At 32.6% G+C, this 72,089-nt stretch overlaps 3 protein-coding genes across 3 annotated transcripts in view; 2 read left to right on the top strand and 1 right to left on the bottom strand.

Annotated features, from left to right (window-relative positions):
* The first annotated feature begins 13,296 nt into the window (after positions 1 to 13,296).
* LOC148607516 (uncharacterized) lies at positions 13,297 to 35,241 on the top strand. Its single transcript, XM_088543538.1, has 20 exons — positions 13,297 to 13,420; positions 16,586 to 16,604; positions 17,966 to 18,007; positions 18,587 to 18,669; positions 19,351 to 19,422; positions 20,387 to 20,504; positions 21,180 to 21,215; positions 22,551 to 22,565; positions 22,932 to 23,048; positions 24,110 to 24,241; positions 24,785 to 24,847; positions 28,567 to 28,649; positions 29,593 to 29,664; positions 30,561 to 30,678; positions 31,177 to 31,221; positions 32,104 to 32,220; positions 32,516 to 32,650; positions 33,546 to 33,629; positions 34,419 to 34,559; positions 35,073 to 35,241. The coding sequence occupies exons 2-20, from the start codon at positions 16,595 to 16,597 to the stop codon at positions 35,138 to 35,140; spliced, it is 1,551 nt and encodes a 516-aa protein (XP_088399664.1). The 5' UTR covers positions 13,297 to 13,420; positions 16,586 to 16,594; the 3' UTR covers positions 35,141 to 35,241.
* A 137-nt stretch (positions 35,242 to 35,378) lies between these two features.
* Positions 35,379 to 45,690, top strand: LOC148607515 (uncharacterized). The gene is made up of 6 exons (XM_088547082.1): positions 35,379 to 37,649; positions 39,846 to 39,940; positions 40,810 to 42,519; positions 43,017 to 43,150; positions 43,548 to 43,992; positions 45,355 to 45,690. The coding sequence occupies exons 2-6, from the start codon at positions 39,919 to 39,921 to the stop codon at positions 45,630 to 45,632; spliced, it is 2,589 nt and encodes an 862-aa protein (XP_088403208.1). The 5' UTR covers positions 35,379 to 37,649; positions 39,846 to 39,918; the 3' UTR covers positions 45,633 to 45,690.
* A 21,565-nt stretch (positions 45,691 to 67,255) lies between these two features.
* The window catches only part of LOC148607514 (uncharacterized), a 10,939-nt gene continuing 6,105 nt past the window's right edge, over positions 67,256 to 72,089 (bottom strand). The window contains exons 7-10 of the mRNA XM_088546737.1: positions 70,900 to 70,988; positions 69,292 to 69,360; positions 68,796 to 68,949; positions 67,256 to 67,374 (exon numbers count right to left, since the gene is read on the bottom strand). Coding sequence (XP_088402863.1) covers positions 67,340 to 67,374; positions 68,796 to 68,949; positions 69,292 to 69,360; positions 70,900 to 70,988 — 347 coding nt within the window. The 3' untranslated portion in view covers positions 67,256 to 67,339. The remainder of the gene's footprint in view (positions 67,375 to 68,795; positions 68,950 to 69,291; positions 69,361 to 70,899; positions 70,989 to 72,089) is intronic.

Here is a 72,089-nt window from a genome sequence, read left to right as displayed (position 1 = left end):
CACTGCTTCGATGCCAAGTGAACTTTTGTGTAATAGTTTAAAGACTAAATTAATGTCATATGTGCCGAGCATCATGGTGAAATTTGGTCAGAGGGTTTTTTTGTCTATAATGTAATATAACAAGTTTGTGTTTTGATACGTTGGTCCCGGTTTTATTCTGTATATCTTATCCCTTTTCATTCTAAGCTAAATTTCCAAACAAGCGACATCAACTGATTCAGTACATGAGTACTCTGATTTAAATAAAACCCTATTTATAATACATTTCCGCATTCGTATTTTAATGAGCTTTTTTTAAGTTCCTTTTTAATAATGAACATATTGAAGAAATACGCCGGACATGCTACTATGTCATTTATCGTAATTATTCCATACTGAGATCCGATATTAGAAACTGATTGATCACCTGCACTTGGCAAAATATGGATGGACATATTTTTGGCACCTTGATGCATAAAGGTAAAAAGTCCTCCGTAATAAGCCCTATAGATTTATTCCTTACTCATGTTTCTATAATCCTCGATATTATGGCAATTCAAAAACTGCTATGAGTACGGATATTAACTTAATATAAAGTTTACAGATCGAATTGAAAGTCGAAAGTTTCCTTTTTTTTCACTGAATTGTATTAAAACAAAATATTAGAACTTGATAATAATCGTAGGCATTGCACTTTTCTTAAACTACATTTAACGCCAAACTTTTAAGGTATTGGTTATATGAATGTGTTGAAATTACCACGCAGGACTTTTCGATTTTATGTGAAGTTCGTCCGTATGTCTTTAAGTGTCTTTTTAAGTATATTTTTTCCGTTGTTTTCCTATATCAGAACTTTTACAGAGACATATATATATCACTTGAAAGAAAAAAAAGGGAGATTTAAAGTGATCCGTAAATCCCATCATATTTTTTCCGGAATTTTTCCGAAAGTACCCTATGAAGTTTCTGAGCAGAGCCAATGATGCAGAGTTCAGCACATGGTCTTTTCAAATAGGGAATGTATCCTTCATTGGTATCATATTGTCAGTATGGTGGGTTTTAGACATGCATGTTTCTGCTTTTTCCCATTTTTTGTCTGATTCCTACACACACTTACACTTAAATGATTTTTTTTATATTAACCCAGAATTTAAGTTCGAGGTAGTCGTAAAGAGTCGCAGTTGGCTGTAAAGGCATGAGGCAACTCCAATTCGGCTGTTCAAGGACTTAATACAGGCTTTATATTAAAAACTAACATTATTATATCAGAATGATTATTAACATATTATTTAATTAATAGACCGGAAACAGATATTCAATTGGGAAAAAATAATACAATTTTATAAGGGTTGTAGTAGTGGTACTTTTGTTAGGTTTTATTTTACTATTGAATATCAGTGCTTATTGTATTTATTTTTCAAATATTTACATATATTCACATTTATTTTCACCATTGCCGACCTCCTTCCGCTGTGGTCCGGCTTGCGGGTCGGGTAAGTAACGTTTAACAGTTTAGCCCGGGGAAGTAGTTTTCCCAGCCAGAGAGACATTGATTGACATGTATTACAGTAGGTAGACCGTCAGTGCTTCACACAAAATTGATAATATATTTATAGGGCACATATAGAGATTGATACACCACCATGTAATTCCGTATATTTCTGACTGTAAATAAATGTTTTTCATTTTCATTCGTTCATATATTAGAGACAATTTGACAGTCAAAAATCTGTACAGGAACTCGGGAATAACTCTCATTCCCATGATAATATAAATTCAGGGCACATGTCCCGTATCAATCTTTATTTGTTCTCTGTACGAGTAATCAAAGGAAGCAAGATTCTAGCGGTGTAAAAGTTGTAATTCAAAATAACAGCAAAAAGGTTAGCAAATAATCTTTTCTTTATCTATTGTATTATTAACTTTTTAGTCTTTTTACGTCTTTTGACTTAAATTATTGAAATATTAAACTTTTATAATGGAGACTGTAAGGATACTTTGGCCTGCGCTTAGTCCATATTTCTATTTATTTAGAAACTGCGTGTACTTATTCCATATTTGTATATTTTACAAATTAAGATGACAATTGCTCGTTCAGATTATTTTGAATACTCTCAAAATATGGGAAAATATTGTCGAGATAATTTTCCTATTGATAACTTTGTTTACTATAAGCTAGCTGTTCTCCATCCGTCGAATACATAATCCGCATTATGCATAGTAAATTAAAGATAGAAGTCTGAATCAAGACTAAATGAAAATTTTGTAGAATTTGTAAAATGTTTTAAAGGTATTATAAAAACTACATTTCGACTAAAATTATCTAATTTTGTTAATGTTTTAGACCATATAAGTACATTGGATTACAAATACGTATATTTATTCATGGTCATTCGAGTATCTAAATCAATAACGTATATACTTTTTCAACCTTCTATAAAAATGACCCATTCACACTACGAGGAATACGGACATATTATGAAAGAAAATGTTAACAGTTATTTTATTTACATTTGCCAGCTTAGACAGCAAATATTTAAAGAAAATTGTCCTATCATTCAAAAGCTATTTTGAATACACAGTTATACACATAAGTTGTTTAATTCTTATTAACAGTCTGGTTTTCTTTATATTATGTGGTATTTATTAGTCAAAAGAATTACGTGTAATGGGAAAATAATAGCAACTTACTTGTTTTATTTAATATCACTTTGATTTACTAGTTTTTGGTTGGTTTGTTAGAAGAATCTGCTGATTGCCGAGGCAATATGCAGAACAATAAGTGTACTGTTAAAATAACTATTTTTTTTTCATATCATTAAATTATTTGATATAGCAAATGTTCTTAGCAATACTTACATCTTTTACGAGTTTATATAGAACTTCTTTCTATTTCAGAGTCAATCATCTTCGTTTGCAAAATACCTGTATATTTAATTACTTTTGACATGCTAGTTTGCTTGTTCAAACAATATTAAACGATTTCAATCATTGATTATGACATTCTTAATTATTAATTACTAAGGCATAATTTTTATATAGTAAATGAAATGCATGCATGCTTATTCTGTTTATTTGATTGTTTGATAAAGCATTAACAAATACAAATTATGCTATTAACATTTGTTCAATAAAACTTCGCATTTTAATGTTGCTAGGCATCACATAAATATCGACGGAGACACAATGTTTTTAAAGCAGTGTGCATATTCTGCAAAAGGCCCTTTGATTGGAATAAATATATGCCAGTCTGTAATAGAAAAAGAAACAAATATGGTGAAATGCAACAAATGCACCATCATATAACGTTTTGAAAAAAAAAAACAGAAATACTTATAGAGAATACCAAACAGTCTTCAATGAATGTAAAAACACCTTCAAGTGAGATCTGGAACGCCCCGGCAATATTAATTAAAAAAACGTATTCAAAGCCACAGTAAATGAACAATGACATTTACTAGAGGTCAAATAAGCGCAGTAATAAAAGTGATAACAAGAACTGGAGCAAAAGTAATATCTTTATTGCATAATAATTTATCATGGACATTCTCATACATTTTTGTGCTGAAAATATTACTTAACTTTACACAGATTCAACGAAAACGCAAAGGTTCGTTATTATAGTACAAAATGAATTGAAATGTCACAGATCGACACGGAGACACATTAATGATCAACATTGACAGACACTCTAGACAAAAAGGAGAAATCATTCATTAAAATTAAATAAAGGCAAAAGAAAAGGCACATCAAAATGCTCCATTTTTCATTCGTGTTTCGAACATTGATAATTTGATCTTGAACTTAATATCAAAAAGCAATTACTCGTAAAATTAATTAAGCATAATATTAGAAAAGTCATGTCTAGTCGTGTAAACTCTTTACCAAAATCTTCTTTTGGTCAAGCTGACATCGGTTTGATATGAAGTAATTGGTCTTCGGACAGTTGGACAGGGTTTGACACTAATTTTATCTAACTAGGTCTATTGGATAGATTAATAAGGTAGTCCTCAAAATAATTTTGCGGTCCTGTCCTTAGGACAAATACAATTTTAAGAATAAATTCAAGTAGCCCTAAGGACTACCAATAAAAATTTCAAGGTAGTCACTCTCAAATTAGGTAGGCACAGGACTACCGGACTACTGTTAGTGTCAAACCCTGTTGGGGCGGTCCTTTCAGGACTCCATGTAGTTTTCAAAAAAATGAAATAAAATGACATTGACAATAATTGACATGAATTATTCACTTTACAATCAACAATTTCAAATAATAGTGCACATATCGTCTTGGTTTTATATTTTTTAATACAATTTGAATTCTGCTACATCAAAGAAGAGATATAATTTAATGATTACAATAATCAATGAGCAAAGTATATTACTATACTTGTAATTACCATTATCCAGACAACTATTGATATAAATTGACAATTATAAGCTGTAATTTTGACATTCAGAAAAGCTACATATCGATTTAACTTTTCTTGAATAAACGACAAAATACAAAATTAGAGGAGCATGAAACTGTCAACAGCCAACAAAACATCATCATGGTTTTGCAGTAGTATGAAATACGAGAACAGTTATGCAAACAAAACCATTATTTTGTTCAATTTTAGGCAGATGAAATTAGGGTCCGTCCGTAAGCCCATTTTTCTGTAATGATAAAGATTGTAAATAATAAAAAGGTTTTGGATATCATATCTAGATGAATTTGTGCACTAACGGGTTAGGAAGTGTCTACTCAAATAGAAATAATATGAAGCACTAAGTAATTTTCATAATTGTTAGTTTGTTTGTTTGATTGATTGATTTTTCTTTATTTGTTTGTTTATTTATTCATTTATTTTTGAAATGGAGGATAGTTGGAGGTTTTTGAAATTACATACGTTGCAGGTATTGTTAAACGTTAGTGAAATAAGTTCAATTAAGTAAATGATCTATAGTAGTTATTCAGTACGTATGACATCAAAAAGGGTAATCAAAGTCCGGTTTTTATTGCAACCAGACGAGGGGTAACATGTCTTCATAACTACGACAACGCAACATTTGGTCTGAGCAATACTTATTATACCTAAACCTTTATCCTAAGTAATTTTTTATCCTTCTAAGGTTATTTTTATTAATCTTACATATATTTCGGTTTTTATCTTTATAAGGAATGAAAACCGCCCCAGTGCTAGGTCGCTTGCTCGCTCCGAGTGCAATAGGGCATTGGTTAGATTTCCGACCTAGTCCAACTAATTTTAAAATTGGAAATTACCTATTCCCTTCTACGCACATTATATTTGAGGGGATGACTAGTTTGCTCTAGGTCGAAACATTGTCTTAGAGTGGTTAGGTGTGCTGTTGCTCTATGTGCTAACAAAATAGGTTTCGGACTCAGCTTGAAGGACTAAATAGGTTCTAGTAACAAAATACATGACATGTCTTCCACAGGACGTCATTCAACCAATCAATCAATCTTGGTAGTGGAAGAGTCTATTTAATTAACTTATCAGACGACGAACATTTTTGGAATGTTGCTTATTATTGACACTAAATCAAGATTAAGTTCAAAAGATATTTCAACTCAGTCTTAATCATAGTTGAAAACCATTATTCTCTTTTACATGAAATGTTTGTTTGTCATTGATTTTGGTTTCTTAAATATTTAAATATTTTTAGAGTTATTTGATGATTGTAAACCTTAAAATTCAAAACAATAGTTCTTCTATTTTTTAACAATTTTCATACTTAATATCGTTAGTTAAATTCAACAATTATCGAAAGAAATGGAGTGCATATTTCAAGTGAGTGGGACTGTCTTGTTTTTCTTACTGTCAGTTTTAATATGCAACTGAATTCCATTCCGTTGTTATCATCCTGAATGTAGACTGTGTATGTCTTCTGTTTCTGTTAGTACATTTGGATTTGGATGTTTCTTAATTATCTTCTTGTTTTTATGTCTTGGTATCATTTCCTAATGTTAAAAAACCAGGGGATTCAAACAAGTGGAATTATGCAAAAATTATGATATTATGATATCATTTCTTTTAATAAACGTCAGCAAACGTATTCATTATACATTACCTCTTTCAATATAATTATGTTTTTATGAGATTGCAATTAATGTCTACATCCTTTAAGAAAATAATTTATTTCAGTAAGCTATGGTAAACTTACGTAAGTATAAGTGAACTTACCTGTATTAAATATTTGTGTATTTTTTTCCTGAGTTAAAAGTTACATAATATTTGATTTCTGATGAATATTAATTTAATTTATAGTTTTGTCTTTAAGATTACAGATACAATTGTTTAGTGTCCCAAAGAAATCAACCGATTTACTAGTGACGATCTACAACTATTGCTAACAACAAGTTCATAACGAACGCAAGAATAGTGTGAACAACTTTATATATTGTCGGTTTGCCTTCTGGTTCCTTTTACGCAATTATGATCAGTTTAAACCTACCTGCTATTATGTCAACAGAGACATTTGTAGAATGGAAAGGAGTTAGAACTGTCCTCGACGAGAGTCGTTTTAACATAGAATCGTCAGCAAAAGTTCTGTGTTGAATTTTCAGAAATGGCGTAGCAATTTCCAATTTTAATGTACATGTATATTGTACACATAAATTCTGACAAGCAAATGGCTTTTAACTTACATTGCAAATAGTTCTTGCAATCAAAAATGTATCCTGCATATAAGTTCCTCGTGATATTTATTCATAATTAAATGTCGAATTTCTACCACTCTCAGTAGAAAACTGTTAAGCTCAGTAATAATGTCACCAAAGTGATAGAAATATCAACCATCAGTAAACACATCGTATCACCGGTAACTATAACTGAAGATGCCGTCGGTACCACAGAAGCTACAGTCATATAGTTGATATAACAGGTAGATCTATCTTTTCATATTTGCCGCTTTCTATTAATTTTAAGCCTACTATACATGTTTCAAACATGTTCGATGTTTATGAATTTTTTATCATATAAAATGTGTGCTAAAATTAACAATACAATTCACATCTGACTGAGGTAACTATGAACACACTATGAAAAAATAAATCTTTTGGCTGATTTTTTTTCTTTTTCTTTTATTACATGTACATTATTAGTAGCTTGCATTTCTCCGTTTCCCCTTTTTAAATTTTACTGTAGTATAGAACAAAGCCGTTGAAACTTGACACGAATATGCATGTATCAGTAGTATATTTATATGATAAGATACGTTTCTATAAGCGAGGAAATGTACATAAATTTGCCTAAAAATTCATCATACTGACATTTGAAACACTTTTGTCGAAGCTAAAACACTACATCGGGATACATCGAAGTGTCAGAAATGGTAAAACTGCAAGCTACACTAAACATTAAAAATACGTCTATGTTAATTTTCAAAAACACTACTTCCGGTTAGAGGAATCTTGATATAAACCTGCAATCTTCGCCGAACCCGGATCAGTTGTTCCGATAATTTCACAAATATTTGAAATTCCCTTTGCCGTCTCCCCTTATTATTGATGAAAAATTTCTAAACAAACTTGACAAAAATGATAAAAGGCATGAAGTCTAATTTATTGAAAAGGGATCCTGATACTTTAGCTCCGGAAGCTTCGCTCGCACTATAGGCTTTTGCCTTCCTCATATCATGTATTGAGTATTCATAGGAATTATTCATAACTCTAGACGAAATAAAGAATTGAAATTAAGATTAATTTGTAAGTTTGAAAAAACGAGAATACCGCTTCAATTACACAGTGAAGTACAAACGAAGTAAAGTACCAGGATATGGTACGAATGTACTAAAATACATGTATCCTTTTGTCAATTCTTTGTTCCTCTGACTCTGGCTTCCTGCTTTTATGAAATCTTCCATTAAACTAAACGATATCGTAGGCAGTGTACTCAAATCTTTACAGGAACAATGTGAGGTGGTTGGGGAAATTGTTATACCGGGAGACATTTTTTTTCAAAATATTACCGACCTAAGCCTCCTTTTGACAGAAATTGGAATATGCATGCACGGCTCATTGAGAAAGATGTATACTTTAGGTAATTTGGAATGTTCCTTTTCGAAATAGGAACTTGGAGTTTCACATTTTCGCCCATGCGGATAACCTGATTCACTCTAATTTTATTTGTGGGATTCCATACTGCAGTTTCTGTAGTTTATTGAAATGTTATTTCATTGTTTGTTATTTTTATTTTTTCATATTCAATTGCATTTAACTTTGGTAGCTACTTGTTTCATATTTTGGCTATGTCTGAATTTTGATGTCTGAATTGTCCTTCTTTGTTGGTAAATTTTGCCGATACCAATAAATCCCTTATATTGAAAAACTATGGTTTTAAATAACTGTACTTTATATGGCAGTTTTTATTTTTTATGTCTTTGAGTTATCAATAAACGCTTCGAGATATTTTTGGCAATACTGATTATAAGCATATGCTTGTAAAAGCGTTGCCACCAAACAGTAAAAACGGACAGAAAAGTATTTTTGAATACTTACTTACGTTCATTGCAAAGTTTTGCATTACACGGTATTGCATCGCTACCAGGGGGATTTTTACAACACTGTGCATAAGCTATAATACCCGTTTTACCATTCAATGATCTGAATAATTCAAATACATATGTGTATAAATCAGAATCAATTCTAGGTATTTTAGATTACAGTTTAATAATGGAACATGCCATGCTACCCACAGAGTAAGACATTACTAACGACGACTGTTGCGTACAAGCAGAATTGAGATAACAACAAAGTGTTTCTAGAAAAGCAGAGGACGCTTACCCTACCGGTGCACCTGGTCCATGCTCCCAGTTTTTAGTGAAGTCCGAGTTGCTCATTAACTTTTGTTACTTTGTATGTGTGATTCTAGTTACATTATGTTCTTTGTTGTATATGTCTGTTTTCCATGTCTGGTCTTTGTCCCCGGATTGCATTCTTCTGATTACCGCTATAACCTTGGTCCCCTAGATTACTCTTCCATTTAAGTATCATGTTGTCACAAAAAACTAAACTGAAGCATGTTTGTATTTTATTGGCTATTTTTTATACCTCGTTTATGCAAAAATCAATATTTTTTTCGTTTTGATTTTTCGAAACTTCTCCTTTTTACAAAAAAAGTAAATTGACATATATGGGTATCAACATTTAGCCCAATGTCTCAGCTTTACAAATGGTAACAATAAAGGATTTGGAGTATTTTTTTTAAATGTACCCCTATCCCACCAAACATTTGCTTAAATTGGCATTAATTGTCAATGACAAAACCCCTGGAGTATTTTTGATTCAGTAAAAAATGACCGATATTTTTCTGCTTACTATGATCACAATTAATATTTCCTGTGCTTTTTTTAATGACTTGTGGCAATATTTATTGTCAGAATTTATCACAAAATGCAAAAAAGGGATTTTTTATTTTTCCTGTAAAAGTCGCATAAATTCGACTCCTCGAGTTACTGCTCAATTAAAACGTCTCAAATGTGGTATCATTCGATAAATAGTGTAATTTTCAAGATGGATAAACCACGAGAAACTATATTTTAAAAAGAAATTTCCAAAAAATTGAAAAATATAACCCTACCGCTAGAAAACTGGTTTCAGTATCAAACACAATTCTTTTTCACAACATAACGACACGATAAAACTCAATTTTAAGGCATTCATGATAAAGATTATGATATATATCAACGTAGAAGCTTAAATTGTTCTTTTTGGGATTACAATTACTACAAATCTAAAAAAGAGGAATTTTCAGAACTTCAAAATGTCGTCTGTTTCACCGTTTTTTTTTTGTTTTGTTTTGTTTTGTTATGTTGTTTTTTTGTTGTTTTTTTTTTTGTTTCGTTTTGGTTTTTTTTGTTTTGTTTTGTTTTGTTTTGTTTTTTTTTGTTGGTTTTTTTGCGAATTACCGTAGTTTAATTAAGCTTTTGTGTGAAACAGTGCATTCATACTTTTAAATGACCCTAAGGTACTAAGTATTTGAATTTTTAAATGTCAAGTTAGGTTAAACATTGTCACTCTTGCCCATGAAAAAAATACCTCAACATAAACCAAATTTAAGTTTATAGCATATAAACGGTGTAAAATAGACATATAGCGAAAGTTAGAACAACACGAAAATTAATAATTTTACAGTACTACAGATATTGTGAAGTCAGTTTCGCATCCTGACCTACACTAAGAGATGGGTGGTAACGGACCGCTGATGACTAAACTATGCAACAAACGCGACGACTTTTCATTCCATTTTGTCAACTTTCCTTTTATCTGTGGCAACATCCCTTCAACACCTGCGTATGACGTTTTCATATCACAACTCATACGTTATGCCAGATATTGCCATAACTACGCAGATCTATTGTACCGCGCTAGACTTCTTATAATTATATACTGGAACAGGGCGTATATTGCAACAAGATTGAAGTTATTACAACAAATCTTTACTGTGTTTTCATATGCACCATGAGGACAAATTTGTTCAACATGTCATAGTTTTTCTTTTCTCCTTTTCTCTTTTGTATATCCTGGACTTGACCTTTTATTAGCAGCTCGGAAAGTATTTCTAGAAAAACAGAGGAAGCTAACCCTATCGGTGCACATGGCTCCCAGTTTTGTTTATGGAATCAGAGTTGCTAATTTACTTTTATTACTTGGTACTTATTATTTTGTATATTTTTGTATATTTGATATACTTTGTTGTGTGTGTCTGTATTTTCTGTGTTGTATTTGTCCTTTGATTACATTCTTTTGATTTCTGCGAGAACCTTGGTTTCTTTCAACTTTATGATATGAGGATTCTTGTACCTTCTGTATTATCATTTCAAAAACTGCACGATATGGTTTTGAAATAACATTTTGTATAGTGTCATGATTTGTTTTTCTGTTTTTCTTTTCATTTTCATAAACTTTAAAATGAATAAAAAACAGGAAAAATCGAAAACAATTTTATAATGTCAAGATATAACCAAAGATGGCCTCAAAATGTCAACATGAATTACAGTTCTATATCAAACAACTTACACTTTTTATTGTTCCGATGATAACATGGAAAACCAAAAGGAATTGAAGGCATTAACAAGCTTTAAATTTGTAACACATTAGAAGGGCTGTTACCTAGCATCAAGCTATTACCTTCTTCGTAGTGAACATACTGCTATATTACTTCGCGATGTAGTTTTGTATTAATTCAACATTATTGAAACATCTTACCTTTGCTTAATTCATTTGTTTTTTCATCAAACATTTTAGTGATTTATTTATTTTTACTCTTATGTTTGTAATTGTGTAAGTCCTAAATGTGGATGTGGAATGGGAATGCTGTAATGAAATCAGTGGATAAGAGCGAAGGGACATGAGGGGATAAAACAGGAAGGCATGACAAAGGCAGAACCATTAAAAAATTCTTATTCAGACATTGCATTTAAGGGGATGGTGCAGGCTTTATAAAACTAGTTTTACCCTACCGCAGATTTCAGACACTTGTTCAGGGTCAGGAGACTTTGGTCATTATTGTGTATTTGTGTCTTTTTTGTTACTTTTTTAGTTGGATTTTGAATAATTGTCGTCGTTGATTTTATTATTGTGTTGTCGAGGCCTTCCACAGCTTGGGCTGACATTTTCATCCCGGTGGCGTTTTTGTCACTTTGACATATGCACCATACCTATTCTTGTTATATTCCTTATAATTTAATTCTATTATCAAACCTCAAGGAATAATTCATTACAGAATGTTGATGACATCAGTCACATTACAAAATTTGGTCTTTGAGATGATTGACGAAAATGTTTATCCAATCAGAAAGCATATTATTTCTGAAATTATTATGATAAAATAATATTAACGAGCTCTTTGTGTTTGTGATACACTGTAATACAGCGTGTGGAATAAATTATTCACTATTCAATTAACAGCTTCTCATGATGATATAGGCGTTTATCATTGTGCTTTATATAATTTACTACCATTTTCTTTAATTTTTGTTACATCAAATTAGCGAATTACCTCAATGAGTACAATAATCACTTATCAAAGTAATATTAGTATACTTACAAATGCCATATATTGTGACGTTCAAAAAAGCTACATTTCTGTTCATAAGCTGACGATAATGACATTCACATGAAAAAGTTACTTACATATGCACATTAAATGCACTAATATGTGCTCCAAAATTACAGACAAAAAACTTATAGAAGGATGCATGAAGCTGTTTTCGATCGATCAACAACAAATCTTACCATTCTACAATAGTATAAATTCTGGCTATGTCATACTAAACTGCTGATTGTAAGCAGATGATATTAGGGGTCAATATGCAAAACAAAACACGATTGTTTTGAAAACAATTAAACAAAATGAAAATTAATATCCAAAAAGCGAAATGCATTTTTTAGATGATATAATGTTAGAGTTTGGAAATAATGAAAAACTATTTCAAACATATTTGTCATACAACGACGTCCTTGAGTAGAAAAAAATAAGGTATACTTAATATGTGAAGAAAGGTTGTACTGTTTAACCTGAAACATGTTATACAGGAAATCTTTACCGAAATTGTAATACTCAGAATAATTTCAAAAATCATATTTTATATAAACATATTTGGCTCAATCATACACCATCTAACGCATGATTTTAGATGGACGAAAACTTAACTAAATGACACTTCGAAACAGTTATTGTATAATCTCAATTTGAAAATCTTTCAGACGTCGGTGTTTCGTACAGCATGTCAAAATTGGTCAATCTCGGGTTATGAAGTGTATTGTCTTTTGCAAGTACACATTACATAATATCCACTGAGTAAAATTAAAATTAATTATTAAAAAAGAAACGGGATATTTATTGTAAACTAGACAGACAAAATACGAGTGAAACAAATAAATAACATAATAAGATATAAAATACCCTCAACAACAAACCAATGAATGAGCTTATCAGTTTCCACTACATACTCCTCCCGAACCAGGCTACGAGCGTTACATTATACACTACCGTTGAAATCAGATCTATTGAGTATAAATCGTTGCTTATTGATACATTTATCTATTTTTGTGTATATTTTCTTCTGGCTTCAGTTTCACTAGGTCGTAGGTGTAAAATTGATCGTAAGTCATGACGTAACAATGCTAGTTTATGTTATGACGTCATTACTTACGATCAACTTTATACTTACGACTTTTTGTGAAACTGACACCTGGAGATGGAGGGATTGGGTTACTCAATAAAGTTTAGTTATTTTTAAGTTGGTAAAATTCATTAAGTACAATAAAGTATTAGGTCTTCAGGTGTTATCCAAACCGTATGACATCAAAAAAGGTTATCATATTCCGCCCTTTACTGCAGCTAGATAAGGTATAACACGTATTATTCTTAACAACGACAACGTTGCATTTGGTCTGGGCAGAACTTAATCTACTGACTGAAACCTTTTATCCAAAGTAAGTATCTAGCTTTCATAGTTCATTTATTTTGTTTATTTACAATTCAATTTTAAGTGATGTAACTAAATCGGTGGTATCAGGAAAGTATGTTTGTCTCGTGTGGAGGAGGTCGTGGATTCGATCTCCGTCCGAGTCCCACGGAGGGCTTAAAATTGAAATGCACTTATCCGCTCAGCACGCAGTATGTGATAGGTTAGAGTGAAGAGTTAGAATAATATGTCCAATGGATTGGAATGCCTAACTGTAGACAGTAAATGTAGACATGCGATATAGAAAAAAAGATACGGCTCAGTATGATGGACTAGTACAAAGCAGAGTATGTTCGATTCGTCAATCCTCCTTCTGAAATGTATAAATATCCGACATAGGATATTACATCAATCAAATGAATAAAAGGTCCTATTGCATTGCATTATCAGGGGTAAAAATATAGAGTGCTATCATTATTTGCAATATTTTAAGATTAACAGGTGTAATAATAAAATCCGTGAAAATCAAATCGAAACCACTGTCCTCGATTTTTGTTATTAATTGTGTACATTATAATTTTTTAGAATTAATTGATTATTTTTAATCCATAAGTTCATGATACAACTCTCTGCTGTACATGTAATATTGGACCCCATTTTCTCATTTATGACCTCTTCAGTTAAAGATTACAAACTACCAGATTGCTACACCCATCAAACATGACGCCTACAATATTTGTACTCACTTGAAATGTGACCATATGGTTTGTGGATCAAGTCCTGCTTATCCCTCAGACGCAGCTGTATTTTGTAGTTCACATTACAAGTGTGTGAGGGAGGGAGTGGGGATTGTCTTATCATCAGTTTTAATTTGAAATTTAAGGTTAAGACATTTAAGTTATGTTGTCTACATTGTGAATGCAGATCTTTTTTTTTTCCGCGTAATGGCCATGTATATCAATGTAGATGTCTCTGAATGATATTTCTATTCTGAAGTTTCGATAGAAAAAGTTTACAATTTAAGCCATTTGCGACATCTTTTTCTGACCTACAGGTGCGATAAACATACGATGTGTGTGACCTCATAAAAAACATCTCATGATGACTTAAAAAAAGCGCCAAGCAAAATAGGTTTTGAACATACATGTTTACTTAACGTATTATTAGTTTAAATTGTGACAAAAGACAAAACAATAAATGATAGAATTGGAAATCTAAGACACACTCTGGTAGAGTTTTAGAAATTCCATAGGTTATTTGAAACCATATCATTTTATGTCTGATGCAGTACCTGTATGGGATAAACTTCCCATTTTATGGGGTATGGGGCATTTGGGCATGGAGAATGGGGCAATGTGAATAGGGGGATGGGGCAATGGGGGATGGGGCAATGGGTAATGTGGGAATGGGTAATGTGGGAATGGGGTAAATGAAAAGGGGAATGGGGCGAGGGACTAATTTTGATTGGTCAATCAAACAAATTGTTCTGCCTTTTTTCGCAAAAAACGTACATATCATATTTCTATGACAGCAATTAAAATATTTTTTTAAGAAGATTGTTTTAGAGTAATTTTTAATTATTACAGGTGTCGCTGTTCATTTTTCATTGATATTTTTTTTAGAATTTTAGATCATTATTGAAATTAAAACTGTTCGCATCCTAACAATATGTATAAATGTGTCATTCTTAAGTAATGTAACTGACATCAATATGTCCCAGCCAAACATATGACGCCTATTTTGATTATTGTAACGTTCTAAACCATAATATAAGACCATAAAGGTAATTTCAAGTGTTCGCACTCATTTAATTTGCAAAAAAATATCTCATTTTGAAGAATTTGGTCTGAAATATATGTATCACAGCCCGGACAATTTTAACATTTTTTACAATCTATATAGACTAATAGATATATTCACATTGTTCCCACACATATACTTTGCAAAAATATTTTTTGAAGATTTTTGACTGAAATATGAGTGTCGAAACCACCTACCGGATACTAATACTGCCATTTTTAATAGTTTTAACAACAATTTTGGACCATAATTGAAACTAAAATTGTTCGTACCTGTACAATCTGCAGAAATATGACATTTTGGGGAAATTTGACTGAAATTGATGTGTCAAAGCATAACACATATTTTTGACAATTTTAACATTTCAAACAATAATATATTACCAGTAAGGATATTTTAAATGTTTGCATTCATTCAATTTGCAAAAAATATCATATCTCATTTTCAAGAATTTAATCTGAAAAATATGTATTACAACCATCAACATACTAATGACATAGACAATTCTAACATTTTTAACTAATTTTAGACGTGTAGGTATATTAAAAGTGTTCGATCACATACACTTTGCAAAAATTTGTCATTTTGAAGATTTGTGACTGAAATATGCGTGTCGCAAACCAACCGGATACTAATATTGCCATTTTTATTATTTTAAACAACAATTTTGGACCATTATTTTAATTAAATTTGTTCACACCCTTACAATTAGCAGAAATATGTCTTTTTTGAGAAATTTGTTTGAAATAAATGTATTACAGCCCATATATAAAGCTTATTTTAACAATTATAACATTTTAAACAATTAGTTAAGACCATTAATGAAATTTTAAGTGTTGATACTCATTTAATTTGGAAAAATATCTCATGTTCAAGAATTTGGTTAGAAATATACGTATAACAACAATTAACAAAAACCTTACCTGGACAATTTTAACATTTTAAAGAAAAAATTTAGAAATCAAATTCATTCACAATGTATACATATATCTATATTTTTAAGAATATTGTGCATGATTATTTCTCATGCAGCTCGGAGTGGCGATAATACATGTTAGCAATGCAAATATCGCGTAATTTCGGTAATTCTCGAACTGGCCAGTGAGATCCTAAAATCAATATTGATTGCGCACAACTTTTTGCAACCTTATCCATTATATGTGTTTGATAAAACATTTATTTTACTTTTCCTTTTCGGAATAGGGAAAGGCATTTGACAACGGGAAATAAGTCGATGCAATGGGGGTGAGTCTATGGGCAATGGGGGATGAGGCAATGGGGTATGGGACAAGTGGGAAATTTATCCCAAACAGGGATCGTATGACCTATATGTCTGCTTTCATGTCTTTATTTGTGATTTAACAGTGTACAATAAGAACCTCATTTATTTTAGTTTGCTACCATGAAATTTTGTAAGTATTAGTAAAGTATGTGAACAAAATTAAATTTCAATAACAAAAAAGAGTGTATTCACAAGTTTCGATGTGTTTATTTTTAAACCAATCGTTAATTTCGGATGCACAATGATTCTTGTATAGATCATATAAATATTTTTAATGTATATGAAAATTCACATCAAGTACACATGCCCTTATTTAAAGTCCAAAACACATTCAATTGTTTTGATCTGTCTTTATTTACTACAACCCACAATTCTACTAATTTCTTAATAGAATGAGTTCACCTTTATAATTGTCAGTTTTTGCATTTTTGAAATTATTTTCCCACCCTACAGGTAGTGTCTTTCTACTGTTCTGTAAGCATGGACATTTTAAGGAATTGTATTGTTTTGAATTTTTTTTTTTTTTGTTTTTTTTTTTTTGTTTTTTTTTTTTTTGTTATTTTTTTTGTTTTTTATTTTTATTTTTTTTTTGTTTTTTGTTTTTTTGTTAATTTTGTCTTTTTGTTTTTTGATTCATGAAACTTTTAAGGTAGTTATGATATGATCTATAGGTGGATATATTACCAGAAAATGTTCCACTAATTTTGAAAAAGTTATACTCCTTTGGACTTTGAAATGGGGCATACGCTTTTGAAGCAAAAATAAATTAACAATTAATATAAGATGTTGGTCTATATGATTGTTGCTTGAAAATGTATTTTATCACATACTTTCAAGCCATAGTTTTCTTATTGTTAACGTTATTTATAGATTGAAAATGAGAGATTCTATTTTTTTCCGATATTTAAATTGCAAAAACTATGTGACATATTTATACCGTGCTAGACTACTTAGAGCATATTTGAAACATAAAAATTCAGAAAAAAAAACAACAAGCAAGTTCCACAGTTAAAACCCAGACTTCATAAACAAGATAATGTTACTCCAAGATTTAATTAAAATCTATATAATTTATTATTTCGTTGATCGTTATGGTGAATACATCTGCACCATGAGAAGTACTTGTTTACCCTGAAATAATTTTCCCCATTTACCAAACCCGGACATAAAATTTTATAATCAACTCGGTGGATGTTTATTGAAAAGCAGGCCACGCTTATCCAACCAATGAAACTGGTCCAAGCTCTAAAAGTTTTTAGTGGAGTTTGGTTTATTCATTTCTTTTTATTCCTATATGCGTTTTATTTTTGTCACTTTACTTTGTTTGTTGTGTGTTTCTATTCTGATAATGTTCAGTTTCATTACTATTTGTATCCTACAACACTTTATTTGCTTTAATAGTATTGGAAACATAAACACTAAATTTTAGGAATTTTGTTCAATGAGGGATATTTTAAATTAAGTCTGCAACTTTTCAATTTATAATTTCAGATCAAGGATTAATTATTTGTTGCATTCTCGGCGCAACATCAGGTTTGAATCTTGCCAGAGGTTGAAGCATGCAAATTGATATTTTGTTTGTGTCTGTGGTTTTTTTTTTTTTTTTTTTTTTTTTGTTTATTTCAAGTACCAATACAGAAGGTAAAAGCTAGTCAATATGTTTCGACAAAGCAAAACCGGAACAGAAAAGATAAAATTCACAAGCATTATTGGAAACAATAAAATTCAGATAATAAAACAAGAAGCAAAGTCCCCACTTATAACCTAGGTAAACTTACTTGTTTTGAACGGAGGTAACCATTATATGATATTAAATACAAGTAAGTTGTAATACGATGTATTACATATTCGGTGTTTTCACCTATTCTGTTAAATTTATTTGCTTTCACAACTACCAACCATAGCAGTGACCAAAATAACTTTTTAAAGGAAGACGAAAGTGGAAAGGAAAACTATTACAAACCTTCGAGAAATACAATGACAATACAAAGGTCAATGTTATGCAAGTACCTGTCATAATATGTTTGCAAAATACATAGGTATATGTGTTGCAATGTACTACTATTGTAATGTTTGATAATCATTGACGCTTAAACATGCATTATTCTGTAGCATTGAAATGTTTATCCTGTGACGCCGCGGAAAATGTACATAGCTGTTTAACAAACTCCCTAACATGTGATCATCAACATGAGGTATATCCTTAGCCATTAAAGGGATTGGTGTTTATTGCGAAAATAAAACATTAAATACAAAGGCAAAAAATACAATTCATATAAAGTCTATTAATAATATACTATGAAACCCAACACTGGGTAAGTTGATACTATTATTTACACAAAATTTTTATGTTGTTTTTTTTTTTTTTTTGTTTTTTTGTTTTTTGTTGTTTTGTTTTTGTTTTGTTTTTTGTTTTTGTTTTTGTTTTTTTTGTTTTTGTTTCTGTTTTTTTTTTGTTCTTTTTTTTTGGGGGGGGTCTTGTTGTTGAGCAAACTGTTTTTTATTTTCAGTCCGAATCTCAAAGTAACTTTCTATGAACAGTTAATGGTTATCCAGTCTCTTCTACGACTTTTCCATCTTCCATTTTCATTGTTATTGCCCAATTAGTCATGCCATGAAAAGGAACTGTTTTAAACTAATTTGTTTATTTTGTTTAAGATTCTCATTCCCGTTGAAACATATAATTCGAAATGAACATGTACCACGGTCATCATAATTTTTTGTATTAGAATCATCGAAAAACATTTTCCTAACGTTATGAGTCATTCTTCTTATATTTAATCGTCAACATAATTTGGTGTCCATTATCACAATAATACAATATGTTGTATATTTAATTCTTGTTGAACATATAATGTAATATATTCCTTATACAGAACTGCTTTCTAGATGTTACTATTCTGCCTAACTTTACTCAAGTTTTCACCGCCGGATGTCGAGCTAGAAAGGTTTGTTACAAAGAGTTTCGATAAATGACTTTCAATATCGACTTGTACTTCTACAGAACCTGCTATTAACGTCACATTAACATCATATTCTACACCATTCCTTCATTGAAAAAAAAATATGTTTAAAAAATATTAAGTTTGTAGATTTTTATTTTATTTTATTACATAATTATTTCAAATATTACATCTTTTTTTTTCAATTCTTAAAATCGTAAACTATTATTTGTGACTTGATAAACATACATTTATACAAATAACTACTGTTAGCAGAATTCGCTATTCTACAAATGAACGTATTACTCCCCATACGCAATTCCCATCCCCAACCCCTAATTCGCCTCGTTACCATTTCTCAAACCCCAAATACCATTGATTATTAGGGATTGTTCTTACTTTTATTTTTGACTAAGATATACAAAAAGGAAGTTTGGGACAGTTTACGATTCGTGAACAGGGAAGCCATTTATGATGAAACGTAACCTGTCCCAACGTTGATTATGCAAGCATGATTTTTAACTAAAGTTCTAATGGATTTCTGTTAAATTAAGATTTATTTCTTGCTCAAAGCCTTATTTTGTGTTGAATTATTTGAATTGTTGAATACGGACAAATCGGCGTTACTGACGTCACAGCATCAAGTTAGACTACGGAAAATAACATATCTAGCCCAAAAGAGAAATCAAATTTTATAACTGAAGTTAAACCCAAACAAGTACTGTATGTTCATGTTATCTAGGAATATTATTTTCTATTTTTCCTTTTTCTTCTCAGTTACATACACTCATTCAATAAACCAGATTATAACAGGACAGCAGTTTTAATTATTTTTATTTATTTTTATATTTCATTACATTACGTTCAATAAATATCAACAAAATGAACTTCATTGATATCATAAGTTAACACAACTAAAATGATCTTTTGATTTTGTATGAACTTGAATATTTATCTGGCTACTTCACAGGTATGTGACATCATTGGTAGTTTGTCTGGAAGAAGAAGTGTCGTCGGTTGTGCACAATGTTGTGACAATCCTCCCTATGGCGATGGGACGCCATGTAATGGACATCTTTGTCACCAATGTGAGTACTATGCATATGTACATTGTAACATGCAATATCTATAAATTGTTGTAGGATACTATTTTCGATGTACGTCTAACTCGATTTAACGACGCATTCAATTGTTAACGGAATGTTAAATCTTTGTAAAATATGTTGATGCTGTGGAGGAGTGAAACCAATTAAGTTAGTTGTTAGACTGCTCTATCAGGGACACTATATACCGAAGTTGTCACAAGTTGCCAGAAGTCTCCGAAACTATTTAGCCTTATATTATCTTTATAGACTTACTATACCCTATAATGTTATTCATATGTACAAACAAAGCCCTTTCCGATTTATTGTATTTATAAAATGTGTAATGTATTATACCGGTTTAAGTTTGATAAAATAACACAAGCATTTAACATTTTAAGATGCATATGGCAACGTTGAAATTTAAGTCTACGAGGTTAAAATACTATAATCACATAGAATAGAATCTAAGTATGAGGTGTAGATGGTTGTGATATTAAGACACCAAAGGAGTTGTTTTTGCAATTCATGCTTTGGGTTACCGGTATCTCGGAACATGTATGAGTAATTAGACATTTTCACAATAGAGCTAATTCAAACAGTTACTTTGTATGCATGTATTCGTAAATTTACAGATTCGCAACTTCCTCTAATTATACTTCTAAAATAATTTCATTATAGACCTTTCAGAATACTCAACAACTCCATTTCCATCAGGTGAGAAAGAATTAATGTACATCTACCTTAAATGTGTTACTTTCACGATTCAATGGTGAACGGTCTACTTACATCTGCTATTTCAAATGTTCGAGTAGGAGGGAAATTAGCGCAATCACTGTGTATGAATGTGAACAAGAACTGGCATCTTATGAATAACATTTTATATTCATATATGTATCGAAGTAGAAATTCAATAGTTAATTTCATATAGAAACAGTGAATCAGATAAAAACGTACAACTTAACTAAATCAAAGTAAATTCTGATTTGAATACTTACCACGTTTTAGTAGCTGTCTTTGTAAGAATCATGCAAAACCTGAAAAATGAGATACATCCCCAAAAAAGGCAACGTATTTTTATTTTGTTTTATGGGTCTATATTATGAAAGAGTAATCAAGGGAACCAAGATTATAGCGGTAATCAAATGAATGTAATCCAGGGAAAAAGACAAGACATGGAAAACAGACACACACAACAAAGAACATAAAGTAACTAAAATCATACATACAAAGTAACAAAAGTAAATTAGCAACTCGGACTCCACTAAAAACTGGGAACATGGACCAGGTGCACCGGTATGGTAAGCGTCCTCTGCTTATCTAGAAACACCCGCCGAGTTGTTCATAAAAAGTCAAGTCCGGGGTAGACAAACGAGGAAAGGCAAACAATGACCCGTTGAATAAATCAGTTTTCATGGTGCTGATGGATACATCATAATGATCCACGAGTTCATGATGACGACCATAAAACTTCTGTAGTGATGACTTCAATCTTGTAGCAACATAACCCTGTTCCATTATTCATTCAACTCTGTCTGCTCTTAGGATATAATGATATAATCAACATTGAAAATACAATAGATTCTCTTGTTTTGGGGTGTTATTTACAGAGTTATCTCTCTTGTTTTTGAAAATTACAGTGCATTCTATGTAATGTTTATCTCCTAAGAACACGGAATATATGAAAAACTTGTTGTTAAATCACTATTTGCTATGACAAAATATCAAAAATAAAAACATGTAGGCTTTTTACCTATAAATCACATTTTACATGATTCTCAGCTGGAATGCTAGTTAAGCAGTTAACCTTCTGCTATTGTGTTTTTTGTTTTTGTTTTTGTTTTTGTTTTTTTTTTGTTTGTTTGTTTGTTTGGTTTTTTTTTGTAGTTTTTTTGTTGTTTTTTTTTGTTGTTTTTTTTTTTTTTTTTTTTTGGGGGGGGGTGTTCGTTTTTGTCTTTTTGTGTATTATACGGTTTGTTGTGTTTTCCTGTTTGTCTTCTCCGTGGATTCTCCTGGTTTATCACTATTCCTTAAATATTGTTTTCATTTTAGGGGAAAATGAAACAGGTATGTAGTACTTATGACCTCTGATCTTTGTGTGGATTGATCTGTAAATCGTGCGCCATGATCAAAATTGTCCTAAAATGGACATTGAATAAAGCAAAACCAATGTTCTTTTATATTTAATGCCATTTTATGTCATAGCTCTTCTTATTTTCCTGTGTTTACTCGTCAGTTTTGAGTTCGTGTGTGTGTGTGTGTGTGTGTGTGTGCTTATATTTTATATATTTGTTCTTTCGTACTTGTGTGTGTGTGTGTGTGTGTGTGTGTGTGTGCTTATATTTTATATATTTGTTCTTTCGTACTAAACTAAGACCTTCCTTTAAGCATTTCTTTTCATTTTCGTTTGAATTCATCGTTTATGATTCACAGTTTGTCGCGACCTGATCAATTGCCGTTTATATCTTCCCGAGAGAATTTGTCCACACGATAGCACATACAGACCATGGGCTGAAGTTAGATGCATGGCCTACTGTGGTTTTTGTGATCGTAAGTCAGTTGTAATGAGTACAATATTTTATTCTTCATATGTAATGCCATTGTTTTAAATTACTTTGGTGTCTATTATAAGAATACAAGTTATAAAATGACTAACTTCACAAACTTGGTAGTATGAAAATATTTAAGATGATAAGCGAGGAAAGCAATTTTTGTACATTTGTACTTTATTTATGCTAGCCTTTGGCGAGCAATTCATGATCTGTTTTAGTGGATATTTCTAGATTAAACCTATTTTAATGCTAAAAATAGAAAATGAATTGGACACAAGTTAATACAACTAACAAAGGTCTTCTTCGAATATTACTTAAAGAAATACAGTTTGCATAGCAAAAAAATATATAAATTCAATTTGATTTGCTATCAAATACCAATTCATACAAAAATAACATAAATACACAAATTACAGTGTGCGTGTTACGGTGTCTACAAAATAGCGTTTATATGGACTATACGAAAATATATGACGGGGAAAATTTAGAAAGACCTTAAATATATGTACATCAGACACAGGATAATAAAGGTGGGAAAAGAAAGATAAAGGTGAATATTGTAAGAAAGATAGCAATCAATGCAAACTAAAACGTTCCATTTGTATGAATGTTTCATTGGAAAGTAAATATTTTCGCAGTTTGATCATTGGATGAGGAAGCATCTCTAAATAAAAGGGTTTCAATACTAAGGTCATTGATAAAGTTAGAGAGTATTTTTCAATATTTCTCTGGACTCTCTGTATCTAAGGCACTCACAAAAAGGGACATTAAGACATTGACTCGGAACAGATCTGTATCTAAAGAACTTGATCGATGACAAAGTCTTGTGTTAATTATTTTAAAAACAAGATTTCCATCAAAAAGATATGATGGTGATTTAGGATACAAATCGGCAACATTAGCTTGGAGAGAACTTTTAAACTTTAAAAAAATGAAGAACTTTGAAAAGTTTTCTGTGTATTGTTATGTCTCAACCTCAAAGGCTTTCCTCCCCAGTTTGTTTATTGCATAATTATTGAGGTTGTATATTGTTAAGAGCGTGTCCATTTGTTGATATAGCACATACGTCACCCTTGCCCTGTATCAACCATATCCATAACTGTCAGGAATATGGCGATGACTTATGTACCAACCCACTTTACCGTTTATTCAGAGAAGATAATTGTCGAAAATTCTGCGGACTATGCACGCGTAAGTGTTTCCTGTGTTGTACGTCTTATGTCAAAGCTTTGTTTAAAGATCCGAGTTTTAATTTACTTTCTTTTAATTAAAATGTGTGTTTTACTTTATTGTGTTCGTTACATGTGCATGTACATTGTAACATGTCTTGTTTTCAGACATGTCATAGTTTTGGCGCTTCAGTATTATCACGCCGATATCGTTTAATCAGTGTAAGGACCGATGAATTCAACTATCGTTCTTACTGTAATTATTTCTAGTCCAATTTGTGTAATTCTAAAACAGACAAAGATACAGTGAGATTCTATGTTTTCAATTTGCAATAAAATTAATTTAACTTGTAACTTGATTTTTTACGCTGAACTTGGTGGACTCGTGACAATATTTCGTCAAACATATCAACAATTCAGGATTATAGGTCCTTCTTTCCATCAAGCTACCGTACATATGCAATTAGTTATGAAAATATCTTCCGAAAAGCTTCCACTCTTTTGGCTACTAAAATGTATTACCTATGTAATGTAACGCAATGCAGCGATTTGTTCTTAATTTTAGACACTACGACGCATGAACCAACCACCGGTTTACCTCTGAAAAACACTCTTCCGCCGGTTAAAGGTAAGTTAGTTGAATATTCTCTAGTTTCACCCTCATTTATTCACATATCTACAAAGTAACAAAAGTAAATGAGCAACTCGGACTCCACTAAAAACTGGGAGCATGGACCAGGTACACCGGTATGGTTAGTGTCCTCAGCTTTTCTAGAAACACCCGCCGAGTTGCTCATAAAAAGTCAAGTCCGGGGTAGACAAACGAGGAAAGGAAAACTATGACCCGTTGAATAAATCAGTTTTCATGGTGCTGATGGATACACCATAGCGATCCACGAGTTCATGATGACGACCATAAATCTTCTCTAGTGATGACTTCAACCTTGTAGCAACATAACCCTGTACCAGAAGCCTATTTGTTAGAGTTCAAGCGCGATACAAAAAGTCTGCGTAGTTTCGGCAAGCTCTGGCATAACGTATGAGTAAAAACCTTTTACTTTATCATTTGGTTACGGGGAATATTAAACATGCACAATCCCGATTTATAAATGAAAAATGTGAGTATAAGGATAGTGATAGACGCTCACAAATAACTCTGTGCACATTGTGCGTTTTATTCCCTTTGTACAAAAAGTGTCTTAATACGTCAGCTATACCAAAGATAATATGTTTTACTTTGTAGGTTCTACCCAACTCCTGAGTTAAATGGACAGATTTAGAACACAAAGCATTTTTGTGAACAGACATTTAGATAAAATAAAATGTGTTTGACACCTTTGTACAGGGAAATTACAAAACAAATATTGTTTACTTCTGTAATGTAAAGGAATATTTATCAAAGGATCAAGAGTAATTTCCAATATATAGTAGCACAATGATGTTGTTTGGCTTTAAAATAATATACGTTGATTACATGCCATTCGACATGTTTAAGACACGTTTTAAAAACTACCAAAAGTTTCAGTGTATTATGCCGAAATTCCGGTTGCATTTTTCATATTACTTGTAAAATAATTGATGATAACAGATCAAATAAAGTATTATTGACTAGCGTTCGAATATAAGCCTAAATATGATAAAAACTGTCAATAGAATATAAAATACAAAGGTACGCCAATACGGAATTTAGCCGTCCAATACGGCTTTTACCCGTCCAAACGTCATATTGGCCTGGTTACGATACATATTGGCCTAGGCCAATATGCCGTATTAAACTAGTTAGGTATAATTGTTCAAGGTTTTCCATATTGGCTGAGTTATCGACTATACTCGGCGTCACATAAATAACATACTGTTAAAATTTGAATAAAAATATTTTCTACGACTTTATTGACACCTATCGTCGTTTAAATTGTCTTAAATGACTTGCTCATTCGTTTAGCCAAACGGCTTCTCCCTAAACATTGAATCGTTAAATTCCGGTCAGATTTTAATTCTTGGTGCCAATATTTACATTGTAAAAAGTCGGCCATGTTTACAGTGATCGGGTTGCTAGGAGATGTTGTTTACGTTTAAATGGTTTGTCCAAAAACCGAAGAACCCAGAATGCATTTCGGCGTTATTTCGGATATCTCGGATTTATTTTACGCGAACAACATACAATACCGAGAAGTTAATCAAGCAGACGATTGTCACCGGAGTTCGACAGGAACTTACGAACTTCGTTTGTAAACAAATCGTCCCGTAGAAACCAACATGGCGGATATTAGTATGGGATTTCCCCGTAAGGATTTGTTACGCATGATTTAAGCTAAAAGCGACTTGTTCAGGGAGAAGCCGTTTTGGCTAAACGAATGAGCAAGTCATTTAAGACAATTTAAATGACGGTAGGTGTCAATAAAGTCGTAGAAAATATTTTTATTCAAATTTTAACAGTATGTTATTTATGTGACGCCGAATATAGTCATAATGGATTTTGGCTACGCCTCAGTCCAATATGGCTAGCCTCGGACCAACAACTACGCCAATATGGAAAACCTTACGCAATAATACTATAGTATTCTATCTATTATTTGTTTTCCTTCTTTTTTGCCAAAGTACTGTTACATGGTCTTAGGCTAAGGGTAAAGGCCCTTAATTACACATAAAACACATAAAATGGCCAGGCTAAATAAGTCACCCGAAATCCAATTTTAGTTTTGAAAAGCTCAAAAGATTTTTTTAAATTATAGATGGGTTTTATAGTCTATACATCGGATAGCTTCAAAATTCTGATTCAACTCATATCATTCAAACACTCTTAATTCAACGGCTTGCCGTCGTGCTATTTTAATCTAAATTTAAATGTAGTAAATATACAAAAATGAAGCATTTAAGCACTCTAGTTTGAGCAAGTTCTTATCATCCAGACGTGCATTACGTGCATTTCATCTAAAACGTCGGAAGGTTTGACATACGGAAAGGTTATCATAGACCGTCTAGAAATCCAAAGATAAGAGTATTGCAGACCGTTCTTTACTATTTTCTTGTAAGTAATTTTGTTTTTTCTTTGTTAGAAGTATATTTTTCAATAGTCTACTTCAAAGCATATGTACATCATTTGAATCTAACACTTTAAACCTGAACAGTTTCATATTGTAATAATTAAGAAACCGAAATTTACTAAAGGAAAATTTTGTTTACGTAAAAAATTAGCTCGAGGTAGAGGTCCTTGTTTCCCTTTTATTAATAACGCTTAAGCGAAATTTGCTTTTACTATTTCTCTTTTTCAAACACTTTAGAAAAAAAACATCATGCCAATTATGATATTTTTGCTTAAATCCCTGTGGTGCAGATCAGACTTTTATTCTTATTTGCAGATTATGCACGAGTGTAAGTTATTTCATTAAGACCCAAAAAATTGTGAAACTTCATTTGTGATAAACATTTAAAGTATGAAATTTTCATATATATTTTTGTATAAAAATACAAAGACAAAATATAACAACAAAATATATTGAAAGGCAGTTGTGCATATCAATTATAAAAGACAACGCAGATAAAATCAAATTAGGAATTTGAAAGTCAAAGTATAAAAGCTTAGCACTTCAAAATAAATAAAATAATAAAACACACACAAAATTTCAAGGCACTTTGCATGATTGGTAGGGATTGATGTTCTATTGAAACCGAGCTGCTAATGTCGTGTCCCGGGAATCCATTACGAATCTACAAAAGGTTACCGTGAACGTTAAACCTATATTCATTATGCCAGGCATATTTGCTGATGTAAGAGAAGTTGAACATGAAGGTCTTTTTCATGATTTTTTCGTATTTCAGCAAAAAGTTATCTGATTATATTGGTTGGCTTCATAAGTATAACATCAGGTCTGTGGTTTTATTACTAGTTTTCAGCTGTAATTTAATTGGCTATAAAATATTTTTAAAATGCCGATTTACCATCAAATGTTTATAAATGTTACAAAAATGATGAACATTTTCTACCCGTGAATAATGTTTTGGCTACGACCTACCTTATCGTTATAATTTTTTACCTTATATAGCAAATTGTTATCTGCTTTGAATGTTTTCTTTTCTTTCGCCGGAGATGACTTTAATCGAGCTACATCATGATGTGTGGTGTCTCAAGAAGCAGGAAGTTTTATCCTTCACGAGCATCCATCTCCGCGTAATTTCGATTGGGTTTGTTATGGTTGGTTTTTGAATCTTCTGGTTCTGTATTTAGTATTAAAATTGATTTCATTTAATCTTGTTTAATTCGTATGTACCAGTGAATTTTGTCTCTTAAAATGTAGATTATGTATATGTAAATTTGTAAAGGTGCTTCTTTTTATTTATTAAAACCAGCATTAGAATGCTTGTCTTGTCAATCAGCAGAACATTTAAGAGAATGTGAGAATTCAGTCATTACATGTAATAGTCAAAATGAGGTAAGTTAAATATTTTCTTTAGCTTAAGGAGGTAGACCTAGGGTAAGGGACATCACTCTTTAAATCAGCGATAAGTTTGTATCATATTCAATTTCACCAAAACCTGTCAAGCTTTATTTGAAACAGAATGAAGTCAGTCCAAGTTACTTTAATGCTTACATGAGATGATGTAAAATGGTGAATACAAATGTTTGAATGATCTGTAAGAGTTGTTTCCCTTAACCTAGGTCTTCCACCTTAATTATTTCTTAACGTTTTGTTGAATGTGGTTTTGGTTATAGACATAAATATTCGTTTTCTTTATCATTTCATTGCATTTTCATTTGTTCTTTACTGTTTACTTAAAAAACATATGCTTAAGTGTCAGTCCCTGTAAGAATCAGGCCGTGGGTGAAACGTGGTGTGTAAAAAAAAACCACCATCACCATTTCGATTGTTTAATTTGACTATCTTCATCATCAGAATTAGGGAAAACAGACAAGATTTTCCATATCATGCTGGCCAATTTAGTTACAATTTCATTGAAATGCACTGAAAATGAACGATTCAAGGGCAGATAACTCTGTCAAATATCTCATTTTTCTAACATTCTATTGAAAAATTTCTGAGCTAAGCCAGTGATGCAGAGATTAAATAATGGTCTTTTCGAATAGAGACAGTATCCTTGAGTGATATTACATTGTACATCGTCAGATTGGTTGGTTTTTGGCATGCATGTTTCTGATTTTTCCCATTTTGCCTGATTCTTACAAACACTTACACTTAAGTTACTTTCTTACCTCTATTGTGTATAAACAATATAAATGTACTATTAAAAAAACAAATTTATTGTATAATTTGAAACTATTTAAAAATGAATAAGTTATGAAGGGTAAGAACCCCTAAGATTTGTAAATCTATTAAATAGTTGTATATCTCATTTTTTTTCTCTTGGTATTTATAGAACTGCTTTCTTGATATCACCATTCTGTCAAATCTCACAAAGGTCTACACGGCCGGTTGTCGAAAAATACAGGTATCGTGATTCAATAATATGAGGATATATAGTATTAGATATGTAAATGCAAATCAAGAAGAGAAACAAAACACATAAAACCAATAAGATATTGTGAACTCTTGAAGGTCGCTGTAACGTATTCAATGAAGATCTGACTTTAAACCAGACAAAAGCTTATGATGAATGATTCCTGCATTTTTAATCCGATACATTGTTTTGATTGGATATCCCTCGAAAATAAAAGTGATTATGAACGTTACCCACTGGAGATACATTCATTGATTATTTTGAAAAACGATGAATCAATTTGTATGTTACATGGAATCAACAATGTTTAAATATTGTGGTTAAGGATGAAATAACGTTTTACTCGACATCAGTACACGTCCGTTATTGATTAAGCCATATTGTTCTCATTCGTTCCATTCTCGAGGCAGAGTTGACTTTTTTATTTGTTATGCAAAATTTAGAAAGAATTTTATAAATCCGTACGAGAAATCTCATTGTAATTCCGCCATTTTTTGTTGTTTAACGCCGACCAAATTCTTTCCTCACAAGTATGTTTTTCTAACGAATTAGACTATTAACAAGCATTTCTATGGAACGATACTCCTAAAAAGCATTTTAGGCCCTTATACATGCGGTTGATTATTGTTCTGATCAAACTACCAAAAAAAATAGTCGTGATAAGATACCACGGTGCGGTCTGTAAATGAAACATTATGATGCCATTGGATTTGAATAATTCAAAATTTATGGAGACGTCCCTTTTACACTAACGATCGAGCCGGTAGTTCTTATACCTTAAATATCACCAGATGGCAATTAACTTATGGTTTTATTTCTATTTCAAACTTGAATGGTCCGAAAATTATGGGTTTTTTTTAAGTATAACTCAAAATGTCTGTATCAAGATATGTAACATGATGGGTAGTCTGTCTGGTAGACGAAGTGTTGTTGGTTGCGCCCAGTGTTGTGACAATCCCCCATATAATGACGGTATGCCGTGTAACGGGCACTTGTGTCGCCAACGTGAGTATCACTTTGATGATTTAATTTCTAAACCAATATAAGATATAAAACTCCATTCAAAACATACTTTGAATTTGACTGGTAAATATAAGATAGGCCATTCAAATATACATTACTATATTGGTTATTATCTAAATCAATGCAAATTTAACGTATGATATTAGGAGCACTGAGAGCCCGAATTCAGCCTGACAGGAAGTTAACCGGGGGATATAACCTGGTAAGCTAAATGGGTTACATTATGCGTAGTTAAAATTCCAGCCGGCAACCAGAATAATGCTGAGTATTGGAACTTCAAATTTCATATGTTCAGAAATCACATTTATTTTTTTTTTAATTGTGAAGATAAATTATTCCTAGTTGATGTAAAAATGTAAGGCATAGTTTCTTTTTACAATGTCAATATTTTCGTGCACCTTTGTCAACTTACAGGTTATACCTGCCTCATATTACATTTATTACAGATTTTACTTTGCCCTTCTCTTTTCTTCTTTTCAGATCTTACCAATATTCAACAATCAACTACTCCACGAGGGACAAACGGTTAGCAGAAAGCATTTTTATAGAGAGTAATTTACAGTGCATTGTACTCATTTATAAATTAAACTGAATCGTTTTCTGCCGCATAGTTTAATGTTTCAGTGTGTATAGACTTGTGTTGTTTCAGAAAAAATTAAACATATTGAATGCATTTCATCTATATTTCTCTAAGAAAAAACTTGTGGTGAAAAGTTAAAATCAGTCATTAAAGATCGATCTGTTTGTTGTTATTAGTTTTTTTATAAGATTGGAATAACAGCGATGTACAGTATTTCGACAATTGATTGATTAATTGTTGGAGTTTAACGCCGAGCAGCAATATTTCTTTTACATGTATATTCAGGCGATGAACATGAAATGGATGATAAAATATGAACATAAAAAGATGGTGAAATTTTTTAGATGGGATGGGACACAAGGATAATGGGGTAGACAATTTTGATTGCCACTGGAAAAGGGAGAGGTGGGTATGGTTGGACTATTTAACCCCCGGTGCGAAGCCCTATGGTTCCTACTTCTAGAAAATACCACAGCAGGGTTCTTTAATGAGCGAGGAACGTGGCATCTTTCCTAACATGTTGCATCATTATGAATTAGGGTCAGGTTTGTGCTTGGGACACACAACCTAGTTGTTAGGTGGGCTGTATTTTGACGAAATGGCATAACATTTAAGGTCTCAACCCGTTACTATATGTAAAAATATCAATAAAAAAACTTTTGTTAGTTTAGATTTTATCTTATCGCAGATATCCAGGATATGACTACCACGTGTTGCAACGCTGCGAAAGCCGACTGAATCAAGAACATTATATTTGTTCTAAGTAATGAATGTTAAATTTGGGTTTTAAAAGTATATCAGATCTTTAAAAATGTACTATGTTTCAGACTGCGTTGATCTTACTAACTGTAGACAATATCTCCGTGAGCGCATATGTCCCAAGACCAGTACATACAGACCATGGGCGGAGGCTCACTGTAAAGTGTATTGTGGAATCTGTGATCGTAAGTTTTCAGCTAACTATTTTTAACTTAGAATTACCAAGTAATCTAATTATGTGATTAGTTGTTAGATTGGTTGGTAGGAAAAGTAATTTTTGGCGTGTTTTTATTTATTTATTTATTTATTTATTTATTTATTTTTATTTATTTATTTTTATTAATTTGTTTATTTGTATCATTTATTTATTTATTTTTATTTCTTTAATTATTTCTTTATTTATTTATTTTGTTGTATTTTGTTTTTATTTTGCTTCCTTTTCTTTTCGGTTTGGTTCTACTTGGAATTTGTTGTTTGCAGCTCACACACCCATCCCACCCTGTAAAAATGAAATAACTAATTGTAATGAATATGGCAGCGATCTGTGCACTAATCCATTGTACAGACTGTTTAGAGAGGACAATTGCAGTGAATTCTGTGGACTTTGTGTTACCGGTATGTACCAATGTGTATGAAAATAAAAATTATTGGATAAAAACTACCGTCGACTTACATGTAATTGAGGAAGAGCTCTCGATGTCAATCTTTACAGTGTCTGGTGAGTTGGGTATTGGTTATCTGTAATGGCAGTTGATCGTAATTAAGTATATTTTGTAAGAATCAGGCAAAAATGGAAAAAAGCAGAAACATACATGTCAAAAACCCACCAATCCGGCAATCTAATATCACTCAAGGATAGTACCTTTCTCTATTTGAAAATACCATAGTAAGATCGCCGCATAACTGGATTTGCTCAGAATTTTTTTTTCAATAGAATGTTAGAAAAATGAGATTTTGACAGAGCTATCTGCATTTTTAAATGTTCATTTCCAGTGCATTTCTATGAGATTACAACTCAAATTACAAAGGTGATAGGGGAAATCTTGTCTTTTGCCTTGATTCTGATAGTGCAAGTAGTCAAATTAAAATTTCGAAACGGGGGTGGGGGGGGGTTCATACATGTACTTTGTTTCACCCACTGTCTGATTATGATGTTATAAAGAAAAGTATAATCGCATGTCCAAAATGTCAATTACATGTGATTGGAATTTGATTAATTACATGTATAAACAAGAATTTACAGGTTACATATATTCCAATTACAAATGGGTAGATATTAAGTGTAAAAATGTTTTATTCGAAATAATATTTTCAAAAGAGGCCGTATGACGTGTTGTCGTGGTTGTACATTTTCACATGTACGCCCATTTAGTTTTTACATTTTCTGATAGAGCAAACTCTCAGTTATTCAAAAGTAAATGTATTCATATATGGTAAATATAGTTTATATATGTTTATATTACATACAGATATTACAAAAAATAATAAGATTTTGAAGAATATTTTACAGCCAAAGTCACGACGGAACCTGTTCACACAACTACTACTTCACCAACAGCTAAAACATCGACAACTACAGGTAGCGAAACAACTGGTAAATCCATTGCTGTCCGTCTTAACATACAATGTATATCGATCATTTCGGGTCGATTCATTCCATTTACCTCCAATCGGTGTTAAAAATGTTATTCACCACCTTTGTCTGAAAGGGTGAACATACCGATGGACAATCAAACCTGAAAAAATAGTATATTTTCATTTTCATCTTTAAGTAAGCCAAAAGGTTTAATATCTCTCCCTCCCCCACCCCTTTCTTTCGCCGGAATTTTTTTTATCATTCACAACGTGCAACCCTTTATCTGCCAACAGAACCTAAACTTTATATTTATTGACTAAAGTTCGAATATAAGCCTATATATGATCCAAATTGTCAATACAATACAAAATACAAAGGTGTGCCAATACGGGATTTAGCCGTCCAATACGTCATATTGGACTTATTAAAATCCATATTGGACTAATGTATTGGAGTAATTAGTCAAAGGTGTAATTGCGTACGGATTTCCATATTGGCTGGGTTATTTGTCCTCGGCTAGAAATATTGGACTGAGACGTATTGGATTATTGAAAGAATTAGCACATAACAGCACGTAACCCCTTTTCTGAAGTCCCACCTGAACAGCCTCAACAACCCACCATCTCACCCCACCGCTCCCCGTCCCACCTACTTCATAATCTCTGAATTCAATGTGCGTAAAAGTCGAAAAAGTAAAGTTGTTTTTTTTCCTGTCCGAGGTACTTCAGTAGCTCAGTTTACTTTCGCTCGCTGATATTTATCAAGTGAGGTGCCACACGAAGTACATACATCCAATTTTATTTACAGAATATCCCCCATTTATTCAAGTGCCATCTTGTGAAAACTACATAAGTAACTGTGACGCATATGGTGACAACCTGTGTATAAGTCAAATGTTCATGTTATTTAGAGAACGAAACTGCAGAAAATATTGTGGACTATGTGCAGGTGAATACTATTGAAGTCTCCTCTTTAATTTGTCAAAAAAAACAAGTAATAAAGTACTATTTTAAGGATAAAAAATACGAATTGTTTTGCGAACTTGAATACTTTCAAAGCTGTTTATATCATATATGTAAACTTGGCATGTTGCTGTCTAAACCCATTTGATTTGTCAACATAAACTGCTAGGTCTTTGGTCGACTAAGGTTAAAAATATATTTGAACTGATATTAAAGTGTGCCTGGTTTATAAGGTTTTGGGATAATATAGCGTTCTGTTTATACAGGTTTTTTGGATAATACAGCGTTCGGTTTATACAGGTTTTGGGATAATACAGCGTTTGGTTTATACAGGTTTTTGGATAATACAGCTTTCAGTTTAAACAGGTTTTGGGATAAAACAGCGTTTCACGCTACAATTCATTGACACGTCTCGTGTATTACAAATATCTAAATGAAGCCTAATCATTTTTTCTGATACATTTGTATTGAAATGTCACTCCATTGTTCTTCTTTACAGATCTGATCGGATTTCCATATCTTACTTCAGTAAACAATCATAAGCATAACGACAGAAATGTCGACTAGACTTGAGAAGCATCCAAAACAAATGAAAAACATGTATGACAGTCGTAAGCTATTATTAGAATGTTCAAATGATGGAAGCGTAATAAAACCTATACTTGAAATTGCTTTGTTTTGAAATTGTACATGGAGTTTTAATTAATTATTTTAACTAATTTCAATCTCATTAAGAAGCAGACTTTGAATGAAGCATGTGAGAAAAAAAAACAACAACATTGCACCATCTTGAATTTAAGAACCTTTCGTATGTACGCCAACATTACCCAATGTATCAACCTTTACAATTTTCCGGAGCATTCAGTCCCAGTACACTTGAAAAAAAGTCGTTTCTATTGACCGATATCTGACAGTGAAAGCCAACCTATACAAGTGTCTGTTGCTTCTAACCATACCTCAAAGTTTAGGGGAAATCCGTCACAAAAGTAAGGCGATAATCCAGTTACAACCTAAATAAAATATTTTTAACCAACTCTAATATCTCAAAAAAAAGTGTTCCCCCTATAGGATGACATGGAAAGACAATCCTATCTAAGTGTCTATAGCTACTACGAAGTAATTGTATACAAAATTGAAAGAAATGGGTAAAAAAATATGGACGCACTATCAGGATCGAGACAACATGCTTTGACGGACAGGCCACAACAATTCGTTGCGTAGTATATGAAGTTAAGAAAAGAAACTAGGATGATATTTTCACCTCTGATTACTTATAATTACTTCCTGATTTATTGTGCAACACCCTGTTGGTTTATGGCCATAAGCTATGCTATCCAGAATGATTGTGATAATTTTCATAAAGCAATATTCGTTGTAGTTATGTAAAATTGTTCTTCTATATAAGCCTTTTGTTACAGTGTAATTTCTGTCAGAGAGTATTAATATAACTTGAAACTTGAAACTTGAAGTTGAAAACAAAAGATTATCTTCGTTTTGTAGTCTTCGCAAAGCCAAATGAACATAAAAATGTTGTCAGTCCGTCCTTCCACAGCGTTCCTTAGCAGTGGTTTGAGATATCAAATTGACTAGACACTAGGATATGTATCTTCCCACACTGACAAATAATTCTTCTGAAAACAACACATTTGAACATATTTTGATCGGACGTTACGTTAGTTTGATATATTTTACTACTTCTGTTTTTCTCTCAACTCCCTTATATGGATGTCCATCCTCTCAATTATCCCGGCTATATTCATGGAGAAGGCAAACATAGAAAAATGGTGAAGTACTTAAGGCAAACCATTTGACACTAAGTCTTGATCTATCAGTCATTCGTTTGACATTAAACATTATATATTTTTTCTCTCGGATCGAAGGAGCAGCACTGACATGTCGGGCCAAAACCCTTTTTGTTTTTTATGATACATACCATGAAGAAATACCTGAATATACGGGGATACCGTCTCGGCCAATATATATCAAAGTTCCTAGCTAAATACTACATCTATACGGTTCATCTGAGAATTGTGCAGGGAGAGATCTAATACTGCTGTTTAAACATTCTAAAAGGTTAAGTGCATTCAGTATACATTGTATCACATTAGTAACTTGAGAACAATGCAAGAAAGTAATAAAGATAGTTGGGAAAATTTAGAAAAAAATGTTTGACTACAGTTGTTATCTGTGCAGTGAACAGTAATGGCGAGAAATATTTTCCAATAGAATGCAATATTTATATTTAATATGAATAGTTACATTACCTTCCCAACCTCGGCTCTGATAAACTCTTTGGCACTGACCATTTTATTAGCGAGGGGAAAAGGGGGGCTTGGATATTTTTGAGAAAAAAAAATAAATGTTTTAAATAGTGGAGAGAAAAAAATCACTCTTCCATTTTTCCATCACCTAACAAGACACATTAATAAATAAAAATATTGATTTCAATAAAAAACCGCTGAATTATGATAAAAAGTTTGCGCTTATGCGGAACATTTCTTTAATCCGACATCAAATGAATGCTGAAGGGACAGACAGGAAGTTTTAACACTTATGATTCTTAAGTGAAAATGTATGCTAAAAAGACATTATGTTAAGTACCAGTTCATATAAAAAGTAGGGGAAATTCATGTTGTAGAGAAACCCACAAAACAAACGATGCGTTTTCTGTATATATATATTTGCTATACATTTTTACGTAATTATAGTCCTTTCTGTATTTTGATCTGCATTAAAAAATACACTCATGTCCAAACCAAGAACAATACCTCTTGCAAAGTGCCAATTTCATGCACAAAATCTATTCATGTTTTGTCTCAAAAGTGCAACATCTAAGAGTGGTTACTGTATGTTGTATATATGTGCTTCTGAATAAGAAATAAAAGTTAAATTTGTGGGGTTTTGACATGCGTTAATCACACCCCGTCTGATGTTTATAAAGACTGCTACTTGCATGTAATAACTCAATTTTTAAATAAAAATGTTGTTTCCCGTTTAAATAAGTCCCGTCTTTGACTCTAAAATTAGTATAAGATTTGTAAAACAAACAGCGTGACGAGTGTGATGTAACAAGGAAGTAAGTAAGATAGTTATCTTTTAATTATTGTTTACAAAATGTGATAACAGTGTATTGTAGATTACATATGTAATAGTTTCTATACATGTATTCAATAATCTAAATACTTGTGAACTGAACAATACTGATATTATAACTTTATCATGTATTGTATGTAGTTTTTTTTAAATTTGAATTACTGACTCATCGATCAAAGTTCAAAGCTCTTTTTAAATAAACTGACGACAGATGTGTGCGTGTGGATCCAGTGAAACGTTAAATCCGTAACGCATCGCTTGTGACTCAAGAAGAATCTTTTTTTTTCTTTTCATTTTTTTTCGTTTTTTTCAATATTAGTGAAAAATGCGAATTAAAGTGTTCCTTTTATTTTGATAAACGAGATACAGTGGTGGCCGGGAAGGGGGGGGGGGGCTCTAGTGATATTAAAAGGGGGAAATTGTTAATTTTGTGCAAAACGTTTGCAAAATGACCAAAAGATAGTTTGGAACCCCCTTTTTACTATATCTTAATCGATATCATCCAGATTTTCGTTATCACTTTCTGGATACGCCCTTGACACACATAACACCAACTTTCAATTTTGAATTCTTAGCATGGAAAATGATTAATTAACAAATTAACTGATTAGTAATTAGTTAACATGTACATATCGCTACATGTATATGTCGTATATGTACCTCCGATTCTAGGTCGTGTAAGGTCAAGATTCAAATTTGTCATTCGACGTCATCCCCCTTTCTTATCTATGTGTTAATGATACAAAGGGTTTTTTTTTTAGGTTAAAAGTGTGCCATGATGTCAAATAAGGCCTTCCAAAGTGGTTTTAACACATTTCCGACCAACTTCATTTAAATCAATACTTACATGTATGATTTTACTTCTATAACAATCTATCCGCTAACTTTTCAACTTCCTTTTCAACTCAACCTTTTTTGAGGACTCGATATCGACACGTATTCTCCATAATACGGCAAAAAAGCACTCCGACGTCGTCCATAGACACTTGTGACATGCATGTACATGTATGAACTAAATCAAGTGTCAGTTATTTTTACAGCACGGTTCCATACCACAAAAGAGATAAATTAGTATTTGAGGTAGCGTTTCCAACTTTTAAGTATTTTAGAATCATCAGGGCAACAATGACCGAACTTTGGAGGACGAGGTCGTCATGACGGTATTCTGTGTACTTCTGACAGTCGGACAACAAAAATGATTCAAATGATATTAAGAATATACGAGAATCTTGCGTGACTAGATTGATCAACTCTTGGAATTGACTTAAAATTCATCATTTTGATAGTGTAATTTGACTATTTGCACCATCAGAATCAAGAAAAAAAGACAAAATTTTCCATATTATTTTGGCTAATTGATATGATATCATTAAAATGCAATGAAAATGAAGATTTCAAGGTAAGGTTTTCGAACATTCTATCGAAAATTTTCTGAGTAATGCCAGTGATGCAGGGATCAAATAGTGGTCTTTTCAAATTGAGAAAGTATCCTTGAGTGATATTACATTGTCAGATCGGTCTGATTCTTGCAAACACTTGATTCGTACACACACTTTCACTTAAACTTTGTGTAATGGACCGATTCAGAAACTATTGCATTATGGTATTGCTGTTACTCATGACGTACCTCATTGGTCAAAACCTATTTTACGATGTCACTACGACGATGCAACGTTGTTTAGGAGTATGGAGGTTAAATATCTGAATTGGTTCATTAAACATGACTATCTGGTGATTATATATGATTTTAGTTATGTTGAAGTCGAGATTAAAATAGTAAAGGTATTTAACTTTTGCCCGATGACCGATAAAAATATACATGTACGCAGTGTAGATTAAATTTACATTTTATTTGCCTAGATATTTTTATATCCTTTAGTTTATTTTTCGTTACAAGAAACTACATACAGTATTAAGGAGGTCGACCTAGGGTAAGGGACATTACTCTTGAAATAAGTGATGTGTTTGTATCGCATTCAATTTCACTAAAGCATATCAAGCTTTTGTTTGAAACAGAATGAAATCAGTCCAAGTTACTTTGATTGATGTCAAATGCTGAATACAAACGTTCCAGGCAATGATTTGTAAGAGTTGTGTCCCTTACCCCAGGTCTATTCCTTAAATATTAAGAATTTATTTCTTTCATCTATTCTTTTGATTTTATCGTGTCTTATTTTAGACCAACTTGACAAAAAATAGAGCAGTTATTCTTATAGTCTTACACCGAAGAACATAGACACTGAACCACAACAATGGCATCTGATGCAGATATTGGTGTGTACATTTTTGTATAAACACAATGTACTATGAAATTTTATGGAATTGGGTAATTCATTAGAAGTCTATGCGAAAGCGTTATTTTTATATAGCCTATCTGGTCGAGTGGTCTAGGACTACGCAGGCGGTGTTGCCATAGATGTCACAGCGGTACGAGTTCGAGTCCCGCGGAGGGAACGACCAAAAATTTGCATCGCAAATGTGACAGTTCTAACATCGTTGGGAATTTCTCAGACCCTTCTATAAGTTTACGTTATCTTCCCTGTATCAATTTGATCCGATGGAGCAGTGTAGCGAATAGAGTCGTCACATTCTGAGACGTTTGTATTATATATATATACACACATGTATAAATACAGTTTTCATTGAACTGTTTATGATATCAATTTGTATTCATAAGTATCCACATTGCCAATCTGAATTGACTTTATTGAAAAACATTTGTATTCGAAAAAAGGCGGGCCTAAACTTTCTCAAAATAAAAAAAGGTATAACAGAAAATTCGACCAAAGCCTCCCTTCTCATAAAATTCAAATGGATGATAAGTACATTGTATATGTACAGCGTTTAAAATCTTTAAATCAAATTTAATTATATAGGAAATAATCACTATGTAGCAAGCAGAATGAAACTTATTACACAAAACAAACTGAAGATATGGAAAAGAAGACGTCTCCCATGAAACTTAAGCACTAGCAATATCAACTCTCAAAAATCCGAGAGCATCGCATTTTTTTTTTTTTTTTTTTTTTTTTTAGATCGGACCATTTATTTGTTTTGTTAGTTAATGATCCGGTTGTACACATTGAAAAATTCTCGAAAAAAGTATTTAATTCTATAACCATACTATTTCTTATTCCTAACAGAATCAATTACATCAGAGGAGTTTAGTTACAGAGAAGGATCATATTCATCAAATTCCACACAGCTTCTCGAATTCTTAGTATTTGATTGCGACACTATAAGCGATTCAATAACACCAGGGAAGATAGTTAAACGTAGAACTGGAAATAGAAGTCACGAGCTTGTGCAAAGAGACCTCATTTTGTCATTGAAATCGTATTGTAATGTCGTTAGCCACGAACAATTCCTGAACGTTTTTGGGACTGCTCATGAATGTTTTCTCACAGATATCCATTCCGTAGTGATTTCGCTACCGCCGACGCATAAGAAGACCGACATTGTCACATTTTTCATCTCGAAAGAGTTTTCCAATACTCCGTCTCCGGTATGTCAGAATACAACGATCTCAGATAATCAAGTGCCATTTTATTGTAGAATTTTTCCGAAGCCTGTTCACATCGATAACATTGCATTCATGAAGCGACAACTTTCAAGCGAACTCATCCATCTCTGCCATCAATTTGAAGATGGTGAAACAACAGAGAAAGTTAACTTTTATAACATTACTACCTCTCCCGCTTACTACCTCAATGTCGTCAAATATAAGACAAACATACTTAAATTCATATATCATCAGTCATACGAAACCTCAGTCACATATCACGTAGAATATCAGTCAACCGATACTTTCAGTCAAGTTCTTTGGAATTATCATAGATTGGCAAAGAAAAATATAACAGAATTGTCTGACTTAGAAATATATGATTTGTCATTGACTGATGACTATGGCAAAAGGATAGATCAGAACTACAAAGCAATCATTTCTTTATTGGTGAATGAAAGGAAACTAATTTCAGACAATAATATATTCCATTCATATCCTGCGTTCCTTGTACACTTAACACCAAGAGTCTTCACGTTTTGGATGCTCCATGTGCGCATACTGGGTGATGATAGAGGTCACATGCATCCTTTCACAGTATTTATTCGTAATGACAGTTCAACAAATGAATTCAGACAGGAAATTGCAAAACACTGTCACTGGAAACCACAATCGTTTGAGATATTCCCACCTAATGGCATAAATAAAATCGAAGAAGTAGAAAACTTACAACTTATATCTACATTCCAGTTTAATCCAACCTCTGTTTTCACGGTAAGAAGAATCAGTAAAGTTACCATCGTTCTTAGTAGTGATATAGAGAGGTTAAATAATGCAATAATAGAAGAGTATCCAACTTGTTCAATAGAAGAATTAAAAAATGAAATTTCAACTAAATATGAAATTTCAACAAAAGAGTTCGATTTGATGTACAAGGGAACTATTCTAGAAGAGTACGTCTTGCTTGAAGAATTTACTGACAGAAAAGCTTCCTTTGAACTCTCTTACAATCAAAACCGATTAGTGTTTCGCCTATATGTTCATAAAGGGGTTGCAAACAGAAGTAAATTGATATTCCGAGGAAAATTCCTTCACATCAAAGTTGATGATCCGGAAGAAAATATAGAAGAGGTTATCAAAATTGTATCTGAAATACTCCAAATTAAAGATGACGAATTGTACCTTATTCATGGTGGACATTGTTTAGAAAGGAGTGAATCTTACATAAACTCGTCAGTCACCGACAGGTCAATAGTTTGCATGTGCCACTGTCCTAAGCCATATGAAGAGGATGAACATTTCAATCAGTATGCTATATTCCAAGCAAATACTGACGGGACTATAGAAAAAGGTACATGTTGTAGCAAAGAACACGTTATTTATTTTAATTACTATCCATAGGCGTACCCCCTCTCTCCTGCCTGAAGAGGTTGGTTGATCATATAGTAAAAATTGAAAATAATAAGTGGGTCCCCTTCCTCTCATGCCAATATTAAAATTAGATTTGTCTCCCCTTAGTAACCTTACCCTACCTACCCATAAAAAAACTGGCCGTATACAAATAACTTTATTGCCATTCTCTGAAAAAGTTTAAAACAAAGATAACAAAGATATAATAGTTTAGATGTATACGTCTGATGTGGCTATGGAAAAGACACAAACGTTTACCGCTGTCCACAGCTATAGGTTCATGTATCATCTTAGAACGATCGCTGATCTTGAAAGAAATTAATTTTAGGTACTTAAATTTCAGAAGCTTTTTAAATTTGATTAAACGAGGTATTCTAACCAATAAAAATGTTAGTAATCCGTGTACATGACTCTATATGTTTTCTTCTTTTATTTTAGGAGGAACACCATCAGTGGCTGCGTTACAACTCCAGTTAAAACGACTTCGAATGAAAGATAAAAGAAGTCGATCAACTGTTACGATTTTGAATATTGACTTGGAAAGAAAGTCTGGATCTGGATTCCATAGAATGGTTAGTAACCTCAATGTCAATCTATACATGTGTTTGGGCATATCATACTATGTACATGTACTTTATCAACTCTTGAAAATTATACAATGATTTTTTTGTATTTAATACTTTCTAAATAATTCATTTCATAGGTCCTCGGGAATACTTGTAATATATGCATGTATATATTACAGATATTTCCAATTGATTACTTATAGAAAAAGTTCTTGGATTGTAGATTAACGTTCAATGCTATTCATGACGAAAACGCTTGAATATGCATGTATTTAACCAGACTGGCACGTTAAATTGTGTGTGTGTGTGTGTGCTGTTCTCACCAAGTCATGGACATGTTTTATCTGACTTTTAATTTACACGTCATAATTGTTCAAGTCTGATAACTCAATCATTTATTTAGGCTTCTGTACCAAATAAATCTTCTCGGAACTCACTGGTAGTTAACGAACCTATAGACAGTGGATACAAGTCTGATTCCGATCTTTTGTCTATGCCAAACACAAATGGTCCAAAGCCGTCGCCTTCTGACAGCCGACTTTATACACACTATCCACAAGATATGATGGACAGTATAGTCCCAATCTCAACGACTCAGCCTCATCACGGAAGACCTAACCTTCCCTTGCTTGATATCAATACTAGAGAATCTAAACAAATGCCTTATTACGTAGTAACCCCACCTCCAGGTACGGAATTGAGGATTGCAGACAATATGCTTACATCAGCGAATCAACCTTCCTCTGGATATAAAGTAACCCTATGGGGACATGGCAATATTCCAGATTTGCACACTATATTTTGTACTAGCCCTGGAAGAATCTCAGATGGGAGTGAGCAAACTCAAGGTAAATACATGTACATGGAAGGTCAACTAAAGTGATTTTTTAGTTTTCAGCCTGTTTTCGTTCCTTATGAAGGTACACTATTGTCCATTTTTATGGCCTATAAATAGACCATTTTTGACCTATAATTTGCAGGTTTTGCTGTGATTGAATGTTCAAAAAGGATAATTGCCTTTTTGGGGCAATAAAAAGGGAGAGAGACGTGCCTCCTTATCTCGCTGATTTTCGTGAATTATGGTCTGAGAACCAAGGAATTAACTTTGAATGACCTTCGTATTTTTTTAAGTAGCTGTCTTTGTAAGAATCATGCAAAATCTCAAAAATGTGATACACACCAAAAAGGCTACATATTTTTATTTTTGTAATTAAGTTGTTTTATGGGTCTATATTATGAAATGTGTAATTATTCATTCCAATCTATCTACTCTTAGGAGATAATCAACATAGGTGATCGAAGATCCAATGGATTCTATTGTATTTGAGTGTCATTTACAGAGATACATGTACCTCCTTTAATTTTGAAATCTACAGTGCATTCTGTATATTTTTTATCTCCTAAGAACAAAATTTATATGAAAAACCAAATGCTAATTTCTGTTTACTATGGCAATTCAAACAAAATATCAAAAAATAAAAATATGTAGGTTTTTCAGCCGTGAATCACATTTTGCATGATTCTTAGCTGGAGTGTTTTAACACAGTATATGTAAAAACAATGCAAATGTACTTCTTGATTTTCGTATTGGTATAAGTCTAATTATGTTACATTACACTTTAATTCTCGAAAACATTGCTAAATGAGATATAACAAGGTGAGAGTAGCAAAACGAAACAAAAACGAAAAAAAAACAAATTTAAAGGGCAACCAGACAGCTTTAATATACCAACTATTTAAAGAGTGGGTACTGCGATGAAATATGGACAGGAACAAAATGTGTTGATGAAATTCAAAGGAGCAGCAATGATTTACAAACATTGTATAAGTACCATAAACCCTAAAGTTAAAACTAACAACAGAATATGTGAGGATAAACATATTTTCCTTAGCTTAATCCTCCATTTCCTTTCATTGGTCGGTGCCTATGGTATAAATATAGCACATTTTCACACATACGCCAATGATTGTCCTAGGGTGTAAAAAACCTAACTATTTTTGGAAATTAATGTTCGTATATATACCAAGTATAGTCTTGCACATGAAAATAAAAACATGTTTACAATTAGATTTTTTATGATTGTTTCAGACTATTTCCATTAACCTTATTGCATAATATATTTTACAACCACATACTCTGTTTAAATTCCTTGCAATTTTTAGGTACATGTAGTTTGTTAATAGATGTTTACATGTATTGTCTGCTTCAGATTCTAACTGGAACAGACTCTTTTTACGGATAGCAAAGGAAATAACACCCCAATGGAAAAATGTGGGTCGTTATCTAAATATTTCAAACAGTAACATTAATATAATTGATCAAAATAATCAACAAATTGAACAAAAGTCATATTCAATGTTGGTGAAGTGGAGAGAAATAAATGGACAAAATGCAACGAAGAGTTTACTTGTCAAGGCTTTAATTGACGAGGAATTGCGAACAGTAGCCGAAATAGTGGAAGAATTTGATCTGGGCGAATACGAATGATCTTTACTGGAGAAGTTGTTTGTACATGTACTTGTATTAAATATATAATATTTTCGTATTTGTTTTTCCTTATCTTCATTTGTTCCAATCCAGCCTTTAAAAGTGAAGTTATATAATAGTGAACAGTGTCTTTGCTCGTCTGTCATGTTTTTAAAAAGAGATCGAAATGTATACATTTATACGAATAGGCTATGGGCCACAAAGGGAAACTCTGACCCCACTTGCAGAAGTAATGGGACTTTGATATGATGCCTCACCAGAATCCCACATTTCCCTTTAAGTGTGCATGAAAAATCTACCCCGGGCCATTCAAAGTACACATGGATATTTGTCTGCCATTTAATAACTTAACAAAATTTGCTTTATTGCTTGGGGCAGGTGGTCCCCGAACCCCAACTAAATGTGAATGACTCTCTGCTAAAACATCGATTTTCAAAACATAGGTGTTGAAAATTGGTCAATTTTGATTCTATCGATAATAGAGAAGTTGAAAAATGTATACTTCAAATGTTTTCAAGGGGGAGGGGTTCCTAGGGTGTATGCGGTCCATGGACTATATAACGAGAATGGATATGGAGACAACAGCCCCACCGGTATGAAACATGTCAGCTCAAGGCCACCCATGGGTCTTCAATGAACGACAAGGACACCCTCAACCCATAGGGCAGGTTGCGGTTCGCCCAAAAACAAATTATACACGAAAACATCGAAACAGTTCCCCATATACAATGTACTCTAGCAAATAAAAGTAAATTGGAAGTGAAAACACAATAAGCGACACAGAGGCCAGAAATTCCAGACTCAGGACAGGCGCAAAAATGCGGCGGAGGTAATATTACTTTGGGGTGGTCACAACCCTTCCATTTTTTTTAAATCTGGCTACTGTGGAAAAAAAATAACACAATTAACCGCACCCGCAAATAGTTCAAAAAGATGTGAGTCCATTGTTAAAACCAAAACAAAAAAAACACCGGGACTACTAGCAGTAAACTGACATACCAGTTCCAGACCAATGTAAACATACAAAAAAGTTATATCCTCATTGTATGTAATATCAATTCCAACTCTTATCATGTGGGGTTGAGAACTATGGTACATTATACATGTAACTCATAGAATAAGGCCACAACTCGTGTCATGCTGAAAACTACTTTTGAATATAGTGTGTTTGTTTCTATGTAAACGTTGATACCCTAAAAATGCTATCTTTAACGATATGACAACAATATCATAACAATATCCCTTACGAGTTGGCCTATTCAACGGTTTAGTCAACTTTTTGAGGGAGTTTTTAGCGTTTGGATTTTAGTTACTTTATGTTATTTGTTGTGTATGTCTGTTTTCCATGTCTGGTCTTTGTCCCTGGATTGTATTCTTTTGATTACCGCTATAACCTTGGTTCCCTTGATTATTCTTCCATGCTTTATAGGAATATATATAGGTTGACAGATCCCCACACGTACAGTATCGTTTACAAGTACATCTATATTTGAGATTGAGATTCTTGTATCGGTTGAAATTTTTTTGAATGTTTTTGCGAGCTTTTGATTTCGAAAACATCAAAACATGTAATAATGTCTAGGTTATATAAAGATTTATTTCGTTAAAATTCAAACAAAACATTTTTTACCAATACGAGCAAATCGTACCATGATACGTAACCACCTTATAATATGATGGTGACAAGGGACGTCACCATCTAAAATGAATAGTTTTAAAATAAATGGGGAATGAAAATCATCCCTTTTTATCGTAAATTCTAGTATTCAGTTCTCCATTATAGTTATGAATGCTATGACCAAGGATCGAACATTCTTTATTATCAATATTTATGAACTTATACATGTATATCTTTAGCATGAACATGAAGTTGAGAGCCAAAATATCTGAAGATGTTATAAATTGTTTCTACTAACTGTTTTTTTTTTTCTTCAAAAGGTCTTTATTTATTCCAGCCATAAATAACGATTCGTAACAGTACAGAAAGATGACCGCAATAAGTGGTGCACAATTTGTCTTCATGGGAATTCCAAAAAAACTTTACTATAAACGGTATCACCAAAGAATGAAAATGTTGTATAACAGGAATTTTAGTCCTATAAGCACATCAAAAGTATTTTTGTGTTTTTGTTACTAAATAAATTATCTAAAACAATTCGAACAAATATATACAAATCCCGATTTATCAAAGGACCGTTTGATAAGTAACATTGTGTATGTAAAATGAATTTTCAAGTTATTATCTTAAATTGTCAAGTTGTTACCTTGAATTTTACCAAATTAACTTGCATTTTCAAGATAATTTTTAATTTTAAAGTTAATATCTTGAATTGTCAACATAAAGCTAGAGTCTTATTTTAAATTTTCAACTTTTTTTTGAAATTTTCAACTTACTATCTTGAATTTTTCAACTTTTTAACTTGAATTTTCAATTTCTAATCTAGAATTTTCCACTTCGTGTTTTCAAAAAAAAATAAATAAATAAGAGTGGCCGATATAGGCTACCGTATATAACGTTATGTTTTGCTTCCGAATCGCCGGGTGTAGATGAGTAGTATTGTTTGCCGTATATCAAGTCATTCGTTTTCTATCTTACTTGCCGCTCGAAATTCTCTGACATTATTCAAATTAAACGTCGTTTGACAATCGGATAACGTCACGTAAAATCATTTTCCCGCCCAGGTAAGATTTTCTTTCCACAAATTTCTCTCAAATATAACCACATTTTAGCGATCCTAGGGGCGCTTATGATATTGACCAGGGAACCAGATGAGGAGGGTTGGCTGCAGCGTAGACTGGGGCGATCGCAATATTCAGTATGTTACATATATACATATATAAGGCTCGTGACGGTGTATGGCTAGTAGCTAATACCTGGAACGTAGTCCCGGGTACCAGGGTAGCTGCAGCGTCTAGAGTAAATTTCGAACGTCAGACACTGTTTCCGAGCTTGGCCGTTTATAGGATATCATATAGAATTGGGTTTTATACAGCGTTTTATCGGTTTTTGAAAGTAATAAAAGATATGAAAGATGCATCATATAATTATTTCTATCTATGTTGCCAATTGTTACAGTTGGTCTTTTATATTATTTTTTCATGTTCATGCATTGTTATATTTCACACTGTCATGTGCACGCATTGCTGTAGTTATGTCATGCTTAGAGTACTTAATGCACAGTTTGTTAGAGATTGGTGCTTTTAAAATGCTATACTAATTTCAAGAGCAAAGGCGTCGCTGATGGTTCTTATATGGACGAAACGCGCGTTCAGCACATATAATTTTTCAACCAGGTACTTGATGTTTTGCTACTTGATTCAACCATGATGAGGTTATATGCAATTAATTATAGCATATACCTATTTGTTTCTGTAACGATATGCCTTAAAAGTCTATGGTGAAAATATTGAAAATTATGCAACTGGCTTTGCATCAGCTTTAGGGCACTTCTAGGACCAACTTCTTCTCTAAACATTTTTCTTCTTTCCTCATCCTCAGGCGGAATAACTCTAAACCATGGAGCATTGTCTGGGGCCTCAAACATCTCATCTGATTCCTCACTTTCTATTTCAATATCGTCCTCTCTCTCCTTGAATTAATTCGTGGGAATAAAAATTGATATTTAAAATTCAAATAACGGCATGTGAGAAGTGACGTCACCACGTTTTACCGAGAATATAAAAAAGTTCTCGTCTTCCTAGGGCTGTGGCACGTATATAGAAGTGAAATACTTCCCAGTAATGATTCTAGATATGGATATGATTGGTAAGTCAGCATTTTCAGCTTAAGTTTTCGGAGGGCGAAAACGAATATTAGTTTTTCAAAACAGCTTATGTGCAGTCATCTTGCGGTTTCGGGCTGCTACATGTACCAAACCTTGATCGCGCAAGGACATTAAAAGTTGTTGCGTAAACTCGGTTTGCTACAATTTGTTAATAAAACTCGTTTTTTGGTACACTATGCATGTACATATAAAAATCATACAGCACAGTTTGAATTCATCGGATACTCCAATCCACCCAAAGAAATTGAACTCAATTTCAATATTTATTTATACACTTGCGATCGACACCTCCTGGTATCGTCCTGAGTAGAGCGCAGCACGTTTGTGCAACTAGAGTGATTGCGCGAATAAAATCTTAATACGCGATTCTACACTATATACTCTGTGCCAAAAAAAAAGAAAGAAAAAAAAAAGAATAGTGTCAGGAACTTTCCATGGTATGACAGTTTAGAACACCTTATCGTATTTCTCAGGACCCAGGACAGTTTCTGTCAAAGAATAAGACGAGGTGTATTACGACCCAGAGCAGAATTTGTCAGGATTTCTGTTTTATCTGCTGTCAAAGAACAGTTTTCCTGACATACTCTGGCAGAATTTAAGAGAGGTTAGACGTGATCACAAATGCATGAAATTGAGAAGACAACATGTATAATGTATCTTGTTGTATCCAAGACTGCATTAGTTTGTTGTTGGTTAGGGTTTAACGTCCGAGCAGCATTATTTCAGCTATATTCAGACGATGAACATGAAAGTGATGATAAAATGAACATGAAATGATGATGAAATGAAAAAGGGATGGGACACAAGGACAATGGGGTCGACAAATTTTGATTGCCACTGAAAATAGGGAGAGTCGGTCGGGCAATTTAGCCTCCTGTGGCGGAGCCCTATGGTTCCTACTCCGGGAGAATACCACAGTAGGGTTCCAAGACTGCATTAGCAAATTGGTCATATGTCCCCTTCAACAAGCGTTCAATTAAAATGACAACGTCATCACAATGTTGCCAAATGCAGTGCAACTTATCTAAACCGAAACCTAGGTAACCCTAAAACTTGTCTAGAAGAAGTTGTGAAAACGCTACTGATTGTTGTCGACAACTTATTTGTCGACTGTGATGCGCGTTTTATTAGATGACGTTTGTCTTTAAGAAAAATCCTACATTGAGATGCATTGTTGTACATCGAATATTCACCAACAAACTACAAATAAAGGACACTACGTAAACTATGACGCCAGCATCTTAATTTTCTCGTATCTTTGAGTTTTTCTACATTCAGATAGAAAAGGGGCTTATCCATTTAATGATGTTTGAATGTAGTTTACAAAATAAAAATTATATTTATTCAAATTTATTTCACCATTTTTCAGACCATGTTTTAGTGAAACTTTATAGGAAGCGATTATCACATTTGGTTATTGTAATAATAACACTCTCTCAGCAGCAGTCTTAGCCTTACTGTAACAAGTGGAAGCCGGAATACCTGACACTAAAGCCAGTGTACATGGTAGAATATTGTTGTTTTTTTAGGTTTAGGTATATTTAAAGAGTAAAGAATAATAGCCGACGAATAGGATATAAAGAAATACATATTGTTAAGCTAAGCAAGCAGTTTATGTAAAGGCATATTTGTTTAATATATTTTCAATTAATATTACTGTCACTGCAAAGTCTGGCGTTACATGATGCACCAAGTGGATTATTACAACACCGAGCATAAACACGTATTTTATCAGTCATTGACCCAATCAGATCACAAACCTATTTATAAATGAGCGTCACTTTTAAATTGCATAGGATGGCATAAATGAAAACGGAAGTATTTTTATAAGCAGCTATTGTTCATATAATGTAGCTATTGCATTAAGAACTTGGAGTGAGTCGAGATAGAAAGAATCTAAAATTGCTGAGAATGCAAGGCATAGAAATCTCCGTCACCCATTGACAAGGGTTCGATTTCAAGTTATCTAACGAGTTTCTGCCAAGTTATATAACAATGAAATGTTACCCGAGGGTGTCTGAGATTTCCCAGTCTTACATTTTTGGTGGTGCTTGTTGATTCTTTTCAATTTTGAAACTGATTTCGTGACTAACACGCCAAGTTAGAACGCTCTGCATGTCGAAATTTCTTTGTGTTTACAGGACGTCACAAAACGTTTTATTTCGACGAACAAACTTCGCGTTATCTCACTCATGGGTGAGATAAGGATATCTCAGTTGGCTAAAAGTAGGAATATGTTTCTGTCTGTAGTGAGAAATAAAGTATTCCTAATGCATATTTTTTCTCTATCAATCATCAATCTGGCCATCAGTTGTTTTGCTTATGGATTTCAAGAAAATCCAATTTATGAATTTTAGTTTTTTTCCTATTGGGGAACCAGTCAAGATGGCAGCGCAAAAATTTGCAGAGCGAAAACGATACTCTTTAACTGTATATATGGTATATTAGTTAATACATTTTCTTATTATACACTTACGTTCTTGAGGCAAAACTATAGTGTTGTTATCCTTAACCCGGTTTCCATCAAAACGGCTCCTATCGGCTCTTTGGGGCTGCATGTTTTGCCTGTCAATGAGCCCATGGTAGACGTCAGTGGTGGACATTAGACCCTCTACCAAGACAGTCCTGTGAGTAAAACGACCTTTACGAACATTCAAAATCCTTCTTCGTTCGATTTTTGAGTTCAATACAGATGCTTATCACCGAGACATTTGTGAATTCCGTCATTGTTATGAGTTGTGAGTACACTGTAGCAGTATAATGAGTGATACTTCTCAAACGGTTAATCCTGACAATGAATGTATGTATAACAATTCAAACGAAGTAGTAACTAATGCCAATACACAAAACTCACAAAGCACTATGAACGACAGTTGCGACATATCTGATCAAAATCCTTCTTCGTTCGATTTTTGAGTTCAATACAGATGCTTATCACCGAGACATTTGTGAATTCCGTCATTGTTATGAGTTGTGAGTGGATGTCAAGTACAATGTAGCAGCATAATGAGTGATACTTTTCTAACGGTAAATCCTGACAATGAATGTATGTATAACAATTCAAACGAAGTAGTAACTAATGCCAATACACAAAACTCACAAAGCACTATGAATGACAGTTGCGACATATCTGATAGCCAATTTAATGATAATGATATATATCATTTGCTTCAATCTAACTTTGGTCATCTCGACAGAAAAACATTCAAACATGAACTTGTTAAAACTTACGATGTACATGACATGCGTCCAATCCGAAAATCACTTTTTGATCTTGTGCGAACAAGACATACGTCTTATGAAAATACTAAGCTGGTCGAAAGAGCTAGTCGTGAAAGTGGATTATCACTCGGTGACAAAAAACTAGCGGATGACATTTACGTTATCTTCCAGTTTCTCGAAGGGGCAAATAAGGCAACATAATTACGCCAGAGTATTTCAAAAAGCATAGTGCTAGTTCTTCTCAGAAGGAAAACTTGTCTAAAATTTACACCCGTCTCAACTCAATCGACGGCAAGTGTAAAGAACTTATTCAAGGGCGAAACAGAAAATATAGTGATATCGTAAAAGATAAAGAATCGTCACCTCCTTGTATCGTCGTGAGTAGAGCGCAACACGTTTGTGCAAATAGAGTGATTGCGCGAATAAAATCTTAATACGCGATTCTACGCTATATACTCTATATATAAAGACACTGGTACAAGCAAACGCAACAGTCATTCAGGGAAAGAAGTCCTCGAAGGAGACAACGATAAACACATAAAAAATTACAAACAAACACACATAATTGACCAAAATGAATAGTTTAAAACAAGCGATTTCCCAAAGTACCAAACCATTGGAAATTTTATTCACATCACAACGTCTTCAAATTGTGATTATCCGACACAAAACCACGATAATGAAGAGAACGCTTCACAGTTAAGGGGCTTCGTTCGAAAAAGGACAATATGCATCGTTCTGTACAGTGTAAGAGGTGACAAACCGTGTGATCTTGTAAGCGCTGCAATGAAATCGTTTGCTAACAAAAGGGGTCTCAACGCGACATATACAAAAATGTTCAAGAAAAGAGAGATTCGTGGGACTGCAACGTACACAATGAGAGTGAACATAGCGGAAAATGATTTTGACAAGGTAAACAATGATTACTCATTTTGGCCCAATGGAGTTTACTGGCGTGAGTACGTGCCATACAACACTAACTATAGTAGAAATAACAATACAAATTCAGAACCATTATGGTAATAAACCATTTTTGTATTTTACATTTATTGTTATTTCTTATGTTATGTTTATGCTGGAATATGAAGGGTGTCATGCATGTTACATCTTATCTACTGGTGGTTTTAGAAAAACAGAAACTCCATGCTTTTTTACAAAATCGGACTTAATCCTCGAGGAATGAGTGCTCTAACAAGCTGTAACACAGAGGTACTTAACAAGATTTATTCTACAATTTTTCAGAAAGGAGTCCTGTTGAATCATGTAATGCAAACGTAGGCCTATAATCTATAGAAGGTTTTGTTGACAAGATGAAATTTTTGCTTTTTGGAAGACTGTCGTGCTAATAGTGGATAGTTTTCAAGCAGTTATTTAATTTACGTGTTGCACAAGTGCTGACTGAAGACTGTAGCAAATCGTCAGTAACATATGACCTTGTTGAACTGTTGCGCAAATACGACTTGCTTTTGTTTTTCGTAAACTATGTAAAAGACAATTTTTTCCCACCAAAACCACTTTTGAGAAAAATAGTCATCCAATCGACAGATATTTATGCAGAAAACAAGTGGAAGCATAGCGTTGAAAAACGACCTGATTTGCAGCGATACGCTCGTATTCATACCAATTTGACTGAACGTAGGCTTCTAATACTTGCCGTTTCCTTACCACTTATGAACACGAAATTAATGACAGTTGTCAAAGTAGGTTCGACTCCAATCAGACAAGGCATGTGTTCTATATGCAAATCTTTTTCAACACATTTGTTAGACATGTACTTATTTGCGAACAACTTCTAAATGTTCGATCAGAGATTTTTATAAGATTGTTGATATGCTTCTTGTCCACGAATCCGTAATATTTTTTATCAGCATGATGGTGACCTGGTCATGTCAATATTGGGTGGAGTCATGACTGCCATGAAAGCATTATCGTCCAATAAATGGGATCGCCTCATGTGGCATTTAGCAGAATATGTCACAAAAATGTACTCGACTTTTTCGTATGATCTGTTTCACCACTTACTTAGATGATATATATCATCATATCAAATCAACTGCATAAAATGTATTTTATTAATTTGATGTCTGTAATGGCAATTTAAATTGTGTATATAATGTTTACATAGCTTTGTCTGTATTAAAGCTAATTTTGTTTCTGAAATATCTAATCTTCCACTATGGAGGAAATAAAGGTAATCAATCAATAAATCAATCAATCAAGTGTATTTCTGACATGTAAGACAAGTCAGATTATAACATAAGCATTTCAAGAGTATGAAGACGTTAGTAATATTGTACAATTTATTTTTAATTGTGATGAAATATATATACATTTTCACGTCTTTTTCATTATTTACCGCTCTGTAGAGTTGTTATATCCAAGAAACATTTATGTTGATATAACTTGTAACTTGATATGAATACACAAAATAAAATTGGATCATTATGACTGTATTTGGAACTTTTCAAGGTTCATATTTTCCAATAATAAATATTTTTTTTTAATCAAGCAGGAGATAATTGGTGCATGTCAGAAACTCACAAAACATACCTTTGTTTCTAATTTAGAAACAGTTACAATCCACATAAAAGGTTGTGCTTGGACGGACGCAAAGTATGACCAAAAGAAGGTTGTGAATGACGCGAATATACCTGTATTATACATAACACTAATGAATGTTTTCATACATGTGTCTATGTGTTTATGTGCACAAGTACCAGTATAACCTGTATGTACAATTTTGGAGTGTAGAACAAGTATACGACTGATCTGAGCGGATGATAGCGATTTTGACACACAAAAAAACGCATTTCAATAAATATTTTTATTAACAACTTTTTGCTAAAAAAAATGCTTATATAAACTTGCCATCCTATGTAATAACATGTATTTCATTACGTTTTGCGCCTATTCGTTCCAATGTTTGTCCTTGCGTAAAAAATCCTGAAACGGAGTTGATAAACAACGATCTTAGGTCAATACCAATGTGAGTAAAATATGTACCGCTTACAAATATTGTAATATTTACAAATACACGAATCATTAACAAATCATTTATAGAAAATGAATTTTTGTTTAATTATGTTTGTAAATGGAATATAAAATGATTGAAATGTTAACAACATCTCTTGCTCTTGATAAAAAATTCAAACATATGATGAAAGATTCTTATATTTTCCTCTTCACTCAGATCTTAACTACCGATCAATAGCTAGTTGATTATATATGTCTTAGACAAGTTGACACAAATATTGAAATTAACATTTGGACAAAGTATCATTTTGAGATTATTATACAATGCCCTTCGCAAGTCACCGTAAAAAGGACAATACAGTAAGAAGTGATCAATAGATACTGTCACACCAAGGTTGCACCGATTACAGTTGCAATATTGTATAAGATTGTATTTTTTTTTTTTTTTTGACAGAGTGTCTAGTTCCTTGGAACACATTGCTACCTTCCCGTCTTGATTGGTAAACGGTGAATACCTCATCTAAACTGTTCATATAGTAAATAACAAATCTCTAACAAGTCAAGTTCAGATTCTAAATCCGCCGTGATAGATTCAAGACCCACCACATTTTTGGAAACGAATAAATTTTGTAAATCATTTAGATAAACAGAAAACAGAGTAGGAGGCAGATTTTCGCCTTGTTGAACACTTATTCCACATGGAAAGTAATCTGATTTTGTTTGAATTAAAAACAATTCTGGATTTAATGTTATTATACATATAGTGTATAATTGTAAAGAATTTTCCATTTATACTTTTGACTAATAATTTACTTATTAGTTAGTTTCTCTTAATAGATTCAAACGCTTTTTGAATATCGATGAATGCACAATGAAATTTCTTTCGTTTCACCTTTAATAATTCTAATAAGGCATACAAAGAAAATATATGATCAGATGTACTATATCCATTTCTTAATCCTGTTTAATTTTCGAGTAATATAAAACTATTTTCTAAATAGTTACACAGCCTACGCTTCAATATCGAAGTAAAATTTTTTCCAAGATTTGATAAGTGTGTTATAGATTTATAATTCTTAGGTTATGTTTTACTACCTTTATTTTTAAAAATAGGAGAAAAATATGACCATTAAACCATCCTTTTGGCATTACTCCTGTATCAAGTATAAAATTAGATACATTCGCATATTCATCAGACATAACATCATCAGTAGCATATTAATATTCATTTATTACAAAATCATCTGCTGGAGACTTGTTACTTTTAGCATTTTTGATAGCTCTTATAACCTTCTCCTTAGTAATGGGGGAGTTAAGCTCTGCATCTACAATAACATCATCAGGATGATTTACGTTTGGTATATCTTCATAATTTTTATTTACCTCTTTAAACTAATCAAAGAAAGTATCGATTTCTATATTATTTCTATGCACTGATCTATCCCTATTTCGGATTTTCCAGAATTCAGGGAGTTATTACTTTTTTCCAAGATTCCATCTTTTCTTCAGTTCAAGCTTTTATACCTCATACTATTATCTAAAGTTTTCTTATAGATCTTTTCACTAGCCTTAAGGCGTGATTTAAAAATATTAGAAGCCTAATGTTTGTTTAATCTCCGTGCTTTTCGAAAATCTTTTCTCTTTCTATAACGATCCTTGTCAAACCAATCTTTGGTTTGATTTTTATCAGGATTATTTTTCAGGACGTTTTTGATCCGTCGAACACCAAATGTTTGTTTTCCTGAATTGAGCAAAACATATGTTATTTCAAGCACAATATTATACATACAATTCTGATCTACACTTTGTAAATCATCAGTTTTTGATAAAATATATAATTTTAGTTCTTTAACTCCATTTAAATCAATATTATTTCTATAGTTGTTGAATCTATTTTGATCCCAGTGGCCTTTTTTATCAGATTAATTCGTTTGCATTTCTTCATAACTTTCGTTCAAGTCTTGGTGTTTGTGAATATCAACAACTACATGTAAAGGACACTGTATATCTGACCAGAGACTGCTAAAATCAAACACCTCAATTTACCCTGTGCGTCATATTTGCAGCACATAAAGCACAATCAACAACACTTGTATTTCTGCTCGTTGCTTAACCATTTCTATCACTAGATATTTGCCAATTTGATATAAACAAATTCTTGTTTTTACAAAAATTTCTTTCCATAATTATTTATAGTTTTGTCAACTGAAATTCTATCTCTTGGGATATATATTCAAATTGTCTAGTTCCTGTATATCAGACAAATGATAACAAAAAAACTCGTACTCGAAATCACTATTTTCTGTCTCTTTAGAGATGTAATAGTCTGGCAATTTACGAGTTCTGCTATTGCTATTGAAGTCGCCAAAAAAATAATGTTTGAAAAATCCATTTGAAAAATCATCTGAAACTCTAATTCCAATACGTTGAATGCATCATTGATGCATATCGAGAGTTTTCAGATGGAATGTAAATTAATCCACATACCACGTTATTAGGCAACTTTGGAAAAACACAAATAATATAATTTTTGTTTAGAAACTCAGGGTATAAAATTTTATTTTAAACACCACAAACGTTTAAGTACAACAGTGTTATTATTGACAAGGTTTTCATAATGTAAGTCAGTTACGGTAGAGTTGGTCTCGTCATAAGGAGGATCGTCGTTGTCTGTTAACCGTTGATCCTCCTTGACCTGATGATGTATGTCTCTCGGTTCCTCTGCGGGATCTACCGCGACCTCGAGTTGGTTGAAATTCAAACCAAGGTCGAGCTCCTTGTTCACGAATAGCAGTCTCTCGATCGTTTCCATACCAGTTCCGTTCGTCACTGGTGGAACAAATTCACTTCCATTAATAATCAATTTATCTTTCTTGAAATTATCTTTTTTACGTTGATTTTAAGGTACCTTGTAGAAAGGCCATAGAACTTTCCGACATTTATTTTCCTCGGATACTGCTCTTCTTCACCTAATCGGGTTCCTTGTAGATTGGCAGCGGCACTTTCACGATTTTTATATCATTATGAAGGGCCGAAATATTAACAAAGTTGGAATAAGGAAGACAACAGAGGTCAGACTCAAAATGATAGCTAAAGCTCAAAGACCAAAAGTCAAATGTGCTACATATGTAATAAGGCATCAGTACATCATAGAAGTGACCAAGGTTATAGCGGTAATCAAAAGAATGTAATCCAGGGACAAAGACCAGACATGGAAAACAGACATACACAACAAAGAACATAAAGTAACTAAAATCATACATACAAAGTAACAAAGGTAAATGGTCTGGGAGCATAGACCAGGTGCACCGGTAGGGTAAGCGTCCTCTGCTTTTTGAGTTGCACATAAAAAGTCAAGTCCGGGGTAGACAAACTAGGAAAGGAAAACTATGACCCGTTGAATAAATCAGTTTTCATGGTGCAGATGGATACGCCGTAACGATCCATGAGCAAATCGGACTCCACTAAAACTGGGAGCATGGTATGACAAAGGAGTTGTTTCATGCACTCTTTGAACAATATAAACATCATAAATATCAATGGAGTAGTAGGTTGAGCTGACTATAAAATCTTTACTTCAAAGGAATCCACTACACACAGGCTATTCCATGTCTTCTGAAACTGAAGGTACAATCATATGAATATCATTATATAGAAGAAGTCTATGAACAAGCTTAGATTATTTTCATGCCAGTTATGTGTGTCATTTGTTGTCTGTTGACTTGTCGATAAGAATGCATTGAAACATCATCAGAGTGACCAAAATTATCCTTGTTTTAGTAAATGTATGTACTTAATTCAAAATCAAAGATTTAGCGTTTAGTTTGCCATGTCTCTGCATTTTCATATATTAACATAAGATCTTTCAGGGATTCATGATTATCTGCCTTGGAACAAAATTTTGTCATTTTTAATAGTTCTACTCCTTGTCCTGGTGCTATAATTTCCAAAAAATATTCATATGTTTCGTCGGCCTTGCGTTTATAGTACCATTTAGTGGTTCTACCTGCAGTATTAATGTCGATGGGTTATGTTTTTCTGACTGGACTTGTTGCCTCTGCAAGAGTTTCATTTAATCTTTCCAAGGAATCTGGTACTTCAGAGTTGATGGTACTTTGTGAGGGTATCCATAAATCTTGGCTGTCATTGTTGACTGTGATGATAATTCTACAACAAAAGACATGTATGTATCCTAAGCACACGCTCTTGTCTTACATTATGCAAGTCTCCACACATTAAGGTCATAAATGTAATGTCGATGAAGTTTGTGTGTTGCTCTAATGAATATGTTTCTTATGACCCCCTCTATCAATGTATATTTCTAAACGCAATCAGCATGCATTGAAGTTTTTACAATATCTTTGACAACTCTTTATGAATGATCTCTCAGACACTTCATCAATGACTTCTCCAAAAGCAGATTAATTTTCTAAAATGTTTCAATCAATATTACCCATAATGTTTCCTGAGTATATCAAATAACATTGCAATCTGATCAACTTTGGCAGCCCACAAAAATATTTTGTACGACCATTCAACTCGGTGCCATACTCCATGTTTACCTTCAACATACTTTGAATGAACATATCAGCTGCATACTCACCTTATGTTCTATTCATAGCAGGAACGGCCTTTTTTTCACAGATTTAAAAATCCCAACTGGATATCCTTAGTGACAAATGTGCGAACTTTTTATGGAATAATGTTGTATGGTTTATGAAAAGAGGATTTTCAAAATTGTACATGCGAAAAAAATTCCAACAAAAAAACTGTTTCATAACTCCTAAAGACAGTTGACATTCAGTTTTGAAATTTCTCATGATGTTGTCAGAACAATATTACCCTGCCACTAATTAGTCACCCGCACATTGCCCACGAACAAAACAAAGCCACATCAGGTAAAAATGTCATGATGTTAGAAATTGTACATAATTAATCACATTTATTACCATTTCTCTTGGGTAATCTCTCGGACTCTTCATTTATGACTTGTCCAAAATCAAGGTCCAAAATCAAGTTGGTTAACTGCAAAATGTAAAACAAAATGACACAATAAGTCACAGAGAATACAATATATTGTTACAAGAAATTTAGATGTGAGCATTTCCCGTAATACATATTTCGTCTGCCGCATATTATTGGTGATGGAAAAGAAAGAAGTAGTTGACCCTGTGACTCAAGACGACTTAAGGCTACAAACGACTAATTTAGATTATTCTCTATGTTAATTTATTCATTTTCAGGGGATCCCCAGTAATTTACCTTAAGTTTAACCGAACCAAAACCATATATCACCAGAAACATACACAGTACTAAAATGTCACTCAAAATTTCACAAGGGGTTTCCCACCTTGCAGTACAGCACTGACACTCGGAACTCATCTACCCTAAAAATAGCCAGGGGAATCCTAAAAATTCTTTATTTAGACCATCTTTATCTATAGCTCCATCAAATTAGTTTATTTAAGTTTTAAGCAGCATACTTTGGGCTCAAAACTACCAGAATAAAATTGCCTTTTTGGAGAAAGTTCATTCACTTAAAAATGCTGGTTTTTTATAATGGCATGGTAAAGAGACTACTTTGTACCTTGGAGTAGGACTTTTCTGCGTACGTTCCAAATTGATGATGCAATTGGTGGTCTGTAACCTAAAGTGATCCCTATATGTCGCCCCTCACAATATATGCAGGCGAAAGAAAATAAAAAAAACTACTTTCAAACACTACGTTCTATTCTAAGTACTGGTGGCCTTTTTCAGGACAAATATTTGGAGCGGTTAATACCCTAAGAAATCATCATGCCCGGTTTCAATGCTGTGGGTGACGTAGTTTCAGAGAAAATGATCTATTGAATTTTGTCTTTGACAATGGACTAACGAAGTAATGACATAAAAGTGTCCATGGAAGATTATTGATAAACGCCAGCACCTGGTCCATGCTCCCAGTTTTTAGTGGAGTCCAAGTTGCTCATTTGCTTTTGTTACTTTGTATGTATCATACATACAAAGTAACAAAAGTAAATGAGCAACTTGGACTCCTCTAAAACCTGGGAGCACGGACCAGATGCACCGGTAGGGTAAGCGTCCTCTGCTTTTCTAGAAACACCCGCCGAGTTGCTCATAAAAAGTCAAGTCCGGGGTAGACAAACAAAGAAAGGAAAACTATGACCCGTTGAATAAATCAGTTTTCATGGTGCTGATGGATACACCATAACGATCCACGAGTTCATGATGACGACCATAAAACTTCTGTAGTGATGACTTCAATCTTGCAACAACATACCCTGTTCCAGTAGCCTATTTGTTAGAGTTCTAGCGCGATACAAAAAGTCTGCGTTGTTTCGGCAAGCTTTGGCATAACGTATGAGTTGTGATATGAACACTCTATTCGCAGGTGCTGAAGGGATGTCGGCACAGATGAAAGGAAAGTTCACAATTTTTTTGCAGTTAAAGCCTCATATCGTGAACTACACTTAGAAATCGATAATAATGTTTAATAATGTTTACTTAGATACTGTATAAGGGTGCGTTTATACTTCCCTTGCGATTGTCGTGCGAACCTAGCCTACCGCGCGAACTTTGCATGACTTTTTCCAGAAATTGTAGTTAAAAGTATTTTCTAATAAAAATCGCTCGAACTTCGCAAAGAGATCGCGCAATTCGCACGAATAAAGCGAATTGCGATTCGCTTACGATAGAAAATACTATAACAATCCATCGCCCGATGTTCGCACGACGTCGCGCGTCAATGGCTGAGAAAGTATAAACTCACTCTAAGAGTGTGAAGTGAGGTTTTACAAAAAGCTTTATATTTAGGTATTATGTATTGCGCTGTGCATTTTCAGTTCAATTGAACAAAAACGTTGTGGATCTGAAGATGTTGTTTCCACTTTTAGTGTTCAAAATTTACCAGGACTTTCTAAAATAACGACCTGAACCTTTACATTCAGGCTTAAGTGTCATTGTATTTGTTTCTGATCCATTGAACCAACAATTGTCATACCAAAACTTTTTCTTTCACATTATGTCCTTATATCAAATGTTTGTCAAGTTATTATATACATATAAAGCTGAAGAAGTGCATTGGTCCCCAAAATATTTTCTTCTAAATTATTATTATTATTATTATTATTATGTTTTTTTGTTTGTTTGTTTGTTTGGTTTTTTTTTGCAATGTTATACATTTTTATGTATATGCATTTCTCTGTATCTTTTCTCACTACAATTATATAAGGTATTAGTTTAACCGGAGTTATCTATACAAACCTCGCAAAGGACTATTCAAATAAGTTTGTACAGTTGACAAGATATTAGGTCTTGAGTCATGGCATCCAGATGCATCATTTTAATCTTTTACTGAAAAATTAGAAATTTGTGAAATTAAATTTACCCCCTATAATTGCTTTTGTTATTCTACCATAAATGTATTTTTTTACATTCATTAAAGAAATAAACATATAACATCTGTATAAAAAAGAAAGATTGCAATTTGAACAATAATAAATTTGGCATGAAGTTGACCTTTGATCTACTAACCTCAAATTATTAGGGTTCTTCCTTTCCCTTTAACCTTTAACTGTAATCAGTTTTTCATCATCACCATACAACTTGGGATATCATGTTTCCTTCATAAACTAGACAACATTGAAATCCAAGCAAGCAGGAAAATGAACAATACGTATCCCGAAAAAGTTACAGCATCTGGATGTATGTTTTGCTGAAATTTCATAATTTTAAGAGTTCAAAAGTTATTGCCTGGGTACTAATTTTGAATAGATGTTGTAGCAGGGATAAAAATAAAGATAATAGGATCATTTTTTATATGCAGTTTTATCATTGATTAAATTTAGACATGCATACATTGAGGATTTTTCATCTTCATTTCACTATGTTTCTTTCTACATGTCTGGCATATTCCTGTTAGAAAAAGTAAGAATATTGCTGGTCATTACGTTATATATTGTGCCATTAAATTGACATGATCTCAGTTATAAATCTGTCAGTTAATATCTTATCATTTTTTGCATATGCATGATGCTACATATTTATTATGAAAAGATTTTTTTAAAGTATACGCAATGCAAAAATCTGCAAAAGTAATTATATCATTTTTTTTTGGTGTAACTCCAATATTAATCAACAGATTAGCCTGGCTGTGTATCAACATCCATGCTGATCAATGTTACCCCTGGCATAGTTTACTTACATATATGCATGTAAATAAACCCAAGAGTTTTAGAGTGTATTGCAAATGGTAGATGACGACCTTCCCACAGACTGTCAGACACCATGCCTCTTTCACATGGAATATATGTCAAGAAATGAGATGGTTTTTGAAGAGTATTTAAACTATGTGAATATTTTGGCCCTTCAATATGCTTTTCAGAGAATGCAGCTGAAGAGATCTTTAGATTCATGTGTCCTGCAATTTTTTTTTAACTCAATATCTTCGATTACCGCTATTTGGCTCCAAATTCCGTTGATCTTCCCATGTGATAATCTTCATTCTCACGCTCTAGCAGATTAAGGACACAGGCCTTTGGTCATGACTGCATTCTGGGACTTTTTTATTTCTTGTTCATTATAATTGAGCTATTTTTTTCTACATCTACTGTCACGTCGTCATGTTCGGCTTGTAGGTTGGCGAATGAAGATGTCATAGTTTTTCGTTCATGTGTTCTATACTTTTTTTATTTCGTCGACATTGGGCCTGTCATTGCTCCAATATAATCAGGAGATCTGACCATGTGTATATTCGGCTGAAAAAGGTATTGGAAAAGAACCTGCTGCATAACAGGTCTGGCGAAACTGCTCATATATTGTGTTTATTGGGATGTCACTTGACTAAGATTCAACGAATCATCGTTGTTCAAAATATTTCGTGACTAAATATCGTTTATCTTACTTGAACTATTAATGTCATCACTTTCATTATGATCTTTGGAAGTTTTCTCCTTTTTCCTGCTTTGTGTTTCTTCTTCCCACTAATAAATGCAGTTTAATCACTTTTGTCAGTAATATTATGACACTTAGAAATGTTCATTTTCGCAGCGAATTCTTCAGAGAAAATATCACGTTCATTTTGTTTTTTTTTATATAATTCATTATTAGTAAATAAATGCTATAAATTTTTTAAAAAATCAAGGCCAATGTTAATATATGTGTGGTATGGAGGAAAGTTTCAAGACATTGCAAGACATGCTCATGTCTATACCAAGCAGATGGATTATATTTTGTTTAATCTGTGGCATGCTCTTTGGATCTAAGTATATCCTAGAAAGACATGAAACTTGTATTCCCATACAGAAAAGGCTTTCATGTGACATTTGTGGTAAATAATATTCTAGAAAAGAAACTCAAGTAGCTCACCAAAAAGAAGAGCATTGGCGCTAATACACAAATGTGAAAACTGTGGGGAAACTTTTGTTGGTAAATTTTCTTTAAAAGGCCGTTCCTACAGAAGAGACGTGAAAAACGCCAAGCATGTCATAAAAAATGTGGCAGCAGAACACCGACTCATACACAGAAGTCCAAACACCCAATGCAAAATATAGTGATCTTTTACGTTGTGGACATCACTACAAAGACTTCACAAAAACTTACTAAACTTAGATCTTTTTTTATACTTGATAATTTTTTGTTAATAACTTATTCTTATTTATTTTGTTATTGTTGAAATAAATATTATATCATATTAATCTTGCCTCTTTTTATTATTACACAAGTTTCAAGTTTATTTTAATCGTGACGATCAAAGGAGTTTGGATTCATCAACAATAAAATTGTCGGATTGGCGTTGTTATTGTTGGATTTCAACTTCGGCTTAATTTTGCTAAATTCGTGGTCTCTGAAATAAATATTCATTTTAAAATCTAACATTCAATAAGTAATTTATATTTAAAATGAAGAAAAAAAATGGTAAATCATAAAGATCTAGAGAACCTTGAAAAGTAGATACATGTATATCTGGCCATTTTGAACTAAGTAAGTAAAGCACCACAGAGGCGCTATAAAGGCCAAAGGCCAAAAAGAATTAGAGGGGATTTCTATGGAAATAATCAGAAAAGTGGAAACATGTGTATTTGACCGATGGTTACACATGTTATACACCAAAATGAACTCAAACTGGACTGTCCAAATGGACGAGGTGATTCAGGTATATACCGCCCACTTTGATAGTTCATTTTGTTGTTAAAAAAGTTTGATTGCTAAGATTAAAGAAGAATAAATGATAGCACGACATTTCATATAACTCCATTCGACGTGTCAGGGGTATAGTAAAAGTATACATGTATATAATAATATCGTGTATAAAAAACTGTGATTTGATTTATGCATCACATAAACCTTCTCGAGGTTTATTGTGCCTAAATCGAACCAAAATTTTTTATACCAGATAATAGATTCAGAAATTAGTAACATTTTTTTAAAAGTAGTGTTCAATTAGGAGAATGCACTTTCTCTAGGCTAGAAACCCTTAATTCCATTTCCAAAAAGCTTCAATGCTAATTTCACAACATTCAGTGGCTTCTATGGATTTTACCTTAATTTTAAAGATTTGCAAAGGACTATATACATGTGTCAGCATGATTCTACATATGCTAGCTTATAATCCACAGAATGGCATGTGGGGTTATCAGACTTGCAATGTAGGACTGGTCATCGGAAGTGAAGGGTCTATAAATAGCATGGGACATCCCAGTGTTTTCAAAAGATAGAGGTTTATTTAGAAATCATTATGGCGATTAGACAGCACAAGAAGAAAATGCAGATATAAAATGTACAGAAATGTTTTTCTTTCAGAAACAGTTTTAATTTTTTAAATTAAAATAAGAACTTTTTCCACAAAGCAATGAGGAACAGGGGTAATTTCTACGTAGGACTATATTTGCGTAGGTTCATTTGGACGTTCATTAGTTGAATTGGTGGTCTGTATCCTCGATATTGAATCTTAATCAACATGTTTCACTGACTTTCTGAAATCTTTAAAGTGTAAGATTTAATAACAGACTTTAACTAAATTCGAAGGCATTGTTAAAGTCTTGAAATGTTATAACATGCAGGCGGGGTTCAAACTGCTGGTGTTCCGAGGTAAAGGAACCCTCAGTTCTTGACGAATGACATTTAATATTTTGGTCCGTGAACTTCAACTTCCTGAATTAACACATAATTATTTGCTTTTGAATTATTGGCTTTTGAAGATTTGTGAACCATTAATTACAACCTCATATACATGAATGCAGGAATATGCATGGGTTTACGTGAGCTATGATTCACAGGAAATTGGTAATTGTTTTGCTTTTTGTTTTATTTTTGTTTTTGTTTTTGTTTGTTTTCTGATTTTTTTACTCGTCGAGGTCATAGTTTTACATTGTAAAGAAGAGTAAGATTGTATCAAAGAGTAACTGTGTAGTTACTTAATATTGCATAATATACATACTTAACATACTAGTTATTTTTATTGGCAAAGCGACCAACATAGGAGAGAACGTTTATAAATTGGAATATTTTTTGTCCAATCCCTTTGCCTTTTATGTAATAAAATATTTTAAGTTCTTAGGCATCCGATAAATTTGTGTTTGTTTATTGAACAATGTTTCTTATTTAGTACCTTTTTGTTATAAGGTTCGTAAATAATAAGCAAACTTGGCAAATCATTTTTATTATTACCGCAAATGTAAAATTAGATCTTCTTCACATATATATGAAAGTGGTTCAGATGTATAATTTTTATCCACAAATAGTGGCGTTGTTACATGTGTGAACTGAAATGGAAACAAATTGTAAAGTTATTGAAACAAAAAAACATATGTACGCAAAGATAGTTAAGTATCAGTCCATATACAATTCAGACACTGTCCATATTAAAGTGATTCACGGTGAAGAAAAACCTACCGAACAAACAATGCTTTTTCAATATACATATACATAAAATTAAGAACATTTACTTAATCTTGCAAAATGTTCATACTTAACATACTAGTTATTTATTTATTTATTTATTTTATTTTTTTTTTTAAATATTTTTGACCAACATAGGTGTATTTCATTGCACAAATATTATACTTTTATGCATATAATAGTAATATATAAATGTGTATGTTATACTAATGATTGTACTTATCTATTTGAGACAGTATCATAAATTTAATTAAGAACCCAAACAAATCTATAATCCTTAAAAACATGCTGTTTTTTCTGCTATCTTTACAGATTCATTAATTAACTAACTATGATTTATTTTGAAGGGATATGCTGTTTTTTTTTATTATTTTTTATTATTATTATTTTTGTTTTGTTTTGTTTTGTTTTTTGTTTTTGTTTTTTGTTTGTTTGTTTGTTTGGTTTTTTTTTGGTCGTTTTTGTTGTTTATATTTTGTAAGATTGTTAGTTTGTAATTGGTAAGTTTTTTTTCTGTTTCTTTGTTATTTTATTTGTCTTGTTTTATAAAAGCCCTTTATGATGACGTGGGGAATAAGAAAAAGTTCGAAGTGCTTGCCTTATATTATTTTATAAGTAAGAACTCACTTGCAAAATATAAAAACACAAACACTATTGGAAATTTTATTGTGACTAACCACAAAAAGTGAAGAAAAACATAAATTCGTCATTGACAAATAGTGTGGGTGTTACAAGTATGAACTAAACAAAAATAAGAACTATAAAAATCAAGGCATGTAGTGTAATGCGTTATATATGGATTGCGTTTAGGTATTGATACGTGTACATTATGTAATGATGTACATTGTAGATTAGTTTTTTTTCTTAATATGTATTACTGAGTTGCTATCTTTAGATTATTATTTTTGCGCTCACGTATTTCGCTGTTGAGCTCTAAAATACACGTAATAAATATCTTTAAAAATCTTATAAACGCAAAATCAAACAACTAAACTTAACTTCTACCTTGCCAATTTCGAGACTTCAAATCGGGAGCACACCCTATGAACAAAAACAATCCCTTCCAAACCATTAACAGGAGCTAATTTTGATATTTGTACTTTTTCGTATTTATCATGTGTACATTGCTACTGCATTATATTTTCGTCAATTTGTTGACGCTTACTTCCTTGTTGGTGTGGAGTTCATTCTGGCCTTTTTTTCTGTTTGTATATTCATGAATACCCAATACTTATTAAATTGGTAGGATGTAGCGGATTCTCAATGTTAATGTAGATACACTCACGTTTTCGAACATTTTGACAAGTATCCTTGTTACAATTATTATGAACAGCTGCATTACAGCACGCTGCGCATAATGTTATACCACCATGATCGACAAAACGTTTTCCTGCTCCACCATGCGTATCAAGATAACTTTTCAATATTACATCACATACCTAAAAGTAAAAATACGAAACCATTAAAGATACAAGTAACACAAAAGACGATGAGACGATGACAGATGTTAAATTAATAATTTAAGCAACATAAATGTCGTTATTTCTCTTTGCCCGTCATTTTGATGATTGATTGATATTATTGTGTTTTTTTTATATTTACATTCAAAACATATTTTGTAGGTTATAATTCCTAAACCACATACCAAGACAAATCCGCGTAGCTATAAAATCAAGCCATACACTCTATTTCATTCATTACGATCTATTTACTTGTGTAACACACTATCAATCTATGTTTTTAACTTTGCATGCTATTTTAATCAGAAATATTTTACATACAGTTTTCAATTCACAGCCTAACTGGTAGATGACGTTTCCATCACTAAATATCTGGTCAATTTTACACATCTGAAAATAAACAAAACAAATCATCTCCGTTATAGTAAATTTCTAGGACTATGATTGGCTAGGATCACGTCTTTACAAATTCCTTACGAGTGTTGCTATACTACATACCCAGGTGCATTTAAATCCACGTTCCCGTGGAATGTCACGCGCTGTTTATCACTACGTAAAAGTCTATTTCAAATAATCGGGATATTTACGTCTTTTGTTGAAACATTTTGATTGTAAAACAGAAATTATTTGAAATATATCGTATTATTACTTCGGGTGTAAAAAATACAATATCTGATAAACGTTAGTAACTTATTATAGAGTTGGTATGCTTTAATATTTGGAGTAAAATGTGTATGAAACATTTTGATACATAAATTGTTTAAAGCAGTTTTTTTCCGAATCAGTGAAACTATAACCAAGAGGTTAGTACCCTTGCACCACTAAGACACATTAAGTAGCAGTCGTTATAAATATAAAACAAAAAAAAAGACAAATCATCATAGTATGTCAGTAACCCACCTAATTCTATTTTACTACATAGCCATTCTTGATCTGCAATTAAATTTGCTACACTTTCGAGAGAAAAAAACATTATACAGGTTGTGTATGATATTGTTGCTTTGCAAGTATTATCGTTCGTCGTTCTTGATTGAATAATTTAAGATTGAAATGAGTGTTTACATGCAGATTACAGAAAAAAAAACTATCGTTACGTCAAAATATACGATGTAGCATATGTAGCCTAAAGATATTGTTTGAGCTGTAGGATTTCCTGCACAATAAATTACCCCTACCAGTGGCACTGACTGACTTTTATATAGATTAGAACTTTACTGATATTTATCAATCTATTTAAATAAATTAATGTTAATGACGATTCACCAAAAAAGTGTCAAATACATCCGTGTTCAAGAAAGTGTTTCCCAGATAAAAAAAAATGCATGCAAGTTGTGTATCTCATTGTTGTGAAAGTCGAAGATCGAATAGCACAACCATCTGTATAAAAGTTAGTGGTGCATGTAAGCCAATATAATCCACTCAACTACCGTTTTTTCAGCTATAGGGTAAGCGGTAAAGCCCACGTTCTTATTCCCGTAATAAAAAAAGATTAAAGATAAATTGGAGGTGCACAATATGTTATTTCATAGTATTTCTTCTTGGAACGTTTAAATGATCTCCATGAATATTTCAATGGGGAAATTATGAAATGAAATAATGACACTAACTACCAGACATTAGGTAAATTTAACATTATGCTTATGGACATCTAAATTTATAAGAAGCGATTTCATATTTTTATCATAGTATATCATTCACTGAAACTCAATAAACCGGTCTCAGAAAATTTGCAAATACAAGTTGCAAAACCCTAGCATATGTCTAGGATCATTTCTAATTCCGTGAAACCTATTATTGCTACATTTGTAGTGTGTTTATGGGTGGCGATAGGTGAAAATAAAGAAGGAAGTTATTGAAGTTCAAAATAAATTGTGCATATTCTTGTTTTTTGTTTGTGATTTTTTCATGTTTTATGGTTTATAACTTTACCTCATGTGGTTGACAACTTTGTGACACTGTGCACTTCGTCGGATCAGAAACTCGATCACAAATACCACACGTCCGACTGTCAATGGGTTCTATATAACAAAAAAAAAGTAGGTATTCGCTATTTTATTTAAATAAAAGGGAAAACTATTTCCCCCTTTTCTCCCGAAATACCATGTAGTTTCTGTTAAGTAAGGGATACCTGTGGCAGGAAGACCATATACTTTCCGATTGAGTTTAAAATTACTTTGTATGCTTTCTCTATTCGGGCTCTATTACATGTATACCTTTATAAAATGTGTACCATAGGAATTGCCCTATAATGTTGCGGGTTGCATTATTACTTTTTTCATTTGAATCATGGTTTTAAGTAGCAGTTCACCTAAGAATCATGCAGTGGGTGATTCATCGATGTCAGACATTTGAACCACATTGACTTGCAATATGTAGGATTTAATGGAAAAACAAGAATAGATATAAAAAAATGAAACGTAACCATAGCAATGACCATTCCTTAGCAACCACCAATTTTAGGCCTAAAAACACAAAAACATCACAATTTGAATGTATTTTTTGTATATAATGGTGGAAATTTGTCAAACTACATAATTATATTAATGAAGCATGTCTTATTAAAAACAATGTACAATAAAGTACAAAGCAATCAGATTGGTTTAGATCTGGTTACCACAGCAACCAAAATTCTTCATTTTTGACAATTTGAAATGTTCGAAAATAGGCTATGTTCAGACCCGTTTTGCTAACAAGAGCAAGAAGATATTAATACAATGTATGCATAGATGTGTAGTAGGTGCTCTCCACTGAAACATATCAAAAATAAAAATATGTAGAATATCTTTGTTTTTGCTCATCTGCACCCAAAATCACCCCCTGTAAGAACTTTTCTTCTTCTTAACGTGTTTCATACAAATTTTGTCCAGACCATAACTTTTTTTTCTTTAGACCTAGACTTCTAATATTTGGTAAGTTTGTATAACCTCTCACGGTAGATTGTTGCATATCAGAGTGGTCAACTTTTGACCTTGACCTTTAACATCAAGGTCAAATAACATACAAATTTTGGCAAAATACGATACATAATTTTATCTGAGCCATTATTATTAGGTCTTTTTACTTATATACATGACCTTGGGCATTTAAGTATATCACACCAAGGCAGGGAGTAATGTTTT

The sequence above is a fragment of the Perna viridis genome, chromosome 9 (assembly GCF_037379345.1).
Source record: "Perna viridis isolate PV_CMFRI_1.1 ecotype Kerala chromosome 9, ASM3737934v1, whole genome shotgun sequence".
Lineage (NCBI taxonomy): Eukaryota > Metazoa > Mollusca > Bivalvia > Mytilida > Mytilidae > Perna > Perna viridis.
Note: the sequence above shows the minus strand (reverse complement) of the source record. Positions and strands in the feature narration are given on the sequence as shown.

Excerpts from the sequence above, each read along its gene's own strand:
- LOC148607516 (XM_088543538.1), top strand. Across the intron at positions 20,505-21,179 it reads TGGACATCTTTGTCACCAAT|ACCTTTCAGAATACTCAACA; the intron begins GTGAGTACTATG and ends ATTTCATTATAG. Across the intron at positions 28,650-29,592 it reads CATGTAATAGTCAAAATGAG|AACTGCTTTCTTGATATCAC; the intron begins GTAAGTTAAATA and ends TGGTATTTATAG.
- LOC148607515 (XM_088547082.1), top strand. The coding sequence starts at position 39,919 with ATGGCATCTGATGCAGATATTG. Across the intron at positions 42,520-43,016 it reads TGACGGGACTATAGAAAAAG|GAGGAACACCATCAGTGGCT; the intron begins GTACATGTTGTA and ends CTTTTATTTTAG. Across the intron at positions 43,993-45,354 it reads TGGGAGTGAGCAAACTCAAG|ATTCTAACTGGAACAGACTC; the intron begins GTAAATACATGT and ends TGTCTGCTTCAG.